The sequence below is a fragment of the Quercus lobata genome, chromosome 6 (assembly GCF_001633185.2).
Source record: "Quercus lobata isolate SW786 chromosome 6, ValleyOak3.0 Primary Assembly, whole genome shotgun sequence".
Lineage (NCBI taxonomy): Eukaryota > Viridiplantae > Streptophyta > Magnoliopsida > Fagales > Fagaceae > Quercus > Quercus lobata.
Window position 1 is genome coordinate 38066979 of NC_044909.1, and position 72089 is coordinate 38139067.

The 72089-nt window shown below is 36.9% G+C and overlaps 5 protein-coding genes across 5 annotated transcripts; 2 read left to right on the forward strand and 3 right to left on the reverse strand.

The window, feature by feature from the left end:
• Positions 1–3825: 3825 nt before the first annotated feature.
• LOC115950237 lies at positions 3826–6467 on the reverse strand. The gene is made up of 2 exons (XM_031067468.1): positions 4180–6467; positions 3826–4087 (listed from the first exon to the last, which is right to left on the reverse strand). The coding sequence occupies exons 1-2, from the start codon at positions 6465–6467 to the stop codon at positions 3826–3828; spliced, it is 2550 nt and encodes an 849-aa protein (XP_030923328.1).
• Positions 6468–26574: 20107 nt separating this feature from the next.
• LOC115950238 lies at positions 26575–27306 on the reverse strand. Its single transcript, XM_031067469.1, has one exon. It carries the CDS (start codon positions 27304–27306, stop codon positions 26575–26577), a length of 732 nt encoding a protein of 243 aa, XP_030923329.1.
• An 870-nt stretch (positions 27307–28176) lies between these two features.
• LOC115994693 (tubulin alpha chain-like) lies at positions 28177–30835 on the forward strand. Its single transcript, XM_031118924.1, has 4 exons — positions 28177–28420; positions 29196–29430; positions 29510–29880; positions 29965–30835. The coding sequence occupies exons 1-4, from the start codon at positions 28328–28330 to the stop codon at positions 30619–30621; spliced, it is 1356 nt and encodes a 451-aa protein (XP_030974784.1). The 5' UTR covers positions 28177–28327; the 3' UTR covers positions 30622–30835.
• A 3699-nt stretch (positions 30836–34534) lies between these two features.
• LOC115993532 lies at positions 34535–37486 on the forward strand. The gene is made up of 4 exons (XM_031117472.1): positions 34535–34726; positions 35363–35825; positions 36186–36358; positions 36457–37486. Exons 1-4 carry the CDS (start codon positions 34664–34666, stop codon positions 37309–37311), a joined length of 1554 nt encoding a protein of 517 aa, XP_030973332.1. The 5' UTR covers positions 34535–34663; the 3' UTR covers positions 37312–37486.
• A 7253-nt stretch (positions 37487–44739) lies between these two features.
• Positions 44740–50294, reverse strand: LOC115950239. Its single transcript, XM_031067470.1, has 2 exons — positions 48944–50294; positions 44740–48686 (listed from the first exon to the last, which is right to left on the reverse strand). Exons 1-2 carry the CDS (start codon positions 50292–50294, stop codon positions 44740–44742), a joined length of 5298 nt encoding a protein of 1765 aa, XP_030923330.1.
• Positions 50295–72089: the final 21795 nt, after the last annotated feature.

Sequence of the window (72089 nt, forward strand, 5' to 3'; positions counted from 1 at the left end):
CCACATCTTGCTATGTCTTTCTGCTTGTCTCGACTCGCCTTGTTTTTGAGACTTAATGTCTGCAACCACATTACCATCAAAAAAAGAAAATTTAAAAAAATCAAAACATCTCTTGACTAAATTACCATGAACATGAGTAAGACGAAGAATATCGCATGTACCTCAGTTTTTTCATTGAACCAATAATCAACCATCTCCTTCCACTGTGCTGGGATAACCCCAGGCGGTTCAATAGCCAATACTTCTTCACGTGACAGCCCAGGTTTTTTGTGATCCTTCTTCAACTTGGTCCTGCGATTCCTCCTTAGTTCTCCTAGCTGACTCATTGCCCATCCCATTTGATTGGTTGGTTTGACAATATTGGGATCAATTATATACCGTTGCTGAAATAAGACAGTAGAGTTAGCAAAATGTAGTATTTTAATTAGGACAGCAGGTGTAAATAAAAATAACTAATATTTCCTTTTCATACTACCTCAATCTCCGTCCAACAATCTTTTTTAAACTTTTGAGGGACACTTGGCCACCCAGCAGGCGTAAGCGGGCATAATAGGCCATTCTCGCAAAACGAGCCCAACCATCGAACGAACAATTCCCCGTCATTGCCAATCGGTTGGCCTTCATCATTTAACGGCAACTGAATTTTGTACTCACCAGTCATTGCCCATATGTCAGCCAACCTTGTTTTCCCACGTTTTCCAGGCCTATTTTCTGATGCTCGATTTTGTTCCGGTGCTGGATTTTGTACCGGTGTTTGGGTATGAACATAATCATCTGTATCTACAAGACCAGCCATATTAGAACTTATTTAACAAAGCTTAGAAGTAGTGAAAAATGTCACACCATGCAAAAATTATGCATCTACCAATTGAAATAATAAAAGGTTTACAATTTCATGGTTACAAAACATAAGTAAATTTAGGCCTTTCTCCCACACATTCATGTAACCCACTTACGTAGCTTTCTAAAAAGACGAGCAACCATGCTTCGTCACGGGTTGCCTATAATTACCATTTAATAAATTTGGATTTAGAATATATAATTTCAACCCGATCTTCTCTTTGATCATTCAACTTCAGCAAATTTGTTTACCAATTTCCTAAAGTTGACTGGTAATTGGAAATTGCTAGCTTAATTAAGCAAGTATAACAATAATCTACAAGAACATATCACGTTTTTTTTTTAATCATCATCCGGATAGAATGATACCCAAGATGGAATAGATCCTACATACTTGGAATTGATAATCAAGGTTTTGCATTTTCCCACACTTTGTTAATTTGGAAATACAGAGGGAATGTCTTGGTTATACTTTACTGCATATAGTTGGCTTCGAGTCAAGTATATAACATGTCAGGAACATCCCAATTGAAAAAACCAATGGCATGAAATTGGACTGAAGTGATTGAATGGACCATAGTGGACCTAAAGGACTGAGGTAGACACTGTAGGACCAAACTAGACTGAGCAGAAATGACTGGACTGAGCAGACCAAATTGGACCAAATAGACCAGAACCGACTGAATTGGACCCAAAGGAAATTAATGGACCAAATGGACCAAAGTCAGCAGAATATACTCAATATGCCTTGATATTTTAATTATATTATGAAATGATGTAAACCACCAACTGATAATTGAAATTGCAAAACATAAATTAATCCTACAATATTAAAAAACTTTGAACCAAATGAATTCCTATATGTATTAGCTAGAATTGATCTAAGCATCCAATAATAAACATCAAACCTTACATTCGAAAACATGACCAATACCTGGAGCTAGTGTCTCATCATCGTCACTTGCCACCGGTGTTGCCACCGGTCTTGCATCCTCAGAAATGTGGGGTTCCTCATCAGCTGCCTCCACTCGTTGTCGTGACTGTGATGATCCTTGCCCAACGTAAACAAGTGGCAACTGGCGTTTCCTCCCCATTCTTGCGTCCAACACCTTTTACAACACAATGAGGAAAAATGGTTAAGAAGCACGGCCAATAATTGTTAACTGTAGTAAAGATAATTATGTATGTTAAAACTATTATTTCTTAACAACACGAAAATATAACAGTTATAACATATATATGCAACAACATGAAGAAGTAACAGTTTCACCTACTAATTATATATGAGTATCAATCTGATTCTTAAGTCATGAGGACACATATATCCTATAACAAAGACACAAGTGTAACTAGAGTCTTCATTTCAAAGTAAGAAAAAAAAAAAAGACAAGTCAACCCCATACCAAAACCATGTTGAATGTTTTTCCCTACAATTTTCTCTTTTAGTATAGGTAAAGATTTAGTCTCATTTGTAGCAACTTTGTTATGTAAATGAAGTAAGTTTTATTTTTGAGCCTATTAATTTCCTACTAAAATTAATTTCACACTTCCCAGTTTGTTTGAGTTAGCTTAATCACATATTAGTCATACTCAATCACAATTAAATCATGTACATACTACATACATCCGTAGGCAAATTGTGAAAGAGGATAGGGTGACAATCACAACCGTTTCAAACGTCTAAATCCTTCTGGGTTGTGCTTTTCAAGTCATACGCAGAGTCATAGTGACTCCAAAGCTCTGAACGAACCGGAAAGATATGTCTATGTTATTAGTAATTATATGTTCAAACTTTTATTTTTTAACAATTTTGACAAAATAATAGTTTGTACATATATATGCAACAATGTCAAACTTTGCACGCAATATGCCTTTACAAATGAGAACTTATAATTTCAATAAGAATTAACTATAACACAATTACACATACCACAACAATATCCTATTACACTACTCATCATCACTGTAATCGACTTCGTTGTCATTTTCATCGTTGGAGTCATCATCAATGAACTAACACTCATCCAAGTCGTCCATTTCAGGAAGATCTCTTGGGCCAATGATAGAGGCATCAATTGTCATTCCCTCCACATCATCTCGACCCCAACGAAGGTCATCCCTACCAACATCAGGACTAGTGACAGAGTACGGGATGTTCTCAAGAAACTCATCCGTGTCATCCTCATCATAATGGGGCCCAATACCTGCATCAAATACATCTCTGGCTTTCGTTTTAACGACAACAAACCAATCTTTCTGCCTTTTATCTTCAACATAAAAAACTTGTGTAGCTTGAGACGCCAACACATATGGTTCATGCACCATTTCCTCCCCACCATGTACGGAATGATTAAAATTCACCATAGGAAACCCAAACTCATCAATCTTATATCCCCTCCTATTTTGATCATCAACCCATTTACACTTGAATAACACATGTTTGATATTGCCTGAATAATTCAACTCAATGATATCTGTCAACACACCATAGTACATATTGCCACCTTCAGTGGCAACACTAACTCCACTATTTTGCGTTTTTCTATTTCCCTCGACACTCGAACTCCTAAATTTTAACCCATTTATGACATAATGTTTCAGTCGATTTACTGAAGTATATGGCCCTTTCGAAAGCGTGACAAGTGTATCACTAAGTCCAGTTCTTTCCCTATCAGCAGCAGTCATTGACATCACCTAATATAATCAAACAAATTAACTGAGTCTAATTAGTACCGTCCTTCTACTTATGGGAAAGTTGCAATGTTAAAAAGTTGAATATATAACACGTACGTGAGATCTAAACCAGCCACAAAAGTTCTCCATGTGGTGCTTATGAATAGTAGCATTGGATATACGACAGTGGCCCTTTTGAAGTTCATCTTTCGTCAAACTTTTGTGCATCCTACATGAGATGGCAATTGTATTAGTGTTAATACACGGAGCGCACATTGGATTCTCGTGCAATTATATTGATGTCCATAATACTTACTCACGAAACTGGTAAATGTTCTCGGAATTGAATAGCACATAGCGATGAGCTTGGGTCAATTCCCTACTTTCTAGTGCCACACTTGAAACTGTCCCTGTTGACTCCTCCATCGTCCTTGTGGGTCGTGAGAATATAGTTTCAACTCCTTCCATATACTGTGAACAAAACGTTAAACATTCCTCCACTATGTAACCTTCAGCAATACACCCTTCTGGAGCAGCCCTGTTTCTTACATAAGACTTAAGGCGTGAGAGGTACCTATAATGCGCATGACAAGGTTAATAATTGACACTAGCTATTACAAAGCACACATGAAACCTCATACTGTACATGTATTACCTATGACTTACCTCTCAATGGGGTACATCCAACGGTACTGAACTGGACCACCAATCTTGGTTTCAGTAGCCAAGTGCATGACCAAATGTACCATCACAGTGAAGAAAGATGGAGGAAATATCTTTTCCAATTCACACAACGTCATTGCAATGTCAGCCTCAGCACTCGCAATATCAAACACCGTAAGGGTTTTCGAACAAATTTTCCTAAAGAAACAAGCTAACTTTATCAAAGGCCTAATAACATGCGATGGCAAAGATCCTCGTAAAGCAATTGGAAGGAGTTGTTGCATCAGGATGTGATTATCGTGACTCTTTAAACCAGAAATCTTACGTTCTTTGAGGTTGACACGGCGGGAGATGTTGGAAGCATATCCATCAGGCACTTTTACGTCTCGCAAAACTTGCAAGAAACCATCTTTCTCCAATGCAGTCATATGAAAACACGCAGGCGGTATCATATACTTATCATCACCTTTTCGCTGTAGGTGGAGTTCTCTCCTTATTCCCATTTCCGCCAAGTCAAGGCGTGCCTTGTAATTGTCCTTTGTCCAGTCCTTCACGTTCAGCAAAGTGCCAAGTATATTGTCCATCACATTCTTCTCTATATGCATCACATCAAGATTGTGTCGCAACTTGTGATTCTTCCAATAAGGCAATATGAAAAAAATACTTCTCTTCTTCCAAACACACTGGTTTGCCTCACCTCTCTTTCTTTTGTTGTATTTTCCTCGACATTTCTTTCCCAGACAACGTGTAAGTAAAGTTTCAATGTCCATAATTATGTCTGACGCAACTGGTGGCACAGGAGCCACTCGCATATCAGTGAATCCATCAAATAAAGTATCTTCTTTCCGAAATTCGTGGTCACTACCCAACCATCGCCTATGTCCCATGTAACAGAATTTGCGGCCATTTTTTAAATATTTCGAGTCGGTCTCTGAGGCACAACAAGGACACGCAAACTTACCCTTCGTACTCCAACCCGACACATCTGCGTATGCAGGAAAATCATGTACCGTCCACATCAATGCTGCATGCAATTGGAATACATTTTTTGAAGATGCATCGTACGCTTCTACTCCAACATCCCATAATTCCCTCAGTTCTTCTACTAAGGGTTGCAAGTACACATCTATTGCAATCCCTGGTGATTTAGGTCCAGGAATAACTGGTGATAAAATCAAAGATGATCGTTTCATGCACAACCAAGGCGGGAGATTGTAAGGGACTAGCATGACAGGCCAAGTGCTGTGAGTAGTACTCAGCATTCCGAAGGGGTTGAACCCATCCGCAGCTAATCCAAGTCTGACATTACGAGGCTCAGACGAGAACTGTAAATGCGTAGTGTCAAACATTTTCCATGCATCCGAGTCAGCAGGATGCCGCATTACCCCGTCCTCTGTACGACCATTAGCATGCCATTTCATAGAACTAGCCAAGTCAGGTGACAAAAATAATCGCTGCAATCTTGGCTTTAAGGGAAACCAGCGTAGGATCTTTGCAGCTTTCTTCTTTCCCTTACTAGATGAGGCATTATTATTTGTAACGGATGCCTCATTTGGTTTCCACCTACTTTCTTCGCAACAAGGACATGCCTCGAGGTTAACATTCTCCTTCCAAAATAGCATACAATCATTGGGACAAGCATGGATCTTCTCATACCCCAAACCCAAATCTCGAACTATTTTCTTAGCCTCATAATGGTCCTTTGGCAACTTAGCGTCAGAAGGGAGCATATCCATCAAGAGTTGAAGCAACATAGTAAATGACTTGTTCGTCCAACCACAAAGAGTCTTCAACTGGAACAACACAACGATGGCTGAGAATATGCTAAATTTTGTACACCCAGCATATAAAGGTTTGTCCACATCATCTATCATTTTGTAAAACTTTTGTGCACCATCATTTGGACCTTGAGCCGGTTGTTGCACAGTTTCCCCTTCGTCCATTGGTTCAGGTGGCATTCCATGCGTGGGGCACAAATCATGCAACACCCCACGAAAGTCACCGTATTGTTCTAAGGACTCTTGGACATGACTACTCCCACATTCAGTGGTAGTTGGCGCAGCCGCCGATTCCCCATGCCATTTCCAAAGTGTGTAATTTTGAAGCATCCCCTTACTCCAAAGATGTTCACGTGCCACCCCTGGTAGTACCAAATTCATATTCACACATTTGGTACAAGGACAAAAGATTTTCCCATCGCTTGCATGTTTTGATGCAAATTCCACAAATTTAAGTACACCTTCAATATATTCCCTTGAACTCCTCTGCTTCTTCATCCAACTTTTATCCATGACTATACAAGATAAACAATATCTGACCTACAACAACATTTGGTAATGCATAGCCAATAAACCGTCAAATTAGATTCAGAGGTGATCTGAGACCTATTACTGATTTGTAAAGAACAAACATACCGAACTATGCATAGATTTTCGTAGAACATAATATATATATCACTACATCAAGAATAACCTATACTTTCAATTTTCTAAATAGTAACACTAAATGAAGCATAACTTTATGTGATATGTTTGGAATATTTTAAGCATAATTGTTGGAATAAGATATTAACAAATCACATATGCATGCAATTGTAATAATTATAACCTCCAGAATACCAAGATAACTATGTCCAACAACGAAGTCGTCTCCTACATGTGATAATCTAAGCTAAATGCTATGTATGATGATATTGTAAGTCCAAAATAGAATATATTGTTGCCACTCCTTTGAGGTTCCAAGAGTTGGTCTAAGTGAATTGTTACGAACAAATCGATATGATTTGTTGATTCTATATTAGCAAGAAAGAACCGAATGCATCCATGTAATTGGGTATTACTTGTTAGGAGTCGATTGTCACATTTTGTTATGGAGTTTAAAGTTTATTTAATTTATGAAAAGCGTTAGTCAAGAAGAAAGTTGTATGAAGGGTTGAAAATCATTTAATTTATGAAAATTTATATCATTTATGAAATAAGTTAGTCAAAAGAGAAGATGTATGAAGTGATAATATCTATATTTAGGTACTTCCCAATTTATTAAATTAAGAGGAAATTGAAGTTAATTGCATATACACACACACACGCAGGCATCTCTTCATGCAATATGAAGAGCGAGATATTCACCCATTCAAATATAAAACCACTGCCCTTTCCAATACAATACTGCACGTTGGGTATGTTCCAACTGTGTTTGTTTTACAAGTATCTTTTCAAAATTTGTATCATACGGCTACATATGTCTCAGATACAGCCCTATGATACAAATCTTAATCTATATAATTAAATGAAAAGAACAATTACAACAAAAAGAGTTACAAAGATGCAAGGACGCATCAAATTAAGAAAGATAGTAAGCACAACGAAGAAAAGGCGTGGGAATTGGGCGGGTACCAAGATAAAATGATAGAAAATGAAGGTGAATGGCTTTTGAGAGGCGTCTGGATTTTCGTGCACAGTGACCGGAATTTGTTGTGAACTTTGTGCCTCTGACTATAATTTCAAATCTTTGCGAACAACATCACCTGTGAAAGACATGTAAGGAACATGTTAATTAATAGATACATGTACACGTGCCCAACACCAAGTAACAGGTTGTGATGGCAGTCAAGCACACTTTGTTTTACACCTTTTTTTTAAGACACAAAAACTGACTATGCACGCAATAAAGAGGCTAGAGGTTTTAATAAAAATAAAATAAAATTTTTTTATTCTTTATATTGAGTTTGGTTTTTTTATATATAAAAAAAAAAAAATTATTAACTTATCTATATAAAGCCTTTTAAAGCATCCGTTGTTTCCATGTACAACTACATTTATACACCCATTTTTAATAAATCAACAACGCAACAAATAAGTCAATCCAAACACACATATTCTAACAAGAGAATTGGTACCATATATGTAATTATGAATATTAAGAAATTCTAACTCCTTCGATAGAAGAACATATTCCTAGAACATTAAAACCTCTATATATATATATATGTGTGTGTGTGTGTGTGTGTATGAGAATATCTGACTGAAATTCACACATATATTGCTAAAAAAAAAAATAATGACAAATCACATATAAGTAGTCATCTTAACTAATCACGAAAGAGAGATTGATACAACAGGCACTACAAGTGAGATATGCCCTTCGCCCAAAGCACGATACATCTAGATGTGAGCTTTCATGAGTACCAAAAAGATAGGTGCTTTCGTCTTGGAACAATTGTCGCGATGCTTACTTAATTTTATTTTGTAACATAGCAGTGAGATTTATTCCTTTCTTTTAGATTATTTTAATATATTGTATACCAACATACAAAATATAATATAAAGTATATTGTTAACCTTATCAACTGAACCAACTCCGTAAACAAACACTATCAAATTTCACAACTACCATAAGACATCAATAATCATAGTAAAATAAGACAAACTAGTCAGTAAAATTTTCATAATTAAAATTAAAAAAAAAAAAGGACTAGAGGGTGAAAAGGCATAAGGAAATGACATAAAACAGTTCTACATGACTTGTTTTTCATTGACCATGTATAACATTTGTTATTGGATAACATGAGTTTAAAAATTAAATTAGTGCACTTTACCTCCCTAATGGATTGGTTATTATCATAACTAGTTGTAGGTCTATGCAATGCATGAGGCATTTACAATTGTTTGTATCGATATATATATATATTCAATAAAAAGTCTGTGCTTCTTCCAACCACATAACAAGAGTCTTCAACATAAAAAGCTACTTTGTATGGCTTTGTTTTATCATATTAACTAGTTTGTGTGATTGTATGAAAATATTAACGGCATTTATTGTTAGAGAATGAAGAGGGCAATAAATTTATTTACAGATGAATTTCTGCCATGATATGTTATATAATTTATACATTGTAAGATGAGCTTCACAATCTTCATATGAAATAGAATTCCATTGAATAACTTATGCATTAGAAGATTGTAGATTATGATACTAAATTTAATACCATAATCTTTAAATTTCTTCCCCCTATAAAAAAATAATAATAATAATATCATGTAGGGGGAACATAAAGAAAGATAGTAAATAATACCACAAATAATTAAATTAAACAATTAAAAATAATTATATTACTTTTTGTCATTTTCGATTGAACTGGACCAATAAGACCGAGTGGATCAAAGGGCCAAATTGGACCGAAAGGACTGAAGTGGACTAAAAGGACCGAATTGGACCGAAAGGACCAAAATAGACTGAATGGACCAAAATGACCGAAGTGAACTGAATGGACCGAAAGGACTGAAGTGGACTAAAAGGACCGAATTGGACCGAAAGGACCGAAATAGACTGAATGGATCGAAGTGGACCGAAAGGACTAAGGTGGACTGAATAGACCGACTGGACCAAATTGGACAAATTATCAATAATTCTGAAATGTCATTATTAGTTTATTACCATCTGCATATTATGAGACAAAATATGTACTTTAATAATAATAAAAATTCTAACAAAGCATTTGAGTTATCACACCTAACATAAATGAGATAAGTTGTTCAAATCAAGGTTCTAAAACTTGTTTAGCAACACACACACACACACACATAGACAGCAGCAGCACCAGCAACACACACACACACACACAGCAGCAGCAGCACACACAAACACAGAGCAGCACCAGTAACAACACACACACACACAATTTTTCCTGCACATCTTGAGCTGCATCTTCCACACAAAACACATTCTCTTGAACATGAAAAGACTCTAGTGAACACAACAGAGATGGCTTGAAACACATTCTCCAGTAGCCATAATGTGCTATGACTAATTACTAATATTAGTTAATAATTTAATAACTTGATAAGTATATGAAAATAAGAATTAGTCAATATAAAATCAATAGTAGACTATAGAGTGATTACGATCCCAAATAGTTCTTATAGAGGTGTGTAGCATTACACCATAAATTGCATTTTATACACCAAATTAATGGTTTATATCAATAGTGTTAAGATTTTGTGGCTACAATTAAGTTTTGGCTTTTTTTTTTTTTTGTTGAAAAATATAAAAATCACAAAAATACGTGTTTGAGCTTTTTAAAAAATCACAATAAAGCACACCTAAGGCACACTTCTTTGAATGCACCTCACTTTAGACACTAAAAGTGCCGGAGCTTTTGCACTTCACGCTTAAGCACACTTTTACCAACAAAGAGAGAGAGAGAGAGATGCAAGCGGCTATTGACTAGATTGACTACGATAATTTTTTATACGCTACTTAAAGATGAAGACAATCTAAACCAGCGCATAGGGGATGGGGGGCAGCAAAATTGCCTTTAGACCCATAGAAGATGTCTTTATGCCATAATTTCATTTGATAGCAAAGGATATTGCCCCTTCTGGTTGTTCAAATTTGGAAGCATTACCAAAAATCTATCGGACGCTATAGATTAAAAATCTCTAAAAAAAAAAAGGGTAAAAGACTATGAGGCTGAATATTAAAAAGTTTCTTTACATTTTAAGTGCAATAACTAATCGATTCAAATCCTGTGATAGATAAGTGGGTTTAATTTGATTAGTTGAAATTAAATTTCAATATTGGAGAAACTCTTAGATGTCTATCCATTTTGAATTCATGCCTTCATTTCTGCCACCCAAATACAGCAACCCAAAAAGAAAAGAACAGGAAAAAGAAAACTTATATTTTGAAAAATAAGCTAATTAGTGACAGATGCACTATTGTCATTGAAAGAAACACTAACAATTAAATTGCAGATGCAGCACAAGTGCACGACCATACAACTTGAAATTGGATGACCCCAAACAACTTTGTCGAAAGCCTTGTAAAATAACTTCCCAATAATTACATTATATTTCATCCTTTTTCATTAAAGGTCAACTAATATTTAAAAGTTCTATTTATCAAAAAATATAAAACAAATTCCTCTAACCTTGTCATAATTAGTACAGTATTGTTACTATTTTATGTCATGCTAGTATTCCTAATATTGCATCTATACATTGTTTAAATTGGAAGTTGGGCGATGATCTGCGGCGATTCACTTAAAATCCCTCTTCCACACCCCCACCCCTCTTCCCTCTTCCTATAAAGATTTCTAGCTCCACCCATAGGAGCCTCATTTTAGGATTTCTCCTAGTCCTATATATAGCTAAATGAGTTCATTTTATAATCTATGAAGTAATTAGGATATCCATAGACTTGCTTGACCTATATACAACTCTTCACCAGAGACAGAAATAAATTGCACAGTGAAGCTGCTTAATAGAGCATAGATTGTTTTTCACGGGAAGTATGAATTGCTTTTTATGGAAATGGAATACTCACCCAGCAGAGACAAGAATTATATCTGCCTCAATCTTAAATCTTTGAGCACAGGGTACAATAATTTCATCAAGCACAGTTGTCAAGGCAATATCATCTGAACCTCCAAGAATAGGCAAATTTAATTTCTATTCCTTCACCATCTCCATGACCTACCTCATCAACTTTACCAGTACCAGGGTAGCTTCCATCCTATAACAAACAAGATGAAATAGAATTAGACTGGTTGCTGAGAAATGAACTTCTAAGATGTACATCCATTAAGTGGATCAAAATCAATAATATTAAGGCCTTGAATATTAAGCAGGAGAAGCAGTTTGTGATTAAATTCCAAGGGAAAACATATAAAACGGGCCTGGACCAAATTAATTCTTACTTGGTGAGTTGAAATGATAAATATACCTGGATCATCATAAAAAGCATCGTTTGTCCCATTTCCATGGTGAGCATCAAAATCAATGATAAACACACCCTTTAGCACACACACACACAGAGCAGCAGTAGCAGCAACACACACACACACAGCAGCAGCACAAGCAACACACACACACAGCAGCAGCACAAGCAACACACACACACAGAGCAGCAGCACACACACACACACACACACACACAGCAGCAACAGCAGCAACACACATACCCATACATAGAGCAGCACCAACAACACACACACACACACACACAGCAGCACCAGCAACACACACACACCAGCAGCACACACACAAACACAGAGCAGCACCAGTAACAACACACACACAGAGCAGCAGCAGCAGCAACAGCAACATACACACACACACACACACACACACAGCAGCACAAGCAACACACACACACACAGAGACAATAGGATCCGCAGCAACACACACACACACACACACACACAGATATCAAAAACCCACCAAGCAAAAATGACAAACATGAATAAACCCAATATGAATTCATCGATCAAACATCTCCAAAACCAAATATTGAAATCTAAAACCAAATATTGAAATTGAACATTTATACCCAAAATCAAAACCCTAGATCGACGGCCGAAACCCTAAACCTAAAATCGAAACCGTAAAGCAAAAATAGGAACCCCAAAACAGGAATCAAAACAAAAAATTTTGAAAAACTTACTGCTAGTCGGCCTTGCGAGAATGGGTGTGTGCCAGTGATCGGTGAGAAGGAAACGAAGAGGAGGAAGAGCGGAGGGAGGAAGGGGATTCACATAGGGTTGAAGTGAGGGGATTCACATAGGCTTGAGATCGGTGAGAGTGGGCTGAGATCGGTGAGGGGAGTGTGAGATCGGTGAGAGTTGTCTGAGATGGGTGAGAGTTGTCTGCGATCGGTGAGGGGATGTGCGAGCGGTGAGGGGACTGTGTTGGAGCGGTGAGGGGAATGTGCGATCGGTGAGGGGAGTGTGGGCTCAGTGAGGGTCTTATGCGATCGGAGAGCCAGTTTTCTGTTTCGATGGTGAGGGATTCCACGTTTCGTTTTTTTTTTGTTTATACTGAAACTTGAAGCTGCGTTTCAAACGCAGCTCCATCCTGGTACAGTACGTTTCAAGGGGTCTGAAGCTGCGTTTTTGAAACGCAGCTCAAGCTACAATTAAAAAAAAAAAAAAAATTAGCCGCACGGCCTGAAGCCGCGTTATTGAGCCGCGTTTTTGGAAAACGCGACTCCAGCCTTTCCTTTGAGCCGCGTTCTTGCAAAACGCGGCTCAAAGGAGTGGCTAAAGCCGCGTTTTCCAAAAACGCGGCTCCAAAACGCGGCTTCAGGCCCCGTTTTTTGTAGTGTCTCATCGATAATATTATAGTAATAATAATAGAAAAATTGATTGAGGGGCATCAATTTTGGGTTACCAATAAATAAAAGCGGCATATAACCATCTCAAATCTAGGTTTAATTTCTAAACTACTCAGTCACTTTTAGAACTGGTGTTGTGGAAAATAAAATTGATTCAGGGTTCAAACACCCAAGGCTCTTGACAATTATATTTTTTGGGAATAGTTCAATAGTTGGGGTGGGAGGATTTAAACCCTAGACATTTCCATTTGAAATACCAAGAGGTGTTAGTCTGTTAGATTATAGATCTAGTTGCCTGATTTAATCCCAAGAACCTTAATCTTACTTTCCACAATGCTAGTTCCAGAAGTGACTAACTAGTGAATTATAAAATAATAAAAAATAAAGGCTTACCTAAAGCCATGCTATTGAGCTCTATCACCCTATCACTAAGATTGTGCCTAGTCTTCGCTCTGCATAAAAATTTTCGTGGGACTTGTCCTCCCCCTTATTTAACAAAATTGAACTTTGATGGATGCTCCAAAGGAAATCCTAGAAAATCTAATGTTCTCAGCTGATAGTTGGATTCTTAGTCGTGGGGGCCTTCTTAGGGATTGTTTTGGGAAATGGATAGTTGGATTCTCCCTTCATGTTGGCTAGATTATTAGTATTTTAGTAGAATTATAGGCCATTCATGTCCTCTTACTAACCTGGAACAAAGGTTGTCCAACTAGAGACTGATTCCATGCTGATTGCTCTCTAGTTAAACCCACTATTACCCCGTCATTGACATCGAATCTTGTGTATGATTGGAGGAACATTTCTAAGCAGGCAATGGGAAGTAATTGTTATGTATTTCTATTGGGAAGCTGGCCATTGTGCAGATGTAGTAGCTAATATTGGAGCAAATAAACGGAGAGGAGTGATTTTTATGGTACTTTTCTCAGTCCTCATCCGATGTGTTGTTCTTATTGGAATAAAAATATAACTTGCCTAACCTAAGAATGTTTATATTTGTATTTCTATGGTGTATCTTGCAAGTTTTAGTATACTAATACTACATATCTATAATGAGATTAAATTCTATAAGGACTTGGTATAAACCCTTGTTGGAAGTATAGTTTGGAAAATTGTCCAAATTGATTAACAAAGTTACAAAGCAATATCAATAATATATCAATAAAATAATATATGCTTAAATTAACTTATAAGCAAAATAGACAAGTGCAAAAGCATATAAAATTAAGGATTAAGTAAAACTTATCGCTGAGGCACAGAACTAAATCCGCTGTCCTTAAGAAGCAATTTCGCCTCCATTGGAATGAATCAATCGGTGCAAATGGCTCAGCTGATCGCTCTCCAGGATACAACCGCAATTTCGTTAATGTGCACTCACAAACAGAGTTTTGAACTCGTCACAAATGCCCAAGAGAAAATTTTCAGCAAAAAAAGAGGAGCTAAAGTATCAAAGTAATATGTGTTTTATTGTTTTCAACTAATATCATATATGCAGAATTTTGATAGTCTTAGCTAGAGCTCTGAAAAGGAAGTAGCTAAAGATGATTAGAGTGAAAAGGGAAAGGCAAAAACAAAGGAATTGATGCCGCAAGCTGCTATGTATTTTCTGTAAAACAGGGGAAGGTGCGGTTGACTATTTTTCTAAGGAAATATGAGATGATTGAGAGTTTTGTTTGCTACCAAAAATTCTCACGCCAGCCAAGGAAAATTCTAGAGCATGGGCTTGGGCTTTACAACAAAATATTATGGGCTTAAGCTTTGAACATACCCAATTAATTTTAAAACATACCCAACAACCCTTTGGTTTAGAGCACTCATAATGGTGGTGCTAAAATTGGTAAAAAGCTATTTTAGCAACCAACACACCTAAAACATGCTACAGTAAAGCTAAATTTTTTAGCTACTAAGCTACAGTAAAATGGTATCAATACAAGTTCACAGTAGCTGCAAGGTAAAATTAAAAATTACAATACAAGTTCACAGTAGCTGCAAGGTAAAATTAAAAATTATTTTTTATTCCTTCTTTGCTGACTCTTACCTCTCTCTCTCTCTCTCTCTCTCTCTCTCTCTCTCTCTCTCTCTCTCTCTCTCTCTCTCTCTCTCTCTCTCTCTCTCTCTCTCTCTCTCTCTCTCTCTCTCTCTCTCTCTCTCTCTCTCTCTCTCTCTCAACCAAACTTAACCAAGACCCATGGTCGACGCTCATGAAAGGGCCACTTGGAGACATGTGGCGGCTGCACCACCACCACCAACACCAAGACCCATGAGAGGGCCAATGCTCATGTTTTCCTTCTCTATCTCTTTATTATTATTTTTTATTTGTTTTGTTTTATCTATGGTTGAAAATCTCTCTATTTCCTATTTATATGTGATTTTAGTAGGGATTGGAGATTTGGGTTTGGGTTTAGGTTTGAAAGGTGGGATTTCGTGGTGGTGTTTGGTTTAGTTTTGGCTTGTGGCCATGGTGGTGGTGGTGGCGACTGGGTTGGGTTTAACACAACAGTGGGTTTTAATGGGTTTGGTTTGCCATGATTTGTGGCAGTTGTGGGTTGTGATTTGATTTTGGCTAGGGGTTTCTACTTGTGGGGGTTGTGGGTGGTGGTGGGTATGGGTTTGTAGGTTGTTCATAGGGAGAGGAAGAGAGAGAAAGAGATAGAGGAAGAATAAAGAAATTAAATATATATATATATATATATATATATATTTATATTTATATATTTAAATAAAGTGGTAAAAATATAGAATCTTTGATGATGGGTTTATTGTAAAGTGGGGTGTTAAAATTGTTAAAATAACCTTTTGAGTTACTAAAAACTAAATGTTTTAGCTCCACTACTATGAATGCTCTTACACCCTCCAAAAAATGATGTCACATTATCATATTACTAAAATATAAATACATCTAGTCACACAAGATAACATCTCAATAAACACCATATTTTAGGTTTTAAATAAAAGGCTGATGAGATGTTATTAGGTATAGTAAAATATATTACATTTTAAGTAAGAGACTAATGTGACAATCTCTTTTTGAATTATGTAAAATATGGGTTTTACACTCATCCTTACCAAATACAAACTCATCTATAATATTTAATGAAAAATAAAAGTGAAAAAAAGAATTATGATCTTTTATTGAGCCATTGGCGGACTAGATCCATGTAATGTAAGGTTGCCTTTGGGCGTTTGCTTCGATTTGGTAGTCTAAGAGCATCTCTAATAGACTATCTAAAGCCATGTTTGGAGAGTAAACCCACAAAAATCAGTTCAACAACCTCTCCAAAATGTAAAAAATAAAATAAATTAGCTATAATACTCTCCACACATAGAGAGTTACTATTGCTCTTCAAATGAATTTTTATGACTAAAATATCCAACCCTCGCTCTCCACTAATTAAAATATTTAATCACTTTTTTTTTTCAAATTAAAGAAATAATGAAAAAGTAATATTCAAATGTGATAGAAAGCGGACAAAGAGTCGATTGAAAAATGTATTTGAAAAATAAATACAGTATGAAAATTTGGATAAGCTGTTGGAGATGCTCTAACTGCAACAATAGCAATAACAACAAGTCGAGCTATTTTGAGGTGGCAATGAAATGTATATAGTTCAAACTTTCAAACAAATGGTGGTACACCATTGTTACAATTATTTTTGGAGTGAATTATACTAACTTTCTTTGAGGGTTTACTTTATTACACTCATCTCCTTTTTAGTTTAGAATAAGAAAACCCACACTCCTTTCATATAAAAAAGAGATACTATGAAAAAAAGAGATACTCATACCCCTAAAATACAAACTATTTAAATTGAATTCAACTAGACAACTAAAAGAAAGTTATAAAAAATTTTGAATTTTATATTTTAGCATCCACTTAAATTATCATTTGCACTCCCTGTAATAAGAAAGTTGGTATTTTTTTTAAAGCTCCTTTTTTTCGGGGGGGGGGGGGGGATTTTTCATTTTTTCAATCATTTCGGAGAAGTCAAAGCAAACAATTTAAATAGGGATGGTGAATGTCTTATCTATACTACTATTTAAAAGGCTTCTCCTGTTTGGAATCCTCAATTTCGTGGTTCAATAATACCCTTACACCCTAGATTTTAGTAGAGACAAAACTTAAGACTAAACATGTAAAAATACAACTCTAACTCCCACTTACAACATTACCTACTGCTCTCACCATTTCAAACTCAAAATTGGTTGAAAAAACTGATCTCAAAATTCCCAAGAACAATATCCGCTACTTCTCTTACGCAATTGAATTAAAATTCTTTCTTCTTCTTTATTTCTTTTCCTTTAACAATTCGATTATTGTGTTTTGGCTTTTGTTTTACTATAGGCTTTATTGATGATAGCGATGAACTGACATGTGTCTAGAATTCTTGAAATTCATGGTGACAGAGGTAGTGGTATGGACTATGGACATTGCAATCCTCTGACCTAAGAATGAAAACCTTGCAAGAGAATTCAATCCTTTCTTTCAATGTAGCCTTTAAAGTTTCTCACGAGTCTTTGTTTTGGGGCAGCAAATCAGTATTGAGATCTATGCACCTGGAAAAAATCTTGGGTAAGACCTGCACATGCGTCTATTGTGGGTCTCACATGCGTAAGACCTACATGTCACTACATATTAGTGAGACAATGACTCATACACCCATCTCACAAGATAACATCTCATTGCACCTTATGCAAATCACTCATTTTCTCTCACAAATTTTTTTACATTTTTTACTTTTTAATTTTAACTTTTTAACTTTCTTTTAATATATTTTTTTTAATGGTTGAGATTGAAAGTTGTTTTTTCAACTTTCAATCTCAGCCACTGATCTGAATCCCAGCAAATCATTGGTTATGGATATGAGTAAAAGCAGTCTACAGAGAAGTCTCTCTCCTTTTTAAGGATCTATTTGGAATTCGTTTATTTTACTGAAACTAAAAACTTTTTGCTAAAAGTACTATAAATAAAGATAAAAGTTAGTTGAAATAGTATAATGGGACTCATGAATAGTATTAAAAAGTGCAGTGAGACCCATGAATAATAGCAAAAATAAGCTGAATAGTAAAATAAGTTGACAAAATTAATCATACCAAATGGACACTTAGTATGGTAGGTTTTTTTTTTTTTTTTTTTTTTTTTTTTTTTTTTTTTTTCAATTTGTTATAGGGATAGATTTCAATAGGTACATGTGGGGACTATGGCCCAAAATAGTGTATTGGGCCTTAGGTCTTGTCCGAGGACACTAACAAGTCCGAGGAGAGAAACATGACTTAAGTGATCTACTTTACAAGCCTCATCATTGGGAGACAAAGGGAAGAAAGTCTGAGGAGGAACTTCTCATCAAACACGACAAACCTAGACCAAGTGTATATTCAAGCAATTGAAGTACACCCCCTGAACATGTGAAAGAGAAGAAAACTCAAAATATTTAAGGAAAGACTGCCACCACCACATTAAATACATTGCAGCTAGGGGTGTCAATTTGTATTTGCGGGTCGGGTTCGTGTCGTGTCGAGCCATAAGTACTCTGCTATATGAGTTGACCCGAACCCGACCCATTTATTAAACAGGTTAACCCAACCCGACACGTTTAACATGTTTAATTAATAAGTCATATAAAAGTTAATACAAATAACCTGTTTAATAACCTGTTTGATTAATAGGTCATATATGACCTAAATAATCTATTATCAATTTTTATATATCTAAAATTAAAATACAATTACAGCCATAAATATAGTAATAAACATATAATTACAACAACAAAATTAAGCAATAATAACAAAATTTAATGCCTTTATTGTTTAAACGGGTCAAACAGGTTAGACGGGTTCACATGTGTGAACCCGAACACGACCCATTTATTAAACAGGTCAGCCGTGTCGACCCGAATATGACCCGAACCCATTTAGCCTCGACCCATAACCTGTTTATAAATGGGTTAGTCGTGTTAGGTTCGCGGGTCGTGTTAGATTTTGCCACCCCTAATTGCAGCTGCTTTTCTGGCCGCATTAATGTGAAGAAGACCCCTAAATAGTGTTATCTTGGCTGCCGCAACTACCAACGGACTAAAAGGGGTATCTGATGGGATGGGTGCTCAAGTGAAGGTCCAGATGATCAACAAGTGTAAGGCCCAGATGATCAGAAAGAGCCTATATAATGTAAAGAAGCCCACATGAAGAGGGGGCGAAGAAAAGAAAAATGATAATACTGTAGCATGCAAAAGAATCCTAATGTGGTGATCTGTACTCATAAATAAAATCCTAAGTCTCCTCGGGCAGAGGTCCTTTAACCATAATAGCTTTTATTATTGTCTGTTTGTTCCTCAATTCCATGCAAGCCATTACTTAACTCATCTAAACCTAGTTCTTTGACCCATACTCTACAAAATTCATTGTATTGGGCTTTTTGGACCAGGATTCCGTGCGGTTCGGGCTTGGGCTCCAAACTTTGTCCCTACAGAACATTTTGTGAATTTCTATTATTTCTTTTCACTTTCATATTATTATTGGTTCTTTAGATTACTGCTTGCTATTGTGATTGATGAAACCCACAAGTTGTTCGATAACATGTCCCATTGCGATGACTTTTTTTTCTTTGTTAGATAAAGATGTGGACAGCAGTGGAATGTATGTTGCCACCTCCAATTCCATAGTATTATCTTACAAATATATGGATGAACGTACATTCTTCGTAATTTGTGATATCAATTTAAGTAGATGGTTATTTAGGAGATTATATTTAATTTTTTTTTAAAAAATTGCGTATTATTTTTGGCCATTTTTATGCTTTGTAATGTTATGAAGGAAGGAACCCGAAAATTAAATTCAAGAACATTTACTAAACTTCCTTAAACTTTGACTTTAATTTTCCCTTTCACCAAATATAAGCCTATAATTTGAAATTCCAGCACCATCAATGTGTTTATAAGAAATGGCATATAAAATCAACTTAATTTTCACTTTGGAAATTGGCAAGGTTACCATGACAGTAAACATTTTTTTTAATGAGAGAGAGATAAATGATAAGTTAGGCTCTTGAAGTAAAATAAGTAGTTTATATGGCTTTAAATGCAAATATGTAATAGTTAATGACATCCAATGAACATGATTTGTTGCGGTTTATATATTATTGCTTCATTCTATTGGAATTTGGAATGACTTAGTCTTTTTTTTTTTTTTTTGAAATTCAACATGGTTTAGAAGTTTTATTTTTCTAGATTGTTCAAATTTTTGGTTTGATTGTTGATAATTTGAAATATGGATTCAACTTTTTCTGTATAGCGAGTAGATATGAGATTGCTTTTATGAGAATGCTCTTAGTTTTTACTACAACTTCTTTTCTTTTCTTTTTTCTTCAAGAAAATACATTTTTTTTTAAATATTAAATGATATTGGTGATTAATAGTACCTGCTAATGTTGACAGCCTTTCTTATAATTTGTTTTTTTTTAAGAATTAAATATAATTTCATAACTCCCATTTAAAAAAACCAAAAAAACAAAACAACATGAGATTGTGAGAGCCTTTCCTATTTATTATTTTTTTTTTTGGGGGTGGGGGGGGTTTAGGCATTTGAATTTTGGGTGTGGTGTGTACTTAGTTTTTATGAGAGGTACTACGTCCACAATATGTTTATAACATTTTCATAATAAATTATAGGTGGTTTAGTTGTTATTGGTTCAAATTTGAACCTAACACTGAGATTACTTTTTTGTTCCAACAATAACAACCAGTAACAACTTACCACTTAGAGCTTATTGTAAAAATGCTGTGAAAAAAAAAAGACTTGATAACTCTCATTTAAATAAATTTAAAAAATAAAAAAAACTTGATAACAAAACAATATAATGTGAGACATTTTCCTTTTATTTTTTTTAGGAATTGAAATTTTTGTTAGAAATTGACAACAAAACAAAATAATTGTGAGAGCCTTTCTTTTTTCTTTTTTTGCTTTTTTATCCATTTGAAATTTTCTAGGATTAAGAAAAAAAAATTCATAAAAAATAACAAAATCTAAACACGGTCAGGTCACCATCCAAATAAAATTACTTTGCAAGAAATTTATGTATATTTTTACCAATAGGCTCCAAAAACAAAATTTAACCCACTGTTTACAACCTTGGTGTCAATGTTTAAAGAACATGTAATCAAAAGCTTAACCTGCAAAGCTTTTTTTGGTTTTCGCTTCATGATCACGGAATTCAAGTTTTCACTTGAACTTCCGAATCTACTAGTGAATAATAATAATAACTATTATTATTTTTTTTTTTTTTTGATGGGAAATACTTGACTTTATTAAAACAAAAGGACAAGTTACATTCTGTCATGCATACTGGTATGCTCTATCAAACTAGGACATTCCTCTAGCCATGCAACATAATCCTCAACATTCTTAGCGTGTTGAGCGAGTAAGTGAGCAGGGACATTTCCCTGTCATTTAGTGTGAGTAAACTTCCACAGCCTAAAGTGCGAGACTTGGTCCATTATTCCAGTGAGCACAGTTACTACTGAAGAAGGTGGTGAGCCTATTCCTTGCAAGGCATTGCAAACTACCAAAGAGTAACTCTCAAACTCTACATCTCTGATTCCAACATCCCTTGCAAAAGTGACCCCAGCTTCCAAGGCTTTTGCTTCAGCTTCTATTGCACCCAACGGGCACTTCCACTTCTTACTTAAGGTTGCAACCACTTCCCCGGGGTCGTCCGTGATTAACACTCTGGCTCTTGCTTGCTTTCTGTTCGAGAAAACCGCACCATCTATATTCACTTTATAGTATCCTTGACTTGGGGGTTGCCAAGAGACCAAAGGCACGGGTTTAGCTTGGTGCTCTATTTTTGCTTCATTTGCAGATCGAAACTCCTCCACCAGATGCAAGGTATTCCTGAGAATTGTTCTACCTACCTTTCCTTTTCCTTCCATCCGAAGATCGTTCCTATTTTTCCATATACGCTAGCAAACTGTAATAAATTGTTTCATTTGCCCAAGCCGAAGGTGATCACACCTCTGTAGGTTCGCAACCACATACAAGAAATTCCATTGCATCGAGATTTCAAACGGCAATGCGAATTTGCTATTGTTCCACACTTCTTTGGCATGGTCACAGCTCCACAGTAAATGACAAACCGTTTCCTCATTATCACCACAAAGCTCACATATTCCATTTGATGTCACTTTCCTCTTCTCCAAGTTGGATTTCATGGCTAAAATACCCAAAACTGCATTCCATGCAAAGTGTTTTATTTTCTGTGGGATCTTCAGGAGCCATATGGACTTCCAAATTTTCCTCCTAGTTGTCTCATCCGAACAATTAGCCCTAGGAGCGCGTGCCTTCTCTTCCAACGCTAGTGCGTAAGCACTTTTGACAGTAAACTTCCCACTCCTATTTTCAGCCCAAATCAATCTATCTTGAGTGTTGCTTGAACTTAGAGGGATACCCAGAATAGCGTCTCTGTCTTCGGGTATAAACCAACTATTCAGCTTGTCAATATTCCATTCACTTGTTGCTTTGTTTATGAGCTCACAAACTAGAGCATTCATGGAGTTTGGCTTTTCCTTTGTAATCACCTTGTACGTGCATGGTATGGGGATCCATTTATCATGCCATACCCTTACCTTGTTACCATTCCCTACTTGCCATCACATACCTCTTTGAACTATGCTCTGTGCCGCCATTAAGCTTCTCCACACATATATGGGCTGCGGCCCAATGTCACCTCAGTAAAGCTGCAATGCGGAAAGTATTTCACTTTATAAACTCGACTAAACAGGGAGTTGGAGTTGGTTAGAAGCCGCCAGCCCTATTTGGCCAAGAGAGCCAAATTGAAGCTTCTCAAGTCTCGAAAACCAAGGCCTCCCCTGTCTTTTGGCATGCACATTGTATCCCAACTCAACTACATGATTTTCTTCTCATTCCTGATCTGTCCCCACCAGAATTGTTTGATCACACTAGTAAGCTCTTCACAAAGATTCTTGGGTAGCAAAAAACAACTCATGGTGTATGAAGGCACGGCTTGGGCTATGGACTTCATTAGAATTTCCTTCCCAGTGGGCGTTAGTATTTTTTCCTTCCAACCTAAAACTTTGTTAGCCACTCTTTGTTCAAGTTGCGCAAAGATATTGTTCTTAGACCTTCCCACAAGTGATGGCAGACCTAAGTAGGCTTCATGAGGTTTAATAACTTGTGCACTGAACATAGTTTTCACCCTCTCTTTTATTCCATTGTCAGTGTTTGGGCTAAAATACAAGGAAGTTTTGTGGCAGTTTAATTGTTGGCCAGAGGATGTTTCATAGACCTTGAGAATTCTTTGAATTTCCGTAGCTTCACTTTATGTTGCTCTTCCAAATATCAAGTTGTCGTCGGCAAAAAATAAATGGGATATTCTAGGACCATTAGCTGAGGTAGCCACCCCTTTAATGGCATTTCTTTGTGCCGCACGATTTAGCAAGGCAGACAAGCTCTTAGCGCACAGAAAGAAGAGATAGGGCGACAATGGGTTGCCTTGTCTCAATCCTCGGGTTGGCTGGATTTAGCCATATGGTAGCCCATTGATTCGTACTGTGTATTTCACCAAAGAAACACACCTCATCACAATGCTAATTCATTTCTCATGAAAGCAGAGCTTCTTCATAATCTGTTTCAAATATTCCCACTCAACCTGATCATACGCCTTGCTCATGTCCAACTTTATAGCCATCTCGCCGCATTTACCCTTCTTCATTTTGCTAATATGGCTCATCATCTCATGTGCCACCAAGACATTGTCTGTGATGAGACGTTCCGCCACAAAAGTGCTTTGGTTCTCTCCTATGATTTCCTGCAACACCAATTTCATCCTGTTTGCCACAACTTTTGAAGCTATTTTGTAAGCCACGTTACATAAGGAAATCAGTCTATAATTAATCACTTTTTCCGAGTTCTTGGTTTTTGGAATAATCACAATGTTGGTGTCATGGAATTTTGGTGGGGACACATCATGGGTTAGAAAATCAAGTACAGTGATAATGACAATGGATTTAACAGTAGGCTAAAAATGATAATAAAATAAAGATGGCATACCGTCCGGGCCAGGTGCCGTTAAGGGGTGCATTTGCTTTAGTGCCTTCTCCACCTCCATAACATGAAAGTCTTGTGTGAGAGTAGTGTTCATTCTTTCAGTGACCTTGGAATGGACTACATCAATCATTTCTTGCTCCACCTTCGGCCTTGAGACAGTGAATAGCGCCTCAAAATAGCTCACAAAGGTCTGCCCAATCTGATCTACATCCTCCAGCCACCTGTTATTTGCATCCATAATTCTGCTAATAGTATTCCTTTAGTACCGGTTCAAGGCTTTAGTGTGGAAAAAGGTGGTGCTTTTATCCCCTGCCCTCAACCAATTATTTCTACTTCTTTGATGCCACATTTTCTCTTCAATCCCAAGCCACCTATTTAACTCCACTTTCATTGCATGAATTGCCTCCAAATCCGTACCATTTGCCTTCATGGTTTCAAGCATTTGAAACTTTCTTTGTAAGTCAACAACTTGCTTTCCCACGTGGCCAAAGGTGTTTATATTCCAAGACCTCAATGACATTTGACACTCCTCTAGACAAGCTTTTAATGGCCATTATGAGTGGCTGGTCCATCCCCTTTCCCATGCCTCCTCCACCACATTTTTACATCTCTCATCTTCAAGCCACATAGATTCGAAGCGGAACAATCTTGATTGCCTCCATCGTTGTTTTGGAAGGCTAGTTTCCTTGAGCACTAGAATGCTATGGTTAGACATCGAGTTGGACAGATGGTACAACTTCACCAACGAAAAAGCAACTGCCCAATTCGTAGACACCAATGCTTTATCTAGTCTTTCTCGCAGCCATCCTCGACTTCCTAATCGTCTACTCCATGTGTAATCTGAGCCTACATATCCCAAGTCTCTCAAGCTGCATCTATTGATCGCCTCACGAAAACATCTCATCTGCCCTTCCAGCCTAACACCCCACCAACCTTTTCCTTAGCATGCATTATTTCATTGAAGTCCCCCATGCATACCCATGGCAAGTTACTCCGACGACTAAGACTCTCCAACAATGTCCACAACTTCTTTTTTTTATCTCCGGATGGCCATAAAACCCGGTAAACCACCATTGTTTCATCCACTGTTCTTCAGACACTATTGAGTCAATATGCCCAGGGAGTATGACAATATATCAACCTGCAATGGTTTCTTCCACAAGAGAGCCAAACCTCCTGCCTGTTGTATACTCGGAACCACTAGTCCTTGCTATCGTTATATCTTCCGCTTAATTCCATCCATTTCTGTAACATCAAACTTAGTCTTCATTAGAAAGACTAAGGTGGGATCTTTCTCCAACACCACCTTTTGGAGTGTATTAACTATTAGGGGGTTCCCAAGCCCCCTACAATTCCAACTAATGGCACTTATTGTGTCCAGCGGGGCTGCGCAACAACCTCCGCCGATCCCAAGTGTTGTGTTAAGAGTTTGTCGAGCTCCTTTATCTCACCCTCCACTTTAACCCACTTCCCATTGTCGTCCTTGTTTTCTAATTCAACCAGTGGTGTTCGTGCTCTTCTTTTTATTCCCATATCCGTCATCTTATACTCCATGGTTGAAGCTACATTGTTATTATCACTTTGGGGTTGTGTTTCCTCCCTGTCCGGCTTCTTTTCCTTTCCAGGTGCCTCTTTGTTTTCTTTATTTTTTCTTTCGTTACCACCTCTAGTCTTCTTAATACCTTGAGCCTTTTGCTATTTTGGAGAGGACGGCCCTAAGCTAAAAGCTATCCCAGATTGAACCAAGCCCATTTCCTTATTCGGTTCCTACATGGGCTTAAGGAAAATGCCCTGAGGCCCAGCTTTGGAGGATTGGACGTGGGCTGTAGTGTTTGGCCCACTTGCATGATTACTCTCTTTCTTCTCTAGCATGGCCATATCCAAACCTTGCATATTATTCTCCCTTCCAACACGTGCTTCCTAGCTTGTTGTTGAAATCATGGCAGATACGTTGCTGTTAATAGCGTCATTTATTTCTCGAATCTGTTGCTCGAAATTCAAAATATGCGAAAAACTCGGGTTTTTGATACAGGCATGAGCTGGTGTATTGGTCACCCTTTCCACGTCAGCCCTTGAGTCCGCCACCCTCATCGTCTCATCTGGATGTTTGTCGTAGTCGCTCACCGGTGCCAGCGTTGAAACAACCCCTCCATCCAATTTTCGCTCCATATCCCCCCTACTGCCTTCCCTGGAGTTGTTCCCTTCATTTTTTCCGGTCATAACTAGCTGTGGCTTCTAGTTTTTGTCCTGCGACACATGCAACCATGGACCGAATTGTTTCTCTTCTGGCCTTAGAGTATCCTTACTTCGTATCCACATCAGACAGTCTCGTTCATCATGGTCGATCTTTCCGCACAAATAACAGAATATTGGGAGCCTCTTGTATCTGAAATCCACCCATTTTCGTCCATATTCACCTAGTCGCACCTTACGGCCTTGACATAGTGGCATGGAGACATCTAGACTAACCGTTATGCGTAGATAACTCACTAAACAAAATCCTTTCTCATTGACATCCACCTTCTCCACCTCCCCCAAGGTTGTGCCAATACTCATTCCCACTTCCTTAGTCTGACACATTATGGGCAATTCGTGTATTTGGATCCAAAATGGTGATCTGTCAAACTTGATATCCTTTATCACCTCACCACGCACCAGCTTATGAAGGAGCAATAAATATTGATTGAAAGACCACAGACTGAGCAACAATACTCTCTCCATATCATCCTTCGATTGGAAAAGGAACATTACCTTGTTCTCACCCAAATCGCTGGCCTCAAAACTGTGTTCTGCTCTCCAAACCGATCTCAGCACTCTAATCACTAACTCCAGATTGATTATGCGCTTAGTATAGAACTTCCCAATGAGGACAGGTCCATCCTCTGTCAATGAAGCATGGATTGCTACTTCCACATCTTCTCTCACGGACAACTTTAACCTAGCACATCTATCTGTAATCTCCTCCATGTTATCTTTTGAAAAGAGACCGTTTCTACCGTTTGCACGGAGAGAAAATTTGCCTTTCAGCAGCCCTTATGCTAATACTAGCCCTTTTTTTCACCCCTAGGGTTTCCAGAGAAAACCTAGAGAGAAAACAACCATTAATTAAGAATGTCTCTATGCCCAAGTTAGTATTCATTGCTTTTATTTTAAATATCAATATCTCCAAAAATCGCATTACTCCTCAAGATAACTAAGCTACAGACAAACCTTCTCATTGAGGGAAATCACAAAGTCAAATGCAAGCTATCTAAGAAATACTAGCATTTGAGCATACATTCACTCGCGCGTGCTTAAAAGCTCTTCTATTTTTTTAGGTAAAGATTATTAATTTGCATAAATTACAATTCGAGATTACTACATTTTCTAATCACAAAAAAACTTAGGGTGTGATGAGTATTATGCGTTTGTGGATGAAATAAGTTTTTCATCACACCCCCTTAATTTTTTTGTGATTGAAAAATATAATAATTTCAAATTATAATAGATGAAAATAATTAATTTTTACCCAAAAAATAGAAGTGCATTTGAGTACGCGTGTAAGCACGTACTTAGAGGTTAGTTTCAAATTTAAGGGAAGATAAGTGTAATAATAGAAAACCCAAGGGTAGGTTAATGAAATTTTCCGATTTGTTTTTTTGTCCACTTTTATCCAACGGTGTTATTTTGATCCCGTGAAAAGGGTGACAAAGCGCGGTTTAAAATTTTAAAAACTAAGAGCGGTTAAGGCTGACCAATAGGAATCCAGAACTGGGACCCGTATGTAACCACGGTTGAACTAACCGCGGTTAAATCCATCACTCATTCACTCCTCCCCTCCTGTATAAAAAACCCCACTCCAGAAAGGCGGAAATCACAGACCACACTTCCATTTTCTTTGCAAATCGCAAAAGAGAGGCGTCTTAATAAACGCTCTTCTCTCTCTAGCTACTCTTTCACACTCGTCTTCTTCGTCCCGTCGATTCCTTTTTAGCTTTTCTCTGCGAAAATGAGAGAGTGCATCTCGATCCACATCGGCCAGGCCGGTATCCAGGTCGGCAATGCGTGCTGGGAACTTTATTGCCTCGAGCACGGCATTCAGGTACCACTTCTTTTCGTCCTCATCGATCTCCTTCCGATTCAATTGCTTTTATTAGATCTGTTGCTTTATTGTATACTAGATGTAAATTCTGTATATGTTGCATTTTCGCTGATAATTTTCAAGTGTTTGTGTTGAGATTTTGACTTAGCTTTGAGTTTTGATCCATAATGTGATGTGTAGATTTATTCTATATTTTCCTGATTAGCGTTACATGCTGAGATTTTGCAACACATTTTTCTTGGAGTACCGCAAGTTACATAGAGGATTTTTAAAATTGTTGCAGATTCATCATTGGTTTCACTAGGTCTAGGGTTTCACTTTGCCAATTGTAAGTTGAAATACTGAGTATAATTTGCATTGCAATTTCACAAAATGTGTTAATGAATTCTATACAAATAACTTTTGTGCTTCTTTTTTTAAATTTCCGGTTAAGTAGATCTCCCGAAACTCAATGCATAATAGGTGTAAACTTAATTTGTATGTTGATTTTGATGATGATAATATCATTATGCAATTGAGATGTTATTTGTAATTGACAAGCACACAGTCTTGGTGATTTTGCCTTTGTTTTGCATCAATTTTTTTCTCTTTGTAGACGACATGATTTTGTGTGTCAATATTCTGAGAACACTGTATTTGATTCCAATGATCAAAGGATTTTGTTAGATCTCATCTGTAATTGTAAAATGAATCTGATTTGCCTTCTGTTTTTTTCCCTAAATAATTAGTGTGTGAATGAGTTTTTGTTAATAATTTTATTCTATTTGTTTTACAGCCTGATGGCCAGATGCCAGGTGATAAGACTGTTGGGGGTGGTGATGATGCTTTCAACACCTTCTTCAGTGAAACAGGAGCTGGGAAGCATGTACCCCGTGCAATTTTTGTAGATCTTGAGCCCACCGTCATTGATGAAGTTAGGACTGGGACATACAGGCAACTCTTTCACCCTGAACAGCTCATCAGCGGCAAGGAAGACGCCGCAAACAACTTTGCCCGTGGCCACTATACCAGTAATTATTTTTCATTTCATTTTCCCCTTTACTATAACTCTGTTTATTATCAACGGCTTACATTTATCATTTGTTTCAGTTGGGAAAGAGATAGTCGATCTGTGCTTGGATCGTATCCGAAAGCTTGCTGACAACTGCACTGGTCTGCAAGGGTTTCTGGTTTTCAATGCTGTAGGTGGGGGCACTGGTTCTGGTCTTGGCTCCCTTCTCCTGGAACGACTGTCAGTGGACTATGGCAAAAAGTCTAAGCTTGGGTTCACTGTGTATCCATCGCCACAGGTGTCCACCTCCGTTGTTGAGCCCTACAATAGCGTCCTCTCTACTCACTCCCTTCTGGAACACACCGATGTTGCTGTGCTACTTGATAATGAGGCAATCTATGACATCTGCAGGCGCTCCCTTGACATTGAGCGCCCCACCTACACCAATCTTAACCGATTGGTCTCTCAGGTATTGCTATTGTCTTTAATCCAACACTTGTTTTATCTCATCATTAGAATGTCTATTCTGATGTGCATTTGTTGCTTGTTTCAGGTGATATCATCGCTTACTGCCTCTTTGAGGTTTGATGGTGCCTTGAATGTAGACGTGACTGAGTTCCAGACTAACCTGGTCCCATACCCCAGGATTCACTTTATGCTTTCATCTTATGCTCCTGTGATCTCAGCTGAGAAGGCCTATCATGAGCAGCTATCAGTTGCAGAGATCACCAACAGTGCATTTGAGCCTTCATCCATGATGGCCAAGTGTGATCCTCGCCATGGCAAGTATATGGCGTGTTGTTTGATGTATAGAGGAGATGTGGTGCCCAAGGATGTGAATGCTGCTGTGGCTACCATCAAGACCAAGCGCACCATCCAATTTGTTGACTGGTGCCCTACTGGATTCAAGTGTGGTATCAACTATCAGCCCCCAACTGTTGTTCCTGGTGGTGATCTTGCCAAGGTTCAGAGGGCAGTGTGCATGATCTCAAACTCCACCAGTGTTGCTGAAGTGTTCTCTCGAATTGATCACAAGTTTGACCTTATGTATGCAAAGAGGGCATTTGTGCACTGGTATGTTGGTGAGGGCATGGAGGAAGGTGAATTCTCTGAGGCACGTGAGGACCTTGCTGCCCTTGAGAAAGATTATGAGGAGGTTGGTGCTGAGTCTGCTGAGGGTGATGAAGGTGATGAGGGAGATGAGTACTGAGAGGAAATGCTTGTAAGTCACTAAGGTTGCTTTCATTCTGTTGCTTCGGTTTTGTTGTAATGACTTGTGTTTTTATATTGAAACCGTTGGGTTCCTCCAGTTGATGCTTTGGATTCTATTGGCAGTTGTGTAAGGCTACTGTGTTGCCTGTTTGGTTTGGTTAGTTCCTGCAATAAACTTCTTCAATGTTTATGAATATGGATTTTTGTGTTGAGCTATGAGTTTTCAGTGCTATTTTCCTTAGATTGGTTATTGTTACTTGTGGAATTTCTAGGTTTAGAGCCCGGGGAACTATGCCTCGTTCAATATCCCATGCTTTGTTCGTTTGATTATTTGCTGAGTATATTACTTTTGTTAGAACGTTTGTGTCTTTGTAAGAGATGTTTACCTTGATATATCGTCTACCAGGTGGTTCTTTAGGATACTCAATTATTTAGCAATTAGCATATGTAAAGCTGACAATTTTTGAAAATTTGCAATGCCCTTAAGCAAAACTGTTCATACCGACACCATATTTCGTCTATGCTCTTCTGTTCCCCCCACTGAATTGTCTGGCATTTGTTCAGTCTTCACTGCCAACTATGCTAAATGCTAAATAATGTGCATCACAGAGCCGGTATATTGGCAGCTTCAATTGCACCAGTGTTAATTCCTCTATTCCATCAATTGGGAGAAGTAAATATTTGAAAAATTGAACCAGCAGCTAACAATTAATGCTTTTAAATCTGTTATTAGTTTCTATTAATAGACCCCAGTAAATTTTAGGCTCCTAAGCAACACAGGATCAAGACTGGAGCCTGTAGCCGAGTTTTGATATGATTTCATTGAAAATTTTTAAGGACTGAAAGATAAAAGGGTTGTTATTTGTGAGGATGGGAAGAGATTCGACGGTGATTTTCAGACAGAGACGGGCTACCCGGCCAGGGGTTTATGAGAAATGTTAGGGACACTAATTTTGGTATAATTTTGTGTCACAATTCGTCACAAGGTGAGTTGTGATTGGTAAGAATATATGAGTGGGTCATATGAAAATACACATTTATTAATTACAAGTCGTCATATAACAAATTATGCCAAAATTGATGCCTATACCATTTTTCGGTGTTTATTCCAAATTGGAAAATATTAAAGAGAAACATTTATTTTCCTGAGTGACAGCTCCTCAATGTACATCTTAGAAATATCGCGAGGTTGTGGCTTTATGGGCACGTTGATAACCCTTCGTCATGAGCATGGGAGCAACAAGTAACAACTAATTAAACAACAACTCCCTGTCTCTGTGACTGTAGGCTACCATACTGCAACATGGGTGGGTCAAGGGTGGTTTAAGTGAGCTGTCATGAGCCCAGTTTGATTGACATGACATTTTACTTAATGGCCTAGTTTGATTGACATGACATTTTACTTAATGGCCTAGTTTGATTGACATGACATTTTACTTAATGGCCCATTTTATACCTAAGATTGGATTATGGATTTGAAATACAACCTTGAATTGTGATTTGTCTTCAAGCCTCAAGCAACCTGATTTTACCCAGACTCGTTTAATCCATCTATTGGTTCACGATTTCCTTAATCTTTTCGCAAAGTACACGTGCAGGTACATTATTAGAGGTATTGAAGAAAGGGATCATTTGTTCTTTTTGGGCATCCTGTTCTGCAATCGGAATGGATTTTGACCAGAGAAGGAAAATAGAGAGGGTGGTCTTCCACGCACAACGTTCCTTTCCCATAGTCTTGCTCCCTCAGCCTCTATCATCCTCTTATTGATATCCTACATATTTCTGAAATCATTATTAAATTAATCTTTTACATACTCCTTAATCCTAGTGTTGCCATTTTATTTTCCCCGGGAAGCATCTCTTTAAGTATTTTTTATTTTTTTGGAATGTTATTTGGTTTCAAAAAATCCTCTAATGATATAATGATTTTTACAAAGGGTCCGATTAATGTATATTTTTGGAAAACTTTTTAAGAGAAATTGAAAAAATTGTAAAAAAAAAAGATGAAATTGAAAAAGCTGTAAAAAAAAAGTTGGTAATTTTTTCATTTTTCTATAAAATGTTTCTTAAAATATTTTATTAATGTATACTGTGGGGTCCCATTTTTAAACAAAGTGAATGCAACTACAATTTTCTTTAAGCATATGCAACCTATTAAAATTAGGCAAACGTAACACCAAAAGAGTCATGTATGGTGAGACATGTTCTATACATTAAGCCTAAATTAGCCACATGGCTAGCCATACAAAAATCTTCATTATAAAAGGGGGAGAGACCATTTGGAAAATGACTCTCTCTCTCTCTCTCTCTCTCTCTCTCTCTCTCTCTCTCTCTCTCTCTCTCTCTCTCATTTTCTTAGAGTTTTGACCCTTTGAGGGATTATCTTCCTTTGGCTAAGGAGACTTTCTGAAACACTCTCCCAAATCTTCATAGGTAATCTCTCTGACTTGTCTAAGGTGTATTAGGTCAATGACTCTCTTTGACTGATGAGACTTTTCAAAGCACTCTCTCAGACCCTCCTAGGTACCTATCTAACTTTACTGAGGTAAATTAGGCCGAGGAGACTTTCCGAAGCATTCTCTCAGATCTTCCTAGGTACTGCCTCTGACTTGATCGAGGTGCATTAAGTCGAGAACTCCTTTTGATCGAGGAGACTTTCTGAATCATTCTCTCAGACCTTCCTAGGTACTCCTCTGACTTAGCCGATGTGCATTTGATCAAGGATTCTCTTTGACATTCTCAGGTACACATTCTTTGATTCTATTAGGAACACACTCTAACCCATTTAGGTACATTCTACCAAGCACATCCTTCTGATGCCTCGTGATGTACTTAGTTTTAGCAGAGCTTCCTTCAAATAACGAAATTTATTGTAGGAAAGTCAACACCACCATATTTTTACCCACTATATATACCATAATGTATACGTTAATAAAACCCTTTTACAAAAAATCCAGTTTTGTGATCAGTATGATTTAACATTAAAATTAAATAATGCAGAGACCCCATTAATTGTATATTATAATTAAACATTTTATCACGCTCGCTGCTCGCTAGTCTCTAATTTTTTTGCACGATTCCTTCAATGGTTGCTTGTTTCTCTCTATATGATATGGGTTACTACTTATTAGGTTTGGGAAAATGTTCCTCAAATATGAAGTATTATAACATGTATTTCATGGTGCTGCAACTCCAACTGCTACATTTCCAAATACCACAAGCAAGCAATCTGTCACTTTCTCTCATCCTTTTAGTGACTATTTTATCTTGCCAAGGCAACTGCAGCTAGTGTAAAACTGCGGCTCGCTTGCTTGTTTCCAAAGAGGGTAAGTTTGATTTCATTATTCCCATTAAACTGATATTTCTTCGTGGTCCTCGTGGAGGTGGGAATATTATAGATTATAGAAGTTTAAAATGGCGGGGATTAAAAAAAGGGTTTTTTTTTATGAAAAGAAAAAAGTTTTATTAAATGGGTAGCGTACATCTTTGTCTATTTAATTAGTTGAAATTTAAAATTTTCTGTAAAAAGAAACATAAATAAAGTTAAAAAATAATTAAAATAATATAATAAAATTCATAAATAAAAAATATATATATTGAGACTCATAGATAATTTCAAAAAATATAATGAAATTCTTAAAAAATATTAAAAATAAATTAAATAGAAAAAAAAAAAAAAAATCTTTTTAAACCAACGCCAAAACTAAGCGTCACTCCTGCACGGTAGCAATCGACGGCGCACTTCTTTGCAACCTTTCAGTCTTTTCTCTATCAGTCTATTTCACTGTGCGCGCTTTAAATATTTGTAATTGGTACAAACAGGAGGACAGGTCTGCAACTAAACAATAGTCACAAGTAACTGGAAAAGCTGTAAAAAATTGCGTCACATTCTCTGGGTTTGAGAGAAGACATCACACAAACCTCTTTATCCATCTCTTTCCTCTAAACGAGGAGTGTCTAAATTCTGAAGCACTGACTTTACTCTTTCACACCAAAAAAATAGGAAAAGTTTTTGAGCATTTGTCAACTATCTTTGTGTTATGAAGAAGGATCAAACCTTTGCTTCCTTAAGGGGTCAAGAACCTGAGACAGATGAGCCTTTGGTAAGAAACACTTTTCTTTTTTCCTTTCCTGAAAAGGGTTTGTCTTTATTTTGTTATTTAACCCCAGATTATGTTAAACCCTTTCTTCTCTGGTATTATCTATCAAATGTTTTCCATTTTAAAACTGGATGTTTCATTCACCTTAGTGGGTTTCAATGTCCTTTTGTTTTATTTCACATGGTGCATATTGGTATTCAGCAATATTATTTGCCTAACAAAATCCATAGGAATGTTGCCTCTCAAGTCTCAAGGGTTATTTCATCCTTATTAATTGATAATGGTACACAGCATGGTATTTATTTGTTATCACATATGTAAGAATGATTATTTTATTGACAAATAAATCATCTATGTGGAGGAGCTTTTTTTACTTTTCTTGTTCCTGTTCTTTGTTTGTGTGTATGGTAATTACATTCTTCTTCTTCTTTTGTGTGTGTTTATATGGTAATTCCATTCTTAAGGAGTGCATTAATCCTTCCAAAAAAAAAAAAAAAGTGCATTAATATCTTTCTCACATTTTGTACTATTAAAATGTGAGAAAGATATTAATGCTTTTGGATACATTTGTGGAGATACTCATTAAACAGGAATTATGAGTTAAAATCAATTCTTATAGTCTATTCTGATCATGAACAGACCAAGGAAGACCAAAGCCAACCCAATGTTGCACTCTCAACAAAGATTAGCATAAGTGGTAGCCCCTCGCATGACAATGCACCTTCCCTAAACCAGCAGCATCTACCAGCTGTTCTACATTGGCCATGCCCAGATCAACATGCTGTGGATCCAACTCAATCAACCTCACCTATCATGCAGAGCCAAGGGCAGCAATTACCACATCCTCAACAAAATCCTGCTAGCAAACTGGCCCAGTATGGACAGCCACCACAGTTTGTTCAACCAACAGCACCATTTTGCATGCTTTACCCATTATCAGCAGCGAATGCGCCCACCACTTTTCAGCTGTTCACTCCCCTTGGTACAACTGATTTTGGCTGGCAAGCACCTGGTGCTGTAGGAGGAGGAACTTCATCAAGTAACCAACCACAAATTTCTAATTTCTGTTACCCTGTAGGGTACACGTATCCCGCTTTTCCAGGTAAGTGTGCAATTTTAGTAATTTTTCTGTGCTATATGTTGTAATGCATTTTGTTGCGTATATTAACATCTTGAATCCGATACCTTATTTGTGTACACTATAATTTTATTTTGTAAATTGCAAGTATAAATGGACCTTGATTTATTGATCTTATGAAGGTGGTGAACAATTCAGGAAACATTTGCAATATACAGAATACATGTTCTTCTTGTTGAATTTCTCCAGCTTTAAAACTTTTGAATTTCAAGATTAGTAAATAATTGTCAAGGACTTACAAAAATGAAAATAGCAATAGAATTCTTTCACTGCTCTATAAATGTAATTTGAGTCATGTGACTGTACAGATTTTGCTGTTTACAGGTACTTGGGATCCCTCACATTTTTGGGGTCAGGCACAACAATCACAATCTCCTTGCACTTACAATGTCCCAGGAGCATATGGCTACAATTCCTTACCACAATCTTTTCAAAGAGGAATCATCAGGTCTGAGGCAAAACTACCTCAAAAGCATCAGAAACTTTGGGATGCTCAAGTATGAGCTCTTTTCTTCAATTCATATAATGTTAGTATTATCTCATAAATTTTCTCATTATGCATAAATAAGCTGGATTTTCTGGTGTGAGGTTGCAGTCAGCAGAGAATGTTCAGCTATGGAATGTAATTAATCGCTTGCAAGCAGAAATAGCTGACTACAAGAACCGGTTAATAAGACTTGAAATAGAAGTCTCGTCTTTGAAACCAAATGTGGGAGAGCCCATTGCCCAAGTTATTGGTACTTGTTCAGCTGGGAAACCATCAAAGAGAGGGAAACCAAAGAAACGATCAGCCAATGCATTACCTTCTCTTGGCGAGTCTCATCCCAGAACCAGAGCTAGAATTTCTCCACCATGTACAACTCAACCTGAGAGTAAATCACATATTTTTGAAAAAGTTATCCTTTATAAGGTGGAAGACAAAGATAAAGCATCTCACTCGGCTGCCATGGAGCAAGAAAACAATGAAAATATCTCAAATATTGTGACAACTCACACAATTGACGACATGGATATCAAAATAAGCAATTTAATGATGCCTGCGTTCCACAATCAAGTTCATCAGGAATTTGCTGGAGTCCAAATAGGTGGATATGGCCTTAATTCCTCTTCAGAAATGAAAATTATTGATGGGAAAGTCCAGAACTTGAAAACTGGCAATTTGAATCTGTCTCAGCAAGCTAAGGAGATGGCCAACAAGGGTGCTTCTAAAATAAGCTCTGAAGCCTGTGGAAGACACTCGTTAGCTATAGACTTCCATGATAGACAGGAAGGAAAGATCATTTCTGGTTGGAGTTTTGCAAATGAAGAGGATGCTTCTGAAGAGCTTGAAGATGCTGTGGTAGGATCAACTAAGGACGAAAATGAGGAAGAAATGGAAGATGATACCAGCTCAGCCGAAGAAATTGCTCAAAAACCAGATGAGGGTTCAGCTAAATGGACTGTGCATTAGAAAGTAGGCCTAAAGGCTCCCCTCCACATGAAAACTGGCGATAGTTTCCACCCTTTTGCATTGTTTTCTAGATTGGCAATAGATTTTGGATTATAAATCTCTGGTCCATTGGGTCAACTGCTTTCTTTTTACAGAAAGGTTTGCCCAAAATTTTGTAAGGGAGCATGATGATTTAGCCATGCCGAACTTAATAGAATTAGATATCAAGCTGGATATGGTACTACATATTTAATTCAATTTTGTTGCTCGAATTCTTTTTTGTCTTTCATTCTCTTTTTTATGAAAATCTTAAAATAACACAATAAACAAGAATTTAGGTGAAACGCTTAGAGAAGTAAAAGATGAAAATTATAACGCATTGCTTCACCTATAAGGAGTGCATACGGGCAAATGAAGCACAATAATTTGAACTTAACTTATTTCCATCGCATCAGTCAACAAGTGGCACTTAATCCTATTCCCCTGGGAGACGATACGGAGCAGGCTCTTGAGATATTTACTTCTCTTCAGGCGATTTAATTTATTTTGTAGTAGTTGAACACAACAGTGACAACACCCCTCCTGTACGAGGGTAGACCTCATAAGCGCATGATCTAATCTACCCTTGTATGAGAGGAACAAAATTTTTCTTTAAATTAGTTTGGAGTGAAACTCTTCAAAGTTGTCATATATCTCTTTATGAGTGTAGACCTCATAAGTGCATGATCTAATCCACCCTTGTATGAGAGAGGAGCATAGTTTTTCTTTAAATTAATTTGGAGTGAAACTCTTCAAACTTGTCATATATCTCTTTTTTGAGTGTGAATTTTGAAAATCTAACTGTTAAATTTCATATTCTTAACTTGTATATCAAATTTCATTCAAATAAGATATTATTTATTATTCGATAAAAAAACTTATTTTTTATACACAATTTTGATCACAAAAGCTTGAAATTCTAATATTTCATGATAATATAGTAATTGATTTTTGATTTTTTTTTGAAATTCTACAAGTATGAAGAATATAATAAAAACATGCAATTCAACGATTAGATTTCAAAATTCATACTTAGAGTGTGTTTGGGAAGTGATCAAAGTTGAAACTTATTAGAGTTTTTATCTTATTTTTGATATTACTCATAGGTCCTATTGTACTTTTTTGTATTATTCATGAGTCTCACTGTACTATTCAGCTAGCTTTTAGCTTTTTTTTTTATAGTACTTTCAGCAAAAAAAGTTCAATTTTAGCTAAATAAGGTATCTCTCCAAATTAGTTTGAAAAGAAACTTTGTTCATATGAGAGTGGCATTGTATGCAACTTTTACACAAGATACCCCTTCTTCTCCGAGACCTTAAGCAGTAACCCTAGGCATAGTAGATTGGGTGAATCGTACTCACTACAAAAAAATGTATTTTTAGTGACGAAAATTAGTGAGGAAATATTTTTCGTCACTAAAAATACAGCTTTAGTGACGAAATTCATATTTCGTCACTAATAATGAAAAAAATTATAACCTTTAGTGACGAAAAATAAATTTCGTCGCTATTGTGATTTGAAAAATGGGCGCCTATGGAGGAAAACTTTGGCGCGAGTTTAATTAATTTATAGTGACGAAATATTTCGTCGCTAAAAGTTGAAATTTTTAGTGACGAAATATTTCGTCACTGTAGGTATTACTATGGATAGTATTAGTGACGAAAATCCTTTCGTCACTGTAAAGAAGAATTAGCGACGAAAAATATTCGTCACTAAAAATAATAATAGTTTTGCACTTATATGTTTTTAGTGACGAAATCACAATTCCTCACTAAAAGTATGATTTAATGACGAAATATGATTTTCGTCTCTAAAAATCTTAACAAAGCCTGGTCTTTAGTGACAAAACTGGAATTCATCACTAAAGACTTATAAGCCTAATTTCAATACCCAGCACACCAAAAAGAAACCCAAAGCCACAAAACATTTCAATAGCCATTTGGGTCCAAAAAAAAAAAAAAACCCAAACCACAAACCACCGTCGCCGTTGAGCTCAACCGTCACCGATGAAGCTCAACGGCGACGCTGACGACTCCAGCTCACACCGATCATGACGCTCAAGCGTCGCGATCGGCGTCGATCGCCAGCGCTTAAGCGTCGCGATCGGTGTCGATCGCCAGCGCTTAAGCATCGCGATCGACGCCAATAGCCAATGCTTGGCGTCGATCGCCAACAGATCGGCATCGATCGCCAAAGGCGACGCTCAAGTGTCACGATCAACGCCGATCGCGACCCAACGCTTGAGCGTCGCCGTTGGCGATCGACGCCGATCGCGACGTGACGCTTGAGCGTCGCCGTTGGCACCGATGCCGATCGCGACGCTTGAGTGTCACTATTGGCGCCGATGCCAATGGCGACGCTTGAGCGCCGCCGTTGGCGTCGATGGCGACGAGTAAGCGTCGCCGTTGGCGCCGATAGTGACGCTTCAACGCCTCCTCCAGTGTACAGTCCGCCAGCCCCTCCTTCGCCGCCTCTATCTCCGGCGACAATAATCACTTCCACAGAGACCAGGTTTAACCCCTTTTTGTTATTTTTTAGATTCCTTTTGTAAAGTTTGAATTTTTTAAATTTTTGTTGGGATTTGGGGATTCTGTTTGGTTGCAGAGAAAAACATGGAAGAGAGAATGAAAATCGAGGGAATTTTTGTGGTTTAATTGTTGTGCTTGGCTGCTGAGAAATGTTAAGACTCAAAATTCAAGTTTCTGAGTGAAATTTAATTTTTATTTTTTGCAGTTAGTTATTGTTTTTGGTTATATTATGAAGCTGAAGATTGCATTTAGAAAAATGTATACATATGTTGGAGCATTGGAAATAATTGAAGTGCTGATTGAAACATATTGAAACATATATTCTTTTTGGCCCTCCTGAACACTGTTGTTCAACACTTTTTGGCCCCATATATATGTTGTTTACTTGGCTGTTGGTAATTTAGAGGTGAGTTGCCATAACTTCATATAGTGTGTATACTTTTTTTAAATGCATGTATACTGCTTGGACACTTCCCAATTCTGTCTTAAAAGATGGTCAATATTCTTGCTTGGATCAATATTTACTCAATTTTCACAGTATAAATGCTTGACTCAAGAAAGCAGAAAAAAGGAATCACAATGTTTTTAAGATCTTAAAAAGACCAATGAGCTATAGCTCAACTACTACTTCCTCTTATGTGTAACTTAAAAAAAATATATATATATATATATATATATATATCTTGAAAGTAAAACTTATTGCTATGTATGCTTCTGCAAAACATGATATGGTATATGTGATACAAGTGAAATGAAGGATATGTAGTATGAATTGCATTTTAATTGTATTGTAATGAAGGATAAATGTAGTATTATGAAACTTTGATTTAAATTTTAATTACATCATATGATACAAGGCACATTGAGCTAGAATACGCAAAATGCATTTCATTTGTATGTCATGCAAATTATAGTAACAATAATTTCCGAAAATTTTGCTTGACAAAACTATTGAATTCTTGATTCAATGGTACTAAAAAATATAGTAAAGCATCCCTAGCAGGGGGATGGGGGATGCTAGTTTACAAGTCTTCTTTACAAGTTCTATGCATGCATTAACATGGTTACTGCCATGTCATGTCATGTGTTGCGTCCTACTCTTACAGAAAAAATGAGAAGATTCTTTTTCCCAAATAGCAATGCATTAATGCTTAAATATCTTTGAGGAAACATATGCTAAAGAATGAGGTGTCAAATTCATCAAATTTGATAATGGAACTTGTTAGATAAAATCAGCTTTCTGTTACCTTTAGCCTGGTTTGAGTAATCTTCTTCTCTTTTGTTTTTTGCTTCTGCAGTTTATTGTGGTCTCATTGAAAGAAGGCATGTTCAATAATGCTAATGTTCTTTTCCGAACAAAATTTGTGGACGGTGTTTCTACTGTTCAAAGGACAGTTGCAGCTAAATAGAGAAAGTGATTGCTGTTGTCTTAGCATTTAATTCTAGTAAGTTTTTTTTTTCTCCCTTTTTTTGAGAAAAATATTATTATTGCTTGTTATTATTTTTTTTCCTGATAGCTCATGCATTCCATAGGATTTGAATCCATAACCTAATTCAGCACCCTATTTTTATGGGTTGGAAGTGCCCTTAGACCCAAAGGTCATTGGCTTATCATGCGTTTATTTTTGTTTACTCTTCAGTATTTTTCTAGCAGCTATCTCCTAGAACTATTTAGTTTATGAAAATTCAACCTGAACTTTTTAAGGAGGGTTAAAGTGTGATGAGTAGATTTTCACAAATGGGGTATTGGGTTTTACTTAGATTTTGATGTTTTGGCATTTGGGTGTTTGTTTCAAAGTGTGGTTCAATATTTACTTATAATTGTTTGGTTGTTGCTTTCAAGAATTAAGGTTCAAAGATTAATTAGTTGTTTATGGGGATTCTTTTGTTTCACATTATTTCAAGGTGATCTAATGTAAGGGCTATATACATAAAACTTGGATAGAAAAGGGTAAAATGAGTAGGTAAAGAGGCGTGTTCTTGTTAAGTAATTTTTTTTTTCTCCAGGAAAAGGGTCCTCTTCATTAGTCTTTGAAATGGAAAATGTCCATTTAATGGTATGCATGGTGTCTTGTCCTCTAAAGTAAGTATTCATTCCTTGGTGTGGTAAGAATAGAATATTAAATGATGTGCCACCATGTACACCTTTACATCCGAACATTGAAATGGAAAGTATAAGGGAGTCCTATAATTTGAATGTATATGTCACTAAGAGCCTTGTATTTAGCAACATTGGCACATTGTCCAGTTCTTTATAGAGGTAGGAGAACTTGAGTTTGAATCTCCCTCCCCCACTTAATGTTAGCAAAAAAAAAAAAAAAAACTTGAACGTGTATGTCAGAAATGTTAAACAATGTTAGTTTTGAGAATCTAGTTTCATATTTGATGGTAGATGCTAAGATTTTGTTTGTGGTAATATGTAGGTTTTTGGTCCCTCAACTCAACAAAGAGAACTTTATGATCAAGCAGTGATTCCAATAGTACATGAAGTTTTAGAAGGCTTCAATTGTACCAAGAGGAGCGAGCTAGGGACCAAGAGGCACGAGCTAAGCAAGAGGCATGAGGACATCTTCCTTTAGTTCAAATTATACTATGCTATACTTTTTGTATTGTTATAAAACATCTTGAATTATTGTATGTGTTGCAAACAATTATTGTATACTTGTATGGAAGGAGTTTGAATTGGATACTTGTTTTATTTTTTACTTATGGAATGTATGGATCTTTTTTTATAAATGTGTTGTTGAAATAAATGTGTTATTCAAATGTGAGGTTTTAATAATGTAATGACAGGTTACAGGTTAATATTAAAGTCATGAAAAAAATAAAAACAGAAAATAAGTTTTAGTGACGAAAATTTTCGTCACTATATATGCCTGGATTTTCTTAAAAATAGTTTTAGTGACGAATTTTTTCGTCACTATATGTACTTGAACATAGTTTTAGTGACGAAATTATTCGTCACTAAATATAATTTAGTAAACTAAAGTGTTTTCAGTGACGAAATATTTTCGTCACTGAATAGTGTTTTTAGTGAGGAAAACATTTAGTGACGAAACGTTTTCGTCACTAAAAGATTTAAAAAAAAAAAATCAAATCAGACTTTTAGTGACGAAATTTTTCGTCACCAGGACTTTTAGTGGCGGGGCTACAGTGACGAAATGAGTTTCGTCACTAAAAGTCCAATTTCGTCACTAAAGGTCCTTAGTGACGAAAAACTGAACTTTTAGTGAAGAATTTTTTCGTCACTGAAAGTACATTTTGTTGTAGTGACTGTTTAACTAATCAAAATGGAGTTATTCAGCCTTTTTTTATTAGAATGGATCGAAATTGACAACAATTAATTATAATACAATTGTTGTAATAAGTGAGGTGGAGTGGATTTGAATCTTGGTTCTCTTTAGGAAGGAGATCATATAATGCCACTAAACTATAAAAAGTTCTTAGGAGTGTTTGAATCTATGAGATATGTGACCTTTTTTTTCTTTTCTTTATCTGGAAGCATATTATTATTAGCTAATTCATTGCAGAAATTGAGTAAGCATTAGTTATATTATCTCACCCTCAACTACTATTGATTACTTGGAAATATTCTCTATCTTCGTTGTTTCCAATTTCAACTCCGTTGTTAGGAAGCTAAACATTGTAATATTGTTTTTTTTTTTGGTTAATTTAAATTCTAGGTAAATTGAGGATGGGATAATTGAATGATAACTCCAAAAGATCTAAGCTTGATTAAAGAAATGTTTGCTTGATTAAGGAAATGTTTTTTAATAGAATGGACAACAAATGGTGCCAATGTAATTTGGAAAAAAATTAGTCTAAGTAAAGAAAGAGGGGAAAAAAAAAAAAACTGCTATAATATTTAAAAAATTATTTTGTAGGACATCCATCTCACAATATGTGTGTCCTAAGTGTTGCGAGAAAGATGTCTTATGAGATAGTCTCTGTTATGACCTCAGTGCTGAATAAGTTATTTGAATTTAGTTTAGTGGTAGAATAAGGTTTAAAAGAGTGTATTGTGTATAATATAACTTGCTCCACCCTCCCTTAAAAGTTATCATAGCTTTTGAGTAGAGTTTGTGGTGTGTCTTTGTGTTAGAATCTCTTTCTCTCTCCCTTGTGTGTGTGTGTGTGTTTGTTGCTATTAAAAAAAAAAAATTCCTATGTTTTAGGATAGAATTATTTCCAATATTTTAGAATTTGTTGATGAGGTTATCTCATCCTTAGCTATTTATGTGTGGTTAAATGCATTAATAAAAATTAATTAGAAAATTAACAAAGAATGTCTATTTTCTCTCTCAAGTTTAGGAGATTGGTTATCTACCTTTTACATTCAGTAAATCATCCCGATTCACAACATTTTATCTTATGATCCTATTGTCCCAAACATGGTTTCAAACGGATTTGGACCCAAACTTGGTCAAAAATTTATATTTAAACATAAACAGTATTTTAGTGAAATCATTCGTTTGGGCTAAACTTATAAAAAGTTAAAAAGTCCTGCATAGACGTTTATGGGTATTGGGCTTGAGAAGTAGTTGCCCACGAACAAAGAGTATGGAGCATTTGCACACATTTGTTAACAGGTCAGAGAGTCGTTCCCATGGCATTGTGCTTCTTTTTTTATCAAGTGAGCTTCTTAATTATGAATCTCCTACTGGTGAAGTACCCTCTTGGGTTCGTTCCTTTTCATTCGAGTTTATAAAATGGGCCTTACATCCCCAAATCAGAAAACCAAGAAGCCTATTACAATGCCCAATGGGCTCTGATTACAATTCCATCGGGCTTTTCCACTTGGATCTCTTCTTCTCACTTAAGAGCGGATCCATTGAAAGAATTTTTTTTTTTTTTTTTTTTTGAAATGGGGATATGCATTCAATTAAAGAAGAGAAAAATCACAATACAAGGCTTCAACTGCTGGTGGGGGAGAGTCCTCCATCCAGTAAACATCCTCCTCTAAAGAATTTCTGGCATATTGGGCCAAAACATGTGCTACTTGATTTCCACCCCTCCTAGTACAGCCAACACTAACCCGTTGCAAGCTCCTTAACAAATGACAAATATCATCCAAAACATAGCCAAATGGAGAAGCGTTAACCAAAGAAGAAGAGATAGCATGAGTAACATTGATATTGTCCCCTTCAACTATCAACCTCGAAAATCCAGCATCCACTCCAAACTCTAAAGCTTTTCGGCAAGCAAGAAATTCAGCTTCATCACTGTTGCGCACCATTGGACCGCTAGCAGACATAGCAGCCATTACTTCCCCTTTCTCATTTCTAATAATTGCACCATACCCTGTTCTTCCTAAGTCAGAAAACACAGCAGCATCAAAGTTCAGTTTAAATTCTCCTGGTGGCGGTGGCTGCCAAATATCACTGATTGATTGCTGTGTTCGTTGCACATCTAGCCGGTTTTGCGCATTTCTAAATTCTGTGATATACTCTTCAGCCCGAAGATTTAAACTGCTTGGAACCTTCAGTCGACCACCATGCAGCAAGCTGTTACGTTGACACCACACGAGCCAAGCTTGGGTCCAAAATAAGTCAAGCTCATCTTGATTCAGGCGCTCCAGCAGCTCCTCCATCAATTGCACCATGTCCGCCTGGCCATGTCTAGTTTTCTGCAACTTTCTAGAACTACCAGTCCATATGTCTTGGACCGCAGCACAATCCCATAGGGCATGAACAGTGGATTCCGATTCCCTTGTACAAATCGAGCATTTATCATCATGAATAATCTTCCTTGTGGTCAGGTTCACAGCAGTTGGGAGTATCTCGTGGCAAGCTCTCCATGCAAAGACTTTCACTTTGTTTGGGAGCCGAAGCTTCCATATGGCACTCCAAATATTTTTTGCAACAACGCCCATTGATGTTCCTCCTCGGTTAGCATCAGTTAGGATCCTCCTTGCTACATGATAAGCGGACTTAACACTAAACAGTCCCCTTGGACCATACAGCCAGAAAATAGAGTCAGGTACATGTCTTCGACTCAAAGGAATTTGGCAAATTGCTTCAGCTTCATCCCTATGAAATATTGCCCTGATTTCCTCATAATTCCAGATGTTGAATTCCGGGTTAATCAACTCTGCCACCAGCATCTCACTCCCATCTCTCTGGACCGAATTGAGGACTTTGTTTGTTGGGAAGTTAGGCAACCATCTATCCTTCACAGCATTGATTGAATAACCATTCCCAACCCTCCAACAATATCCTGCTTGAAGAATTGGTTGTGCTGCCATCAAACTCCTCCACACAAAAGAACAATTAGGAGATTCTTTAGCCTCTAGGAATGAAGATCTCGGAAAGTATCTTGCCTTAAAACATCGATATAGCAGTGAATCAAACCCTTGGACCAACCTCCACCCTTGCTTAGCCAACATAGCCAAATTGAAGGCTCTCAAGTCTCTAAATCCCATTCCCCCTTCTTTCTTTGGAGCCGTTAACTTATCCCAACTCTTCCAATGAATTTTTCGTTCATTGCCAACTTGACCCCACCAAAATCTTGCACACAACGCTTCAAGTTCAGAACATAATTTCAAAGGGATTTGGAATACACTCATAGTGTATGTGGGTATAGCTTGAGCCACAGCTTTGATGAGAATTTCCTTGCCAGCCCTAGACAGCAACATTCCTTTCCAACCTTGGAGTTTCTTCCAAACTCTGTCCTTCAACTCAGAGAAGGTATTATACTTAGCCCGGCCAATTAAAGTTGGTAGACCCAAATATTTAACAAACCGGTCCACTTCCTTTACTCCCAAAATCTCCAAAATCTGTCCCTTCTGCCCTTCCGAAGTATTAGTACTGAAATAAGCTGAAGACTTTTCCAAATTGATACTTTGCCCAGAAGCTCTCTCATAAATTTGGAGGATTTCTGCTATGGTTTCTCCCTCAGCCCGAGTAGCCTGACAAAACAGTAATGAATCATCTGCAAACATAAGATTCGTAATCTTTGGTGCACCTCTACAAATAGACACTCCCGTAATCATCCCATTCAATTCTGCTTTGTTTAACAAAGCAGTAAGGCCTTCAGCACATAAAAGAAATAAGTATGGTGATATTGGATCCCCCTGACGAATTCCTCTAGATGGCTGAATCATCTCATAAGGTTTTCCATTCACCAAAATAGAGAAGGATGGAGTTGTGACACAGCTCATCACCCTCTCTATCCAACCAGCTGGAAATCCCATTTTCTCCATAATACTTTGCAGGAAGTGCCACTCAACCCGATCATAAGCCTTGCTAATATCAAGCTTCAAAGCCACATCACCCTTTTTCCCTTTTTTCCTGGCATGCATCGTATGAAGTGTCTCATAGGCCACCAATACATTATCAGTGATCAATCGCCCTGGTACAAAGGCACTCTGTGTGGATGAAATTATCTGTGGCAGTACCTGTTTCAACCTGTTTGCCAGCACCTTGGAAATAATTTTGTAAATAACATTACATAAACTTATAGGCCTAAATTCAGACATTCTCTCCGGGTTTTGTACTTTAGGAATAAGCACAATATTTGTATGATTAATTTCAGGGAGCATATTACCATTATTTAAAAAATCCAAAACAGCTGAAACAACAGAATCACCCACAATATGCCAGAATTTTTGATAGAAAAGGGCATTCATACCATCAGGTCCTGGAGCTTTTGTTGGTCCCATCTGAAATAAGGCCGCTTGCACTTCTTCAGCAGTAAATTGATTGGACAAAAATTCCCGCATGTCCTCAGTCACCTTAGTGTCCACTGCATCCAAACACTCCTCCATCTGATCCCCCGCACCTGCCTGAAACAGATTATCAAAGTAATCTGCAGCTACCTGTCCCACCTCCTCCAAATTCTCCACCCACTGCCCTTGTGAATTCCGGATGCCTCTAATAAAATTTTTCCTTCTTCTTTGTGAAGCTTTGGCATGAAAAAATTTTGTATTTCGATCACCATGTCTCAGCCAATTTATTCTAGACCTCTGAGCCCAGTATATTTCTTGCTTTTGCAGAAGGTCATCCATCTTCTTGCTCAAATTCAAAAATTCAGCTTTAGAAGCTTCAGTAAGTTCAGTCTCATTCAACCTGTCCAGTTGCTTCTGAATTTCCTTAATAGCTCCTGTATCCGGGTCAGTTATTGAAGAACCCCAAGCCATAAGCTCCACCCCACAAGCCTTTATTTTTTCTTGTACTGCAGCCAATCCATCCCTATTCCCATCTCCATTCCCCCAAGCCTCCTGGATAACAGCTGCACATTCATCCTGAAGCAGCCATGACTCCTCAAACTTGAAACTTCTCCCACAGTGCTGCCTTGGTTGTGAAAAGGATTGAACATGCAGTAAAAGTGGAAGGTGATCAGATGCATGAGATGACAAGTGCACCACTCTACTCATCTGAAATCTGTCAGTCCATTCTTTATTGGCAACCCCCCTATCCAGCCGAATCTTAGTATTAGCTTCTCCAGGCCTCTTATTACTCCACGTGTAAGGATATCCCTTAAAGCCAAGATCATGCAGTTGACAAGAGCTCAATGCCTCCCTAAATGCTTCAATCTGAGAAAATTGCGGTTGTCTTGCACTCATCTTTTCAGATGCATGCAAATACGCATTAAAATCTCCAATCACCACCCATGGACCCACAACAAATGTCTGTAAGTGTTTTAACAATCTCCATGAATTTTCCTTTTGCTGTGCATTCGGCCATCCATAAAATCCCGTCAGATACCAAACAAAGCCATCTTCTTCAGTTACTTTAGCTAATACATGGTTAGCCGTGAAGTTAATAACCTCCAATCCTACATCATTCTTCCACAAGAAAGCCAATCCTCCCCCAGCATCCGGATGTTTGACTATAATTTTATTTTGAAACGGTAAGTTTCCATACAAATTTTCAAAACCCTCCTTATCAAGTCTAGTTTCCATCAAGAAACATACCGTGGGAACTTGCTCCCTCACAATCTTGCGAAGGCTTCGACCTGTCCAAGGGTTCCCAAGCCCTTGACAGTTCCAACTTATAAGCCTCATTGCTCTCGGCAAGGGTGGCTTTCCACCCCCGCCGATCCATGGTCATTATTTTCATCACCATTATTCAATTTTCCTTTCTTACAAGTCTGCTTCTCAGCCGGCTCTTCATAGTATTCACGTGGCCCTCTCTTTCCCAATCCAGGTAGCATAAGAGTATTGCTAAAATCTCCCAAGCCAAAGTCCATTCTATTCACACGGGTCCAAGAACCTTTGGGCTTGACATTAGCTGGCCCATTCATACCCGGACTTAATATAGAAGCGTCGAGCCCCTGCCCTTGAGTTTGGATCACAACATCCACCAAGTTGTTCTCATTGGATTTGAAACTAGCCCCCACGTGCTCATCAATTCCATTTACCTCCCTGCTGACCTGTCCCTTATCTTTATTTTTCTGACCCGTTGCTTCAGCAGTTACTTTAGCGCCGTGTACGTTTGCATGGGAGTGAATCTGCTCAATATTATTGAGCGTGATTTCAGCAACTGTTCCAGGATTCACGGCCTCATCATTAAACACTCTTCTAGGGTTTTCAACGGCACTAGGGTTTCTATCATCATCCAAGTTTACCGCCGCCGCCGTTGTACTCATCGGACCCTTCTGCATACCGTCTTTCGATCTCGTCTCTGCTGCAAAATCCGTTACCTCCTCTGTGTCTGCCGACTGACCTGAAGCTTTAGCAGAAAGTGGTTTAGAACGACCACCTATCGCTCTGAGAAAGTCCCCATATTGATACTCAACTCTTTCACCCTTTTTCTCCACTGCATAATGACCTACACAGTGCCTCAAATCATGGCCTAAGATTCCACAGTAGTGGCAAAAGATGGGTAATCTCTCATACTTGAAAGATACCCACGTTTTAACACCATCCGAACCAGCAATAAACCCTCCCCGTCGAATAGGTTTTGCAATTGGAAGGGCAACCCGAACTCTCATAAACATACTTATATCATCTTTCCGTTTCCTCCCTTCCACCTCCTCAACCTTTCCCAGCCGGCTTCCCACTTCCCTTGCTACATGAGGTGAAACCATGTCGAAAGGTGCATCCCATATTTGAATCCATAGCGATGCTGACTCGAATCGAATATTTCCTACCGTCATACCCTTTTTCCACCGCTGAAGTAATAATAGCTGATTATCAAAGGACCAAGGGCCTCCTCTCATGATCCTCTCCAAATCAAACTCAGATTGAAATTTGAATTGGAATAGATTTGGCCCTACTTCAAGGATTTGCATAGAGTCATTCAATCCCCACGCGCGCCGAATCGTATTCTTCGCTGCAACTTTGTTGAATGACTTACATGTAAGAAATTTTCCTATCAAACTCAAATTGCAACTCTCAATAGCTTCCAATCTTCCGTCATCCGAGATGGCTATAGTTTCTTCTTCTTCTGTAGTCAACTTCATCTTATCCAGCGTATCACACACAGCATCCTCCATTTGGTTATCACTGGCCAATTACCCTTCGCACACAGCCAAGGGAGAAAGAACTCGCACTAGAGCGAGAGGAAGAGCTCCACAATAGGGAGAGCATTTATTTGTTGGAATCTATATTTGAAAGAAGATAAGTTATTGAAAGAATTTAATTAGACGTAAGAATTTTATTTTTTAATTTAGACGTACAGCGGTACAGTACAGTTAAATCTTAGTCTTCTTAAGACAAAGATGCTTCATATTCGTAGTCCAAGAAAAAAAAAATCAAGTGAAATCTTAGACGTGACTACCTCATCAAACTTCTGAATTACAAAAAATTATAGGCTTTCAGTCCCAACTCATAAATCTAGTTCAACCTAAGGCAGACCATTAAAACACACTTCAATTGTCAAATTAAATTTTAAAAAATAACAATTTATATTTTTCTTTAGTAGACTAGAGTCACTTCAATTGTCAAATTAACTAATGGCGTGTTTGGATAGCAGTATTTGGGCACATAGATTTGGATTTGAGTGATTAAAATCCAAATACCTTGTTTGGATAGTTTAGGGGCTGTTTAGTAAAAGTATTTAAATATAGTTTTTTGTTTTGCAATCCATAAAATGGTGGGTCCTATACTTGAATTTATTATTTGGCTAATATTTTCAAAATAGAGTTTTTAAAAAACTGCATCCTATTTTCCTTAGTGTTAGGTTTAAATTTGAACCAATAACAACTAACCACCTATGATTTGTTGTAAAAATGTTGTGGACGTAGCACCTCTCTTTTGAATATGGCTTAGGGGTGTTTTCAAGATATAGAAAATGTTTTTAATGTCATAGTTGTAAATAAATTGAAAACAGTAGATCCCATATATTTGTCCAAACTCTTTTATCTCTTAAATTTAGGAGTTTATTTTTATCACAAAAAGAATTCTCACACTTCAAATTTAAAACTTATCATTAAAAAAAAAATGATAAGCTCTATTCCCTTATCATTATCCACAAAAAAGAAGAAGAAGTAATCTACAGATTCTACAAGTTACTTTTTGTAAATATATATTTTTTAAATCTCAAAAATAAAAATGGTCTCCCAAACAATTATTTTTGTTTTTAGTATTTTGAAAATTGTTCTTAAAAATGGAAGACAAACACATAAAATATAAAAATTATTATTTGAAAACTAGTTTCAAGTTCAATTTTTCGAAAATTGTTTTTATACTGTTTTGAAAACAAAAACAAAAATCTTCTTACCAATCAAGCCCTTAAAAAGTGTAAGGACACGATTTGTAATGACCCAAAATGATATTGGGTTCGCACGTAAAAAGACCCAAACAATATCATTTATAGAGCGTGGATTTGAAAGGCTAGGCCTTGGTTACCAGACGGTGGATTTTTCGTGGGTTTCATACATAGTTAAATCGTGTTCGCTCTTGGAATTTTTCTCCAGGAGACGGGCTGGGAGGCTCTGGTTTTTGGCCATTTTTCCCAGCCTCCTCTCTAGATTGCTTATTTTTCCTTTTATATTAGCCTGTATCCCTTATCCAACGTCCACGTGTGGGTTCGACTTTCCAGGATTGATACTTCTCCCATCAGCCCATACCTAGAGTGGTTGGGGGTGGTTGTAAAAGCTGAAGAGTATGGCTCTATCAGGTGCAGAGTGTTGAATGACAGTAAGAGCAGCTTTCCCTTTATCCTTGGTCGTTATACTATCCAGCGTATCCTTCTCTTATTGACATAGATATTTTAGATTTTTTCCCAAACTGTCTCTATACCGTTTTTACCCTTCCTTCCAGAGGGACCTCGGATATGCCGAGGACAGAATCATCCTCGGCTGTGTCTCAAGACTATTTGGACTTTTATTACCTATCCTCGGCTATACCCTTCCTCGGCTCGGGCCTTGGCCCCAATGTAAAAATGGGCCAGGGCCACAAATTATTGGACCTCACAATAGCCCCTCAAAATCCTGCTGTCCGACTTCTTGGTCGGAGAGGATGGTTTTGGTAATGCCAAGCCTTCATTACAGCTCGTTTAGCTCTACCCTTCATTAATATTGGTGTCTCTTCATCTACTTAAGAAATGCGCGGGATTACGAGACATTCTTCTAAATTTGCACCCGGTGCGCTCCTGTCGTTTCAGTGAACGAGGCGCGTCTTTAATAAATTGCCTTTACGAGGCCAATCAATTCTGATGGTTTATAGATGACATTGGGGAGTTGAACAGACGCTACCCTACTCGCAGACCTTCTTGGGTATATGCATAGATTAAATGCCACTGAATTTACCTTCCATATAAGAAGCCAAACGAGAGGGTATTCCCTTCATGTAAAGACCCTTTAATCTTCCTAAAGCCTCAACCCTCAAGCTGTGTTCTAAGTCTTCCTAATAGCATAGTCACAGTTTATAGTGTTGTGGGTACCTAAGGCATGCTTGGCAACATCCTAGGCATGCTTGCAACGTTCTCGGCCGTCCTTGGCATGCTTTGCAACGTCCTCGGCATGCTTTGCAACGTCCTCGGCATGCTTAACAACGTCCTTGGCCGACCTTGGCATGCTTTGCAACCTAGGCGTCCCACATCGAAAGAAAACCCCTCCACCTTCTGCCTTATAAGCTGTGAAGCAAAGGGAGTAGTGTACTACCAAGTCTCTTGTGATCATAGAGATGCTTGGTGGTACACTACTCCCTTTGCTTCACAGCTTATAAGGCAGAAAGTGGAGGGGTTTTCTTTCGATGTGGGACGCCTAGGTTGCAAAGCATGCTAAGGTCGGCCAAGGACGTTGTTAAGCATGCCGAGGACGTTGCAAAGCATGCCGAGGACGGCCGAAGACGTTGCAAGCATGCCTAGGACGTTGCCAAGCATGCCTTAGGTACCCACAATAAAAGTGCCATTTTTGGTGTATGTTCCTTGGATGGACGGATCTTTGGGCCAAGGATTTTTTTGCCTTGTAGCCTTTTTACACCGCACCCTTTGGAATCCCACATCGAAAGAAAACCCCTCCACTTTCTGTTTTATAAGTTGTGAAGTAAAGGAAGTAGTATACTATCAAGCATCTCTGTGATCACAAGAGACTTGGTGGTACACTACTCCCTTTGCTTCACAGCTTATAAGGCAGAAAGTGGAGGGGTTTTCTTTCGATGTGGGACGCCTAGGTTGCGAAGCATGCCAAGGTCGGCCAAGGACGTTATTAAGCATGCCGAGGACGTTGCAAAGCATGCCGAGGACGGCCGAGGACGTTGCAAGCATGCCTAGGACGTTGCCAAACATGCCTTAGGTACCCACAAGTGTGATACATTTGAAGTAGAAATGGGGATGAAAAGATCATATCCTTTCCAAAAGCGTTCTGTTCCTCCGAAACTTAAGATGGCTCGGTCAGGACAGGGATGGCAGAGACTCAAGATACCTCTCATCCTCCCTTCAGCCAAAATCCGAAGCAGGGGCTCGTCGCGTCAAACTTTTGGCGTGTCTGAGCTGGGGACACCCATTATCAGTACCAGCCGCTCCCTTATGAGCATAGCTAACATGGCACTAGCCTGTTAGAAGTCAGGACTGATACGGAGACAAAGTATCCCTACTTCTTCCTCTCTTCCTTCACTGGTGCCTCCTTTTGCCTCCCCTTCTTCTTCTTTCCCATCACCAGATCCATCCTGGTACTTTTTCTTCTTCCTCTTCTTCTCCTCTCCCACCTAGGAAGGTCCTCCTCTCAATATGGGCGCCACTGGGGCAGAATTTGGGAAGACTTGGGAGCAAAGCTTAAAAAGATTTCTGGTTGTTTGTTTGTTTTGTTTTTTATTGCTTTTGTAATTCGTTTTCTATATAGGCTTATTTAAGCCCTTCATTGTACGCTGTAATGCCTCATTATACTAATAAAAGTCATCATGCTTTATTTCGTATATTCTATCTCTTCTTTTTGAAATGGTTATGCCGTGAATAGACGTACTACCCTGTGACTTCTTTTTTATTTTTGTACTATAAACGATGCTTAGGGCCGAAATCCCAATCAATAAAAAGACCTTACTCTGTGCTTATTGAAACTATCCGACATAATAAGGCCGATTTGAACAAATGATACTTAGGGCTGAAATCCTTACTAAGAAGAAAAGGAAAAGAGATTATGATGAGCTTTTTAGAGCTGTCTGGCATAATAACACCGACCTGAGAAAACAATATTTTGGGCCGAAATCCCTTACCAAGAAAAAAGATGTCATGATGAACTTATTAGAGGTATCGTGTACAACAAGACCAACCTGAAAATGGGTTGTATACCCCAAACTTGAGCGAGGTGACGGTTGAATGCTCGATGCCGACATGAAAATGGGTTGTATACTCCAAATTTGAACGAGGTGATGGCTGAATGCTCGATGCCATGTAGGAAGTAATCATCCGAGGATATATAACCCAAAATGTACAGCACCTGTAGGTCGCTGAGTAATAAGGCGTTTCGCCATCTTCCTAATAACTTTCATAGCCTTAACCTTTTCTGGTATTTAGTCTGAGGACTGAGCGACTTAGAATTCTTCTTAAGTAGCTGACTTCTCCATAGGTTTAAGTCCAAGGACCATGCAATACCTTGGTTCTGGCCAAAACTTGATTTTTAAGTAGTTGGTTTCCCCACAGGTTTGAGTCCGAGGACCATGCAATACCTTGGTTCTGTCCAAAACTTGATTTTGATAAGTAGTTGGTTTCCCCATAGGTTTGAGTCCGAGGACCATGCAATACCTTGGTTCTGTCCAAAACTTGATTTTGATAAGTAGTTGGTTTCCCCATAGGTTTGAGTCCGAGAACCATGCAATACCTTGGTTCTGTCCAAAACTTGATATTTAAGTAGTTGGTTTCCCCATAGGTTTGAGTCCGAGGACCATGCAATACCTTGATTCTGTCTAAAACTTGATTTTGATAAGTAGTTGGTTTCCCCATAGGTTTGAGTCCAAGGACCATGCAATACCTTGGTTCTATCCAAAACTTGATATTGATAAGTAGTTGGTTTCTCCATAGGTTTGAGTCCGAGGACCATGCAATACCTTGGTTCTGTCCAAAACTTGATATTGATAAGTAGTTGCTTTTCCCATAGGTTTGAGTCTGAGGACCATGCAATACCTTGGTTCTGTCCAAAACTTGATTTTGATAAGTAGTTGGTTTCCCCATAGGTTTGAGTCCGAGGACCATGCAATACCTTGGTTCTGTCCAAAACTTGATATTTAAGTAGTTGGGGGAATTAACCCCTCGACTGTAGCGTGGGACCTTGGTTTAGGGGAATTAGCTCCTCAGCCAAGCTCCTAGAACCATCTGTGCTGCTGACGCTACGAAGCACAACCCCTAATAAAGAGACGTAGCCCCTAGTGGAACTTTACGCTAGAATACTACAACCGGCTGTTGGAAATGACAAGGGGACTGTCTCGACCTACCGCCTATGCCAACATACAAGCATTTCCCACAGACGGCGCCAATTGTAAGGACATGATTTGTAACGACCCAAAATGATATTGGGTTCGCACGTAAAAAAGCCCAAACAATATCATTTATAGAGCGTGGGTTTGAAAGGCTAGGCCTTGGTCACCAGACGGTGGATTTTTTGTGGTGTTCATACATAGTTAAATCGTGTTCGCTCTTGGAGTTTTTCTCCAGGAGGCGGGCTGGGAGGCTCTGGTTTTTGGCCATTTTTCCCAGCTTCCTCTCTGGATTGCTTATTTTTCCTTTTATACTAGCCTGTATCCCTTATCCAACGTCCACGTGTGGGTTCGACTTTCCAGGACTGATACTTGTCCCATCAGCCCATACTCAGAGTGGTTGGGGGTGGTTGTAAAAGCTGAAGAGTATGGCTCTGTCAGGTGCAGAGTGTTGAATGGCAGTAAGGGCAGCTTTCCCTTTATCCTTGGTCGTTATACTATCCAGCGTATCCTTCTCTTATTGACATAGATATTTTAGATTTTTTCCCAAACTGTTCTTATACCGTTTTTGCCCTTCCTTCCAGAGGGACCTCGGATATGCCGAGGACAGAATCATCCTCAGCTGTGTCTCAAGACTATTTGGACTTTTATTACCTATCCTCGGCTATATCCTTCCTCGGCTCGGGCCTTGGGCCCCAATGTAAAAATGGGCCAGGGCCACAAATTATTGGACCCCACAAAAAGGGTCAAGGATTGGATTTGACAAATTCACCAAGGGTTTTAATCTTAAAATTCTTGAATTTAAAAAAACTTTTAAACTCATAGAATTTTAGAAATCCATAATACATACTTCAATATTTATAAACTTTTAAACTAAGGCTCGTTTGGTAGATGAGTTTGAGTAGTGTTGTTTAGGTGTTTTTGATATACGCGTGTGTGAAAAAGTGTGTGAAAATACGTGTAATGTTGTTTAAAATGCTCAAAAGTGTGCTTAAAATACCTTCCCAAATGTGCCGAAATCTATCACTTTAAAGTTCAAATTCAAATCCAAATTTAAGTATTCAAATGCTACCTAAAAGAATTCATTAACGCTTAGGCCCTGGATACTTGACTTGCCATATCTAGAATGGGCTATGAGTCACTAGGCTTTTTTAATTTATTATATATATATATATATTGGGTGGAGTTATTTGGGCATTAATTGTGTTAAACTGGATTTGGACAAATATTAAGCACCTTTTTGGTGTGTTTAATTCGCCGTGATGTTACATTATGCCGTAATATTACGTTATTGTAATTTTACATTGATGTCAGATTACAATAACATAATCCTCATACCAATCAAGCCCTTAAAAAGGGTCAAGGATTGGATTTGACAAATTCACCAAGGGTTTTAAATCTTAAAATTCTTGAATTTAAAAAAATTTTAAACTCATAGAATTTTAGAAATTCATAATACATACTTCAATATTTATAAATTTAGAATTAAGAGGAGTTTGAGTAATGTTGTTTAGGTGTTTTTGATATACATGTGGGTGAAAAAATGTTTGAAAATGTGTGTAATGTTGTTTAAAATGCTCGTAAGTGTGCTTGAAATGCCTTACCAAATAGGCCGAAGGGCCCTGGATACTTGACTTGCCATATCTAGAATGGGGTACAAGTCACTAGGCTTTTTTAGTTATTTATTCTTATTTTTTGGGTGGAGTTATTTGGGCATTAATTGTGTTGAACTGGATTTGGACAAATATATATATATATTTTAAAGCGGATTTGGACAAATATTAAGCACATTTTTGGTGTGTTTAATGCTCAAAAGTATGCTTGAAATACCTTACCAAACGGGCTCGAGGGCCCTGGATACTTGACTTGCCATATCTGGAATGGGCTACTAGTCACTAGGCTTTTTTTATTTATTTATTTTTGGGTGGAGTTATTTGGGCATTAATTGTGTTGAACTGGATTTGGACAAATATATTTTTTTTGGAAAGCGGATTTGGACAAATATTAAGCACCTTTTTGGTGTGTTTAATTCGCCATGATGTTACATTACGCCGTAATATTACGTTATTGTAATCTTACATTATTGTAATCTTACATTTATGTAAGATTACAATAACGTAATCTCAATACAAAATTACATTGTTTATAAATGTGATGAAATTAAAATGATGTGATATATTTAGTAATTTTAAAATATGATAATATTAAAAAAAAAAAACCAAAATCTTTAATGTCACATTATTATAATGTGCATCATATTAAAGGTACATCATAACGAACCAAACACCTCTTATAAAAGCGAGGATGTGCTTTTCTCTTGTTTAAGGATTTAAGCTACTAGGATGAGGCTTGTACGGGCTCAAAATTAATTTATGATGTTGGATGAGTTTTGGGCCGATTTTGGACTAGCAGAAGTTGATGGTTCCTTGGGCTGAGTTTTGTGTACTGGAAATAATTTTAGGCAAAATTATTTTGAACCCTATTATTTAGAGGTGATTAACAAATTTACCCTTGTAGTTTAAAAAAAAAAAAAATTCTTAATTTACTGAATTTTTTTGGGCAAAACTGTAGAGTTTAAAGTATAGTAGTTTTACTAATATTTTGTGATGATCGAACATTACTTTTCTATTTTCATCGAAAGGTTGATTACTAAAACTTTGAATGGCCTAATTTGCTGCCAATTTTTCCCTGACATGCCTGTGTGGCTGCCTGAAAATTAGTAAAATGCCAATTAGAACATCGCCATTGTTGGTGGTAAAATAGCTTTTTAGCTATTTTACCACCTCAAACTCCAATTTAGTGCCCAACATTAGTGGAGTCAAAGGCAAATTTTTTTGCCTTTTTGCTACAGTAAACTGCCAAGACTAGCAGTTCACTTTAGCAAGAAGGCATTAAAAAAAAATGATTTTATCACTTAGTTGGGTTTTGTGGTAAAGAAGAAGTGAGAAAGAAATTAATAAAAAAAATGAATAGTGTTTGGCTAATGGTAAAAATAAGGCCATTGATGCATATTGTGTTGTGAAATTGTGTATTAAAATAGATAAAATAATTTTTCGAAGTGTTAAATGCTAAAATTTTTAGCTCCACCAACGTGGATACTCTTAGAAATGAGGAGAATGATGAAAGTGAGCAAAAATGGATAGAGAAAACGATTGACATCTTTCTCCAATTAATTATGTGACAATTGAAAAAACTATTTACTTGGATCATGTGATTGCCTTAAATAATATTCATGAATAGTTTTATAAATTATTACATAGTGAATTGGAGGAAGATTTAGGTATTTGGGGAGCAATAATTAGTTAAGGGGTGGTATATGGAATAAACGTTACCAGGCTTTTGCTAAAAAATAATTATTTCTCATTTCAAAAAATAACTATTCATAAATAATCACTCCATGTAATATTAGGCATTCTTTGGGAATAGCAATTCAATTACAATGTATCAAATTTCAAACACATGCTGTTGAAGAGTATGAGTTAAATTTCTAACATGGGCATAATTGGCTTCACCATATTTTTATGACACAGGCATAATTGGCTTCAACACATAACTAGATGCGTAATAAGCCCGTTGTACATTTTAAGCGACTTCTAGTTCCTATCTAGATCGAACTCACCAATGTCCACTTCATCTTTCATCTTTCATCTTTCATCTTTCATATTCATAATTCATTTATCATCATAAATTCATAATCTTCATTAACACCTTTGACTCTAGCAAACTCTGCCATAGTCGCCTTCAACAGAGTCTAAAATGCTAAAAAAAAAAAAGGTTAGGATGATTTATATCTTCATCTTCAACTTCATCTCCATCTTTGTCTTCATAGTCCATTTCATCATCAACAGCAACTTCATTGACATCTTCAACAGCATCTTCATCACTATCATAAAAAAAACTCTTCTTAAATCTCTATGCCAGTAGCATTGTTCAACGTCTAAAATTAGATCATATGCGTGCTCACCAACATTTGAATCATATACAGTCATGTGATGTTGAACTTGTCTCTTTGAGCTGTTTTGCTTCCAAAGTTGATTCATCCTAGGGTTAGCTCTCATCGCATCTACAATTAATCCAACACACATCAAAGTCAAGTATAATATCAATTATAATAGAAATAATTAAACTCTCAAGAGAAAGAGATCACTTCTAGAGACTTAAACCTTGCAAATTGCCCCTCCATCTCACAAGAACTTGTATTTGTAAAATGACAATCATGGCAAGAGTGCAGTGGTACCTTTGTTATTAGCAAGCTAAACATTGTAATTGGTTTTTTTTTTTTTTTTTTGACCAACCCTGCATTAAAGTAATGTTTTCTAATAGAACTGAAAATTATAAATAGTACCAATGTAATTTGAAAGAAAAAAAAAGGTATAAGTGAAAAAAAAAATTAATAATTGAAAAATTATCTTATGAGATAGTCTTATAAGACATCTTTCTCATAACATGTGTGTGTCTCCTATATTGTTAGAAAGATATTTGGTGAGACCATCTCATAACATATCTTCTCATAATTAATGCTAGGTGCGGTGTAAACTTTGAACGACAAGTAACTAAATTATGTAACATTATTATTGCCCTATTCTCTGCACCCAAGTGAACGGATAGAATCATAGCATATAATTATTAATTACAATAGGACTAGAGGCAGAAGACTGATTAAAATGACCAATAATTTAAGGTTCCTACCAAATGTGTAATGCGTTATTACCTACCCCCTAGCGTAGGTTTGGTCTCCTTTCAATTCTTTTCTGAATGGTCCAACACTCATATCTCTCATGCCATATGGCATACACTAAATCGCTTTTTTCTTATAATTCTAGAAGGCTAGAAGCTAAACTTAATTAGGACGTTGAATCAGATATATGGGAACCGGCAAGTACAGTAATTAATGGGTCCTATAAGTCCCTGCCGGTGAAGAAAAAATGGGCATTAAGATTTTGAAGCTCATTTATGTCATTTTCATAACGGACAGAGTGTGACGTTCTTTGTGAGACCATTTGTGATCCGACTGTGGTGGTTGAATGATTATGAAAATTGTTGAATTTTTTAATACGAGGAACCAGTGGCTGTGCTAATGAAGAAAGACAAAGGGATTTCATGTGTTGGATTCTCTTACAGTGTATGGGTTGCTGATTAATAATAAATTAATACCCATATATTATTGGCAAATCATTTACCATATGGTTGTATTATTGATGCTTTAAGTTGTGCTAAATGGTTACACTCTTTTTGTGTCAAAGTGGTTAACCTTCATTAAATATTTTGGTCAACTGGTCAATTTAATTTATAGGGCAAAAGTTTGGTATAGTTCTTTAAGTACTCAATTTTAGGGCTTAATCACCTGCTTGCATTGACTTTTGAATTACATCTTTAAATTTAATTGTTTTTGAAAAATATGACATTGTTAATTTGTTACATTAGTTAATACAATCATGTGGTTTAATTCAACTAGAAACATAAGGTACAACACTTTATGAACTATACCTAAATTTTGTTCAATTAAATAATTCTCCAATAGTTTGCAATGGTTTCTAATTAAACCCTAAAATTTTAAAGCTTTTAATTAAGAGCATGGTCTTTTTAAAATTTTCAATTCACCCTTTCAAAGAGTGAGTAGCAACTACAAGTAATAGAACTATAATTCACAAAAATCGTGAATAAAAATGATCAAATACAGAAAAATCCTTTCATGTGAAGTATAGATCTTTGGTACATTATCAGTCATTTAGTTATTGTTAGTAAATTCTTTACAACAAAAATATTATTATACAAGCTCATTTCATACTCAAATCATATCATATCATATATTTCATAATAAAACTTGCATCTTACATGTTGTGGTTGCATTAAACAAACACCCTTTCCTTTAGTTATCATACATTAAATTAATGTGAAACTCAATTGTCAATTTTTAAGAAATTTTATTATTTATTTTATATTATTTTAATAATTTACCACAATTTTTTGTTTGAGTAAAAAAAGAGGATCGTATATGCCGTACATACACAATATAACTCAAATTACTCAATGTAAGTATTACAAATTCTACAATATAGTTTTGTCATGTGACTGGTTTTTTTTTTTAATAAAACATGTGGCTCAGTGTTAATTCATTAAAATTTTTAACACGTTTTACTTTAAACGAAACTTGATTAACAAAGATTTAATAATATTAAAATATTATTCCAAATAAAATTTAATGATCAAAGGTTTCAAGAGATTTATAAGGTGTTTTAGTATATTTTTTAAATTATTTTATAGTTTATTGTAATTTTGACTTTTGATAAAACAAAATTTTTGATCTTCTACTATTCACTACAAATTAAATGTGGATGGAGCAATTTTTGCTCAGTCTCGGCAGTTTGGGGTAGGTGTGGTAATTCAAGACCATGAAGGCAAGGTTACAAGTTACAATAGCACTAAGCAAAGAAATTCATTAACCATTGGGGTCTCTGGAGATTAAGGCAAAAGCCATGGAGGTAGGAGTTTCTTTTCCTTGGGATGTTGGTATAAGAGATGTGGTTTTTGAATGTGACTCCAAGATAGTGTTTGATACTTTATTAGGGTTGTGCACTGATCCACCTATGATTGTTTTCAATATTCTAGTCGGAATAATCCATAAGCTCCAGAATTTTAGATTAGCTCAAGTGTCTCATATGAAGCAACAAGGCAATAGACCAGCAAATCTCTTGGCAGAACATGCCAAAGAAATAGATCACAATAACAGTTATGTAACCTAGATAGAAGAAAATTCATCATTGATTGATTTAGCTATTACTCATAATGGACTGAATTTATCTTCTTCATAATAAAATTACAAACTTTTTCATAAAAAAGATGTAATTTTTTCCCTTATATATATATTAATCAATTTAATTATAATACTGAACTATTTTTATCAATTTATATATAATTCTTGATTTGCACAGGCAAAATACTAATAATTTATAAATTAGAAAACGTTAATTATTGTTTTCCACATCTAGTTACACACAACCCATACACAACCTGTGTTTTAATTATAATTGTGCATGCAATTTTATTATTATTATTTTTTATGGTGCATGTAACTATCACCACTTTAAAAAATGACAATAGATTGATTAGTTAACAATATTAGAATATCAAACTTAGTATTCATTCAGTCCTGCATGAAATCTTTTCGGAAGATGTCATACTCATAAATATCGATCGTTTTCCTCAATAAAAATAAATAAATAAATATCAATCGTTTCTCTTTGGTCTGCTTGGCTATAGATTATAGAATAAATAAATATTGTGAGCCTCATAAAGTCGGCACCTCCATCTTGCCGTCACTTCATTTAAAAAATAGATAAATCAATAAATTATTTGTGATTAACTCTACATGAGTCTCGGGTAAAAAAAAAAATGTTATGTCTGTAATATTTTCACTACAAATTATAAATGGTAAATTATTATTAGTTTTAATATGAATCCATAACTTAAATTATTTTTTTGTTGTAAAAATATTGAAAAAATATTATGATTTGTGAATATAATATTTCACAAAAAAAAGATTAAAAAAAAAAAAAAAAATCCACCCACCGAATAGCAGAAACATCAATTGGAAAGCATTTACGAATTATGGACACGCAGTCCAAGCCTAATATTATTAGTCCCAAATCATGTCCCACTGTCCAAGAGGACCAAGACTGGTAAATATTATTTGGCCCTTTTTTTTATGTGTGTGCAATTAATAACTAATTCGTTTATATCTTTTTCTCAAAAAAAAAAAAAAAATAGTTTATATCTACATTTATTTTTTTGGGAGAATTTGAGGTATATCTTAAGATTTTATAGATCTCATCAAATCTTCCTACATTAGGCTAACCTCTTGAAGTTACACAAAAGCTATTCAAATATTTATTTTTAGTCTTCACAAAAAAAAAAAAAAAAAAAAATCTTTTAATAGTAGGAGTGGCAATTTGTGTTCATGGGTCGGGTTCGTGTCGTGTTAAGTCATGAGTATTCAGCTATATGAGTTGACCTGAACTCGACCTATTTAGTAAACGTGTCAGGAATCCTCAACCTAAACACAACTTGTTTATTAAATAGGTCGACCCGACTTGATCCGACACGTTTAAATCGATTAATTAATAAGTCATGTAAATGTCAATACAAATGATTCATTTAATAATATATTTGATTAATTAACAGATCATACCAAACCTATATAATTTTTATCAATTCTCATATATCTAAAATTGAAATACAATAACAATTATAAATATAATAATAAACATATAAAAACAACCATTAATTAAGCAATAATATAAAAATAACTAATAATTTTATAAGCTAAATGGGTCAAACAGGTTAGACAGGTTCGCATATTGAACACGAACACAACCCGTTTATTAAATAGATTAGTTGCGACAACCCGAATATGACCTAAACCCGTTTAGCCTCAACCCATGACATGTTTATAAACGGGTTAGTGGTTTACGAGTCATGTCAAATTTTGCCACCTCTATTTATTAGTATGTTGTCCAAGTGGCTAAATGTAAGGCTTATACTAAATTACACAACAAGTTGGGGACAAAGGAGGGAGAGATTCATATATATATATATATATATATATACACATACTTGTTAAGATAAGGGAAATGTAAACAAGAGGCTTGAATTCTGTTCGGTGCATCAAAGATGAAGATAAAAAAAAAATGTGGCATATTAGAGAGAGATAAAGAGGTTATTTTGATAAACTTTTTAATGGAAATGATGTGAAAGAATTAAGCAATTTGGGTAACCTAATGGGGGATAGAAACCATAGATTTGTTCAAAGAATTAGGATGACTAATGTAAAAGCACTACACCAAAAAAAGTTTATTACATCAAGTATTAATACAACAAAATATGTATGGTAGTATTAGACAAAATATGGCATCTACAAGTTAAAATTGTTGCCATAGTAACTTTTAAATTATTGCATCAAAAATAATAAGTTGCAATAATCTATAATTTTCAGTTGCAATAGAAGCTTTAATAAATTAGGAAAAATTGTTGCAATAACTTAAAATGAAGGAATCATCGCAAAAAATTGATACCGATTATTTTTGCAATTTATTACAACAAAAATTTCGAATTAATAGCTTATTGCAATGAAGTTATCATTGCAATAATTTGATATTAATTCTTTTACAATCTATTGCGATGACGAGGGCTGTCCACGGGTTGGGTTGGGTCGGGTTTGGGCTTGACTTGCACTTGACCCGATTGGATCAAGTGACTAAGAATTGGACCCATACTCGACCCAACATACGGGTTGAACCTGACGGTTTGGGTCAATGGTTTGGTTGGTTGGATTTGTCGGTTTGGTGGGTCTGAACCACAGATTGGGCCAATTTTGTGAATTTTCGAGTTTTATAAGTGATAACTCAAATCTATGACCCAATAAATCAAATCAATAAGACAATAAATATAAATATTTGATTTTAAATGATTTGAAATTTTGAACAAAGGACCATATCTCAAAATCAAAATAGAGAAAAAGAGAAATTAAAGAGGAAGAACCTATATGTAAAAGCTAAGATTGATAGGCTAAGGCTGAGACTCAACCCATGTTGACCCAAAGAAAGTGGGGTGGCGTGGTAATGATTGATGACTAATGACAGATGAGGAGGATGCAGCAGTAGCTAGGGTTTGGGGAAGTGAGGAGTGAGGAGAGAGCTTCAAAAGTAGAGAGATGAAGAGAGAGTGAGATGAGAGACAACCATGTGTGTTTGGGGAAGTAAGCATGAAGAGAGAGCTTGAAAAGTAGAGACTAAAGAGACGGAGAGAGAGTGAGATGAGAGATTGGTTTGGCTGTTTGAGATGAGAAAGGCCAATGGATTCTTTTTGAATTATGATTTCTATCACGTGTGTGAGAGACCAGAAAAACTGGCTCTTAGAAAAGGGATAAGGCATCGACATCTTCCCTTTTCAGGATTATATGTGGAGTCGCCACTTATTTTTTGTTACAAAAAATAAGAAAAAAAAATACATATGATACATATTTGAATAATACAACTTCTCATTTATTTAAATGAATTACAATCTAATAAATGAAATATACAAGGCTTTGTCTCCTAAATTACAATCTAGTAAAATATTACAAAGCTTTGTTTCCTAGATTACAATCTAAAGAAGGAAAATTACAAGGCATTGTTTCCTAGATTACAATCTAAATGAAAAGATAAAGCAATATCTACAAACCAAAATCTAGATTTGGGGGCTAGGTTACGGAATGGGAAGGTGTTAGGCATCCATTCTGCCTAGACGGAGTTTGGTCTTCTAGACTCTAAATGACCATTTATATACCCATTCAGAAGATGCATGACATTACGATGACATATTAAAATCTCTAAATTCAATATCAATTTACTCTTTAAAAATTCAAAATCTGCAATTTTAATTTAAGAAGAAAACCATTTTTTTAGCATAAAAAATTCAGATCTGTATTTAATGAAAATATAAATTAGTTTTTATATTCAGAAAAATCCATATCTGTATTTAATGAAAATACATATTAGTTTTTATTCAAAAAAAATTTTAGATCTGTATTTAACAAAAATACAGACCAGTTTTTATTCAAAAAAATTTCAGATCTTTATTTAATGAAAATACAGATTAGTTTTTATTTAGAAAAAAAAAAACTCAGATATGTATTTAATGAAAATACAGATCTTTTTTTGTTTAGAAAAAATTTCTAATCTGTATTTAATGAAAATACAGATTTGTTTCTTTAAAAAAAAAGTTTTAGTGATTAATTGCAGATCTTGAAATTTAAAGAAGAACTAAATCATAAACATGTTAATCAACTTAAAAAAAAATCCAACTAAAATGTGAACATGACATATATAAAGTATGAACAAGATTGTATTGACAATGAAATCAAACTTATATTCAAGAAAACCATGCAATGAACAACACACATATATCAATTAAGAAAGAGAAAAATAAACATAAGAATGAGATTAAATACCTACTTGCATGAATATACCCTTCAATGAAATAATACTTTAGAAATCAAAGAAGTTGAACTTCTTTGAGATCTAAAATATGTTTACTTACAAAAAAGAAATTTTTAAAGCCAAGACTTCCAGAACGTCTTTAACGTAAAGGGAGCAAAGAAGTCAGAAAAAGAAGGCCCCTGATTTATGATGTTTTTTCTCTATTTATAGAGGTTGGATGCTTGAAAAATAAACTAAATAAGATCAGATAGGAATTAGACTGCGTTGTTATCCCAAAAAATTCGAAATAGATGTGTTTTATCTTAATCAGAGGGTTTCCGGGCCGGGCCTCAAATCTGTGCCAATCGGCACTCTATAAGTGCCGATTTGCCCTCTTGCATACGTGCTGAACCCCTCTTCCAATTTTGGTTCAATTTAGACCTTTTTTTAAGGATTTTCTGAGTCGAGAATTGCACCTGGACATATTTTTAACTCGTATTCTAAAATTAATCCATTTATTTTGATAAGCAGGTATTTAAAATAAAAATTATCTAATAGATAAATGTAAAAACTCAATTTGTAATGACCCAAAATGATACTGAGTTCGCACGTAAAAAAGGCCCAAACAATATCATTTGTAAAGCGTGGGTTTAAAAGGCTAGGCCTTGGTCACCGGACGGTAGTTTGTCGTGGTGTTCATACAGAATTAAATCGTGTTCGCTCGAGGAATCTTTCTCCTGGAGGCGGACTGGGAGGCTCTGGTTCTTGGCCATTTTTCCCAGCCTCCTTTTCGGATTGCTTGCTTCCCCTTTTATATTGGCCTGAATCCCTTATCCTACGTCCACGTGTAGGTTCGACTTTCCAGGACTGATACTTGTCCCATCAGCCCATACCCAAAGTGGTTGGGGGTGGTTGTAAAAGCTGAAGAGCATGGCTCTGTCAGGTACAGAATGCTTTATTACAATACTGGCAGCCTTTTACTTGTGTTGTTTCCGCACTGTGATCACTCTTCCTTTTAGGGGCATTTATGGCATGTCGAGCAGGAGCTCGTCCTCGGCCATTTCCTTAGGCCGTCCTCAACTCTCATGATGCGTCCTCGGCCCTGTATCTCCTCGGCGCAGGCCTTGGGCCTTAACATGAAATGGGCTGGGGTCACAAACTCTCTGGCCCCACAATAACCCCTCAAAATCCTACTGTCCGACCTCTTGGTCGGAGAGGAGGGTTTTGGTGATGCCACGTCTTTATTACGGTCTACTTAGATCTGCCCTTCATCAATGCGAGTGTCTCTTCATCTATCTAGGAAACACGCCGGACTACGAGACATTCCCCTAAATTCATTCACGATGCGCTCCTGCCGTTTCAGTGTTCGAGACGCGTCTTTAATGATTTCCCTTTACGAGACCATTTAAATCCGACAGTTATTGACGGCGTGGGGAAGTGGAGTGGGTATATTCTCGTTTACGGATTTTCTTGGAAATTTGGATAGATTAAATGCCTCCTGCTTTGCCCTTCATATAAGAAGAAAGGCAAGAGGTTACTTCTCTTACACAGAGACCTTTTAATCCTTTTAAAGTCTGAAACCCTTAGCTTCCCCCAGAGTTTCCCTTATCCGCTCGCTTACACCTTGAATTGTGATACGTCCGAGATAGGAGCGGGAATAAAGAGACCATACCCTTTCCAGAAATGCCATGTTCTTCTGAAACTCAAAATGGCTCGGTCAGGGCAGGGATGGCAGAGACTCAAGATACCTCTCATCCTCCCTTCAGCCAAAATCCGAAGCAGGAGCTCGTCACGTCAAACTTTTGGTGCGATTGAGCTGGGGTCACCCATTATCAGTACCAGCCACTCTCTTATGAGCATAGCTAACATGACACCAGCGTGTTAGCAGTCAGGACTGACGCAGGGACACAGTATCCCTGCTTCTTCCTCTCTTCCTTCACTAGTGCCTCCTTTTGCCTCCTCTTTTTCTTCTTTCCCATCACCAGATCCATCCTGATACTTTTCCTTCTTCCTCTTCTTCTCCTCTTCTACCAAGGGAGGTCCTCCTCTCAATATGGGTGCTACTGAGGCAGAATTTGGAAAGACTTCGGAGCAGAGCTTAAAAAGACTTCTGGTTGTTTGTTTGTTTGTTTGTTTGTTTTTATTTTTTTTTTATTTTTTTATTTTTTATTTTTATATTGTTTTTGCAATTCGTTTTCTGTATAGGCTTGTTTAAGCCCTTCATTGTACGTTGTAATACCTCTTTATATTAATAAAAGTCAACATTGCTTTATTTTGTATATTCTACCTCTTCTTTCTGAAATGGTTATGCCATGAATAGACGTATTACCATATGACTTCTTTTTTATTTTTATATTCTGAACGATGCTTAGGGCCGAAATCCCAGTTAATAAAAAGACCTTACTCTATGCTTATTGAAACTATCCGGCACAATAATGCCGACTTGAACAAATGATATTTAGGGAAAAAACCTTTGTTTGAGAGAAAGATGTAATTCTGTACTTATCGGGCTATTCGGCTTGATAATGTCGTCCAAAAAAAAGCAATACTTAGGGTTGAAACCCCTGCTAAGGAAAAGATGTTAAGAAAAAGATGTTATTATGAACTTATTAGAGCTGTTCGGCACAATAATGCTGATCTGAGAAAGCGGTACATACCCCAAAACAGCCGAGATGACAGCTGAATGCTCGGTGCGGTGTAGGAGGTAACCATCCGAGGATGGGTGGTTCAAAGGTGGACCGTCCATGTGGGCCGCTAAGTACTTAGAGTGTTTCGCCGCCTTCCTAATGGCTTTTGTAGCCTTGGTCCTTTTTTTGGTATCCAGTCCGAGGACCGAGGTACGGTCATGCCGAGCTCAAACGCTCATTTGCATCAATTCCCTTAGAGTTGAGGCTCTGAGGATAGATCGGGATCTTCATTATGCCTAGGACTTAATCCGACTTTTAGTAAATGATCTTCCTGTAGGTCTGAGTAACTTAACATTCTTCTTAAGTAGTTGGTTTCCCCATAGGTTTGAGTCCGAGGACCATGCAATACCTTTGCTCTGTCCAAAACTTGATTTTTAAGTAGTTGGTTTCCCCATAGGTTTGAGTCCGAGTACCATGCAATACCTTAGTTCTATCCAAAACTTGATTTTTAAGTAGTTGGTTTCCCTATAGGTTTGAGTCTGAGGACCATGCAATACCTTGGTTCCGTCAAAAACTTGATTTTTAAGTAGTTGGTTTCCCCATAGGTTTGAGTCCGAGGACCATGCAATACCTTGGTTCTGTACAAAACTTAGCTTTTTAAGTAGTTGGTTTCCCCATAGGTTTGAGTCCGAGGACCATGCAATACCTTGGTTCTGTACAAAACTTAGCTTTTTAAGTAGTTGGTTTCCCCATAGGTTTGAGTCCGAGGACCATGCAATACCTTGGTTCTGTCCAAAACTTAGCTTTTTAAATAGTTGGTTTCTCCATAGGTTTGAGTCCTCGGACCATGCAATACCTTGGTTCTGTCCAAAACTTAGTTTTTTAAGTAGTTGGTTTCTCCATAGGTTTGAGTCCGAGGACCATGCAATACCTTGATTCTGTCTAAAACTTGATTTTTAAATAGTTGGGGGAATTAACCCATCGGCTATGGCGTGGGACCTTGGTTTAGGGGGGTTAGCTCCTCGGCCAAGCCCCTAGAACCATCCGTGCTGCTGACACTATGAAGCGCAGCCCCTAGTGAAGAAACGTAGCCCCTAGTGGAACTTTACGCTCACCGCCTGTGTCAACACATAAGCCTTTCCCACAGACGGCGCCAATTGTAAAGACTCAATTTGTAACGACCTAAAATGATACTGAGTTCGCACGTAAAAAAGGCCCAAACAATATCATTTGTAGAGTGTGGGTTTAAAAGGCTAGGCCTTGGTCACCAGACGGTGGTTTGTCGTGGTGTTCATACAGAATTAAATCGTGTTCGCTCGAGGAGTCTTTCTCCTAGAGGCGGACTGGGAGGTTCTGGTTCTTGGCCATTTTTCCCAGCCTCCTTTTCGGATTGCTTGCTTCCCCTTTTATATTAGCCTGAATCCCTTATCCTACGTCCACGTGTAGGTTCGACTTTCTAGGACTGATACTTGTCCCATTAGCCCATACCCAAAGTGTTTGGGGGTGGTTGTAAAAGCTGAAGAGCATGACTCTGTCAGGTGCAGAATGCTTTATTGCAGTATTGGCAGCCTTTTACTTGTGCTGTTTCCGCACTGTGATCACTCTTCCTTTTAGGGGCATTTATGGCATGCCGAGCAGGAGCTCGTCCTCGGCCATTTCCTTAGGCCGTCCTCGACTCTCATGGTGCGTCCTCGGCCCTGTATCTCCTCGGCGCAGGCCTTGGGCCTTAACATGAAATGGGCTGGATTCACAAACTCTCTGGCCCCACAATAAATATTTTAAAAAGACTTAATTATCAACAATTCCCTTATTATCTGATTATTCATTTTATTCCCATGCAAGCTGGCTTATCTTTGACAAAAACCAACAACCAATCACAAAATTATTTATTTAATTTTAATTGTTTAACTAATCAGAATTAATTTAAATTAATCACATGTAATCGGCTCTACTTGCACACAATGCATGCATTCTGTGAAAACTTGATCATGTGATGTCTTTCAATTCGACGGTCTGATTTAGGAATCGGGTATACCGTCGCGACCGTTAGAATCTTAAGATCATTTTTATGACATGTAATGAATGAAATAATGCATGTAATATAACTATGATTTTTGGGTATATGAAATGGTCATTTTAGCCATCTTCCAAGATTAAATTATGGGTGCAAAATTGAGTGTCTACAGCGTGTAAGGTGTAAGTAACGTGTAATTGTGTTTGTAACTATGTAAGTCTCAGACTCTCAATAAGTCAGTGACAGTAAGCAAGTAGACTACAACTATTTGCCTAGAAATTGATGAGAGATTAAAAAAAATTAATTTACGAAGATAAGAATAGATTTTGTACCAATAAGAGGAAGACACGTGTGGGAAGCCTTATCACTTTGCCTTAAAATCGGTGAGGGCTGAATAAAAAAATATTTTTTTTAAAAAAAAAATCTGTAAAGTTCAGTTGGGTTGGGCTATATGGGTTTCAAATTCTTCAACCCACAACTTGAACCGAATAGTCAAGTTTTATATGCCAAGACCCGCACTCGACTCGCCATCCACTTTGGACCTGCCTGCTGGGCTTTAGGTTGGGTGGGTTCGGTCAGTTTGGTCGGGTGGCTTGATTAACTAGACAGTCCTAGCGATGGCAAACACGAAATTGCAATGAATATATTGTTATAATAACTTGGTATCAATTATTTCATAATCTATTGCAATGACAAAATGAAGTAATTATCTACTACAATAAAGATATCACTGCAATAATTTAATCCGACTTAATTTTTGGTCAATTATTTGTATCTATTGTAATAAGTTTCGTGAAGTAATAGCCTATACCTACAAGATATTTGATAGTAAATTATTTATTG

What these genes read in the sequence shown, in the direction of transcription:
- LOC115950237 (XM_031067468.1), bottom strand. Translation starts at nt 6,467, where the DNA reads ATGGATAAAAGTTGGATGAAGAAGCAGAGGAGTTCAAGGGAATATATT. An exon ending in TGGATGTACCCCATTGAGAG is followed by an intron (nt 4,088 to 4,179) that starts GTAAGTCATAGG and finishes TGCGCATTATAG; the next exon opens with GTACCTCTCACGCCTTAAGT.
- LOC115950238 (XM_031067469.1), bottom strand. Translation starts at nt 27,306, where the DNA reads ATGGAGGAGATTACAGATAGATGTGCTAGGTTAAAGTTGTCCGTGAGA.
- LOC115994693 (XM_031118924.1), top strand. Translation starts at nt 28,328, where the DNA reads ATGAGAGAGTGCATCTCGATCCACATCGGCCAGGCCGGTATCCAGGTC. An exon ending in GCCTCGAGCACGGCATTCAG is followed by an intron (nt 28,421 to 29,195) that starts GTACCACTTCTT and finishes TTTGTTTTACAG; the next exon opens with CCTGATGGCCAGATGCCAGG. An exon ending in TGCCCGTGGCCACTATACCA is followed by an intron (nt 29,431 to 29,509) that starts GTAATTATTTTT and finishes CATTTGTTTCAG; the next exon opens with TTGGGAAAGAGATAGTCGAT.
- LOC115993532 (XM_031117472.1), top strand. Translation starts at nt 34,664, where the DNA reads ATGAAGAAGGATCAAACCTTTGCTTCCTTAAGGGGTCAAGAACCTGAG. An exon ending in CTGAGACAGATGAGCCTTTG is followed by an intron (nt 34,727 to 35,362) that starts GTAAGAAACACT and finishes GATCATGAACAG; the next exon opens with ACCAAGGAAGACCAAAGCCA. An exon ending in CACGTATCCCGCTTTTCCAG is followed by an intron (nt 35,826 to 36,185) that starts GTAAGTGTGCAA and finishes TGCTGTTTACAG; the next exon opens with GTACTTGGGATCCCTCACAT.
- LOC115950239 (XM_031067470.1), bottom strand. Translation starts at nt 50,294, where the DNA reads ATGGAGGATGCTGTGTGTGATACGCTGGATAAGATGAAGTTGACTACA. An exon ending in GCCGGCTGAGAAGCAGACTT is followed by an intron (nt 48,687 to 48,943) that starts GTAAGAAAGGAA and finishes ATAAAATTATAG; the next exon opens with TCAAACATCCGGATGCTGGG.